This window comes from Nicotiana tabacum, chromosome 21, assembly GCF_000715075.1.
Source record: "Nicotiana tabacum cultivar K326 chromosome 21, ASM71507v2, whole genome shotgun sequence".
Classification (NCBI taxonomy): domain Eukaryota; kingdom Viridiplantae; phylum Streptophyta; class Magnoliopsida; order Solanales; family Solanaceae; genus Nicotiana; species Nicotiana tabacum.
Window position 1 is genome coordinate 82,056,069 of NC_134100.1, and position 72,089 is coordinate 82,128,157.

Sequence of the window (72,089 nt, forward strand, 5' to 3'; positions counted from 1 at the left end):
TATTTTAATTTATCTTTATTTTCAAAATAAAATAAATTGAAAAATTGAAAAAATTAAATATATTTTATAAAATTTTCGGATGGGAATAAAAAATAGGAAAAGTAGAAGTATGGAATTAAAAAGTAAAAGTAAAAGTAGGTGGAAATTATTTAATAAAAAAGTAAAAGAGAGTGAAAAATTAAAAAAATAAAAGTAAAAGAATGTGAAAATTTAAAAATGAAAAGTAAAAAAAATTTGGAATTAAAAAATAAAAGTAAAGGTAGGTGAAATTTTTTTTTAAAAAAAAAAGAAAGTGCAAATTAAAAAAAGTAAAGTAAAATAAGTGAAAAATAAAAAAATAAAAGTAAAAGAAAGTTGGAATTAAAAAATAAAAGTAAAGGATAGTGGAAAATTTATTTTTTTTAAAAAAGAAGAAAAATGGGAAGTGGGAATTATTTAAATTAAAAAATAATAAAATAATTTTTAAAAAAGAGAATTGAGAGAATTTGTTTTTTTTTTCTTCTACGCTATGGGAATTTCTACTCGTGTCATTCTTTCTTCCTCTTTCTTTCAAAAAATCCAGCCAAAAAGGAGCAGCAAAACCAGCTACGAAATAGCTCGAAAACAACTTCAAAATTAGTCCAAAATTTGTTCCGAAACCATCGTTAAAGTGAGGTGATGTTCGAGTTCGCCGGTTCGAGGTTCCAGCGATGTCGCCTTTAGAAGCCTCCGATCTTGGTTCAGATCTCTAGCAGAAGTATTAAGTCGAATCTCTTCATTGTACTTGGATTTGAGAGCTCCCATTTTAAATGAAAATTGCGGCTGATTGAGGTTCGTTCTTGCCTCTTTCAGTTTATATTATTTGGTCGATCTTTTCATTTTTTGTTAAAGAATCTCTGTTTATGTGTTTTCTTATGGTATTTGTTGAAGAATTTTCATTGGTTCATGTCACAACCTAATTTTCCCTCCGTATGACGTCGTGACGGTACCTAGTCTCTATGACTACACAACATTTTCAAAATTCGGAACATCGTGAATTACAAACTACAGGAGAAAAATCTAGTGTTTTTATACATCAGAGTCTATCAAAAGAAAATACAGAAGATAATGAACATGGGGAAGAGTAGAAGGGGACTCTGAGGTCTGCGGACGCGGCAGATATACCTTGAAGTCTCCAAAGCTGTCCCGACTCACTGATAGTGCGGCTGATAAGGAGTACCTGGATCTGCACACGAAAAATATGTGCAGAAGAGTAGCATGAGTACACCACAATCGGTACCCAGTAAGTGCCAAGCCTAAACTTGGTCGAATAGTGATGAGGTCAGGTCAGGGCCCTACTAGTATATATATAAAATAACACAAGATAGAATGAAATACCGCAGTAAAATAAAGACTGAAATTTAACAAGAATGAAATCATAGAAGACAACAGCTCAGTACACAGAGATAACAACAGGGGATTTTTCGAGATACCGTCTCCTAGTCCCAACGTAAATGTGCAGAATAGGGGGATCTCCCGGAATACTGTTCCGTATTCCCAAAGTAAATATGCAGTACAGGGGGATCTCCCGGAATACCGTTTTATAGTCCCAAAGCAAATATGCAGTACAGGGGGATCTCCCGGAATATCGTTCCGTAGTCCCAAAGTAAATATGCAGTACATGGGGATCTCCGAGAATACGGTTCCGTAGTCCCAAAGTAAATATGCAGTACAGGGAGATCTCCTGAAATACCGTTCTGTAGTCCCAAAGTAAATATGCAGCCAAACAATATAATTCAATAGTTACGGCACGAAATTCTATAGTTCAACCTAAGTACCAGTTAAGGAAAGACAGGTAAATTCACTAAACATGTTGCACGTAGTTCAAGTAAACAGTTAAGGCAAGAAGGATTGCTATTCTAGTCTAGCCGAATACCACACATGCTGATGGAACTCAAATAAGAAGGAAATCATGTTATTACTTAGTAGAAAAAATGGGTTTTAACACAATTAGCCCGTGTACATACTCGTCATCTCACGTACACGACGCTCATATATCAAAAACAGTACAAATCCTACGGGGAGTTCCCCCACACAAAGTTAGGCAAGCAACTTACCTCGAACCAAGCTCAATCAATGGTAAGAATGCCTTTTCCACGAATATCCAACTCTATATGGCTCGAATCTATCCAAAATAATTTGATACAATCAATAAAAATTATACGAATCAATTTCATAAGAAAATACTATATTTTTCAATAAAACTTCGAAATTAACTAAAACAATTGCATGTGGGACCCACGTCTCGAAATCCGGTGAAATCACAAAATCCGACAACCCATTCAATTACGAGTCCAACCATACTAGTTTCACCCAAATCCGACTCCGAATCGACACCGAAATCTCAAAAATTCGTTTCTATGAATTTTCTAAACTTTTCCCAAATTTCCATCTCAAAACACTAATTGAATGGTGAAAACAATGATGTATTCGTGTATATTGACCAAATCCGAGTTAGAATCACCTACCTCCAATATTTTTCCTTGAAAATATTTCAAAAATCACCTCTCCTCAAACTCCAATTCCTCAAAAATGGCAAATAGGACAAAGTCCCGTGTTTTATAATTCTGCCCACGCAGCCCTCGGTCCTGCCTCGATCCTGGCCCTCGATCATGGCTTCGATCCTGAGCCTTCGATCATGGCCCTCGACCCTGGTCCTCGATCCTGGACTTCGATCATGGCCCTCGATTCTGGCCTTTGATCATGGCCCTTGATTCTAATCTTCGATCATGGCCCTCGATCCTGAGCCTTCGATCATGGCCCTCGATCCTGAGCCTTCGATCGTGGCCCTTGATCCTGAGCCTCGACCCTGGCTTCAATCCTGGCCATCGACCCTGGCCCTCGACCCTGGCCTTCGACCCCGGGCTCGATTTCTAGGCTTCGATCCTGGGCACGATTTTCTGGGCTTGATTTTCGGGCTTCAATCCTTGGCTCGATTTCTGGGCTTCAATTTATGCATTTCCAGTAGAAGAAAATTGCAGCAGCTTTTGCAGCAGCTGTTTAAGTGCAACTTTTGATCTGTTAACCATCCGAAACTCACCCGAGGCCCTCGGGACCTCAACCAAAAATACTAACAAGTCCTAAAACATCATACGAACTTATTTGCAACCTCAAATCACATCAAACAACGCTAAAATCACAATTCACACCCTAATTCAAGCTTAATGAAACTTAAGAATTTTCAACTTCTACATTCGATGTCGAATCCTATCAAATCAAGTCCGATGGACCTCAAATTTTGCACACAGGTCATAAATGATATAACGGAGCTATGAAAATTTTTGGAACTGGATTCCGACCACGTTATCAAAAAGTCAACTCCCCCCTGTCAAACTTCCAAACTTAAATTCCTATTTTAGCCATTTCAAGCCTATTTTAACTATGGACTTCCAAATAAAATTTCGAACACGCCCCTAAGTCCAAAATCACCATACGCAGCTGTTAGAATCATCAAAATTCTATTCTGAGGTCGTTTGCACATAAGTCGACATCCGGTCACTATTTGAACTTAAGCTTTAAAACTTGAAACTAAGTGTTCCAATTCATTCCAAAACCTCACCGGACCCGAACCGACTACCCCGACAAGTTCCATAACAGTTATAAAGCATAAAATGTGTCACGACCCAACTCCATGTCAGGCCATGATGGCGTCCAACACCGTTACTGGACAAGCCAACAGTGAACAACTTAGTGATTTTCCATTTAGCTTTACTTATTTTAAAAGATTTGGTAAATAAAGGATTTTTAAGGCAAATAAATGGAAACATCTAAAAGTAGTTATAACTATTGAATTACAACCCAAAAATCAAAGTCTACTAATACGTGCCAAGATCTGATATCACAAGTGTGTGGGCAACTAGTAGAATATACAAAAGATGACTATCCTCCTACTATCTGAAAAAGAATAGACAGATAAAAACAAAAGAGAAACTCCGACATGCTGCTGAATGGCTCGGAAGGGGCAGCTCACCGTGAAGTCTCGGTCCAAGATCAAGTATGCGCGTCGGGCGGGTAACTAGATGCACCAGCCTCAGATCCTATACTATTAAGTACATAAATATAGTATGAGTACATAAACAATATGTACCCAGTAAGTATCCCACCTAACCTCGAAAAAGTAGTGACGAGGGGTCGACTTGACACTTACTAGGCCAATAATAATATAATTAAAGTATTATGCTAAGCATGGATATCATGAATGATACTGTCAGTTCAACAAGAGGAAGAGATAAGTCCTTCTTTCATAATTATAACAAAAATTTCAGTAATACTATTTAGCAACTTACATTTCAAGGCATTTAAGCAGAATAAATCATGGAGAATTTCCAAGTAATTAGCATGCGCAATTATGCCCAGGTCGTACGGCCCGATCCAACAAAATATTTAAATTGTGCACTGCCGAGGGTCGAACGGCGCGAACCATAGATGCATCTATTTTCCCCTCTCGCGAATCATACATGCGACACGGTCAAACATAAATTTAAGAAATTACCCCGCTCGCGAATCATACATGCGACACGGTTACACAAAGATCTCATAAATTTCTATAGCACTCTCCCATTCTTTTCAAAATACGACATTCAAATGAAAACTTTTAAGATCCCATTATTTTTCCTCAATTCCAATTCCTTTTGAAACATTTAATAAGCACACTGCATCCGCCCTTCTCAAGACAAACAATATACATAAAGAAATAACAATATCAACAAGGCATGGTGTAAGCCTAAGACTACCCAGACATAACAAGAATAGTAGCTATGTACGGACTCTCACCACTTCGTGTGTGCGTGGCCCCCCACAAACAACGACACATATTAATTTAGTTCACCTATAGGGTAATTTCCCTCTTACAAGGTTAGAAAAGAGACTTACCTCGTCTCAAGGCCTACTTCCCAATTCAAGAACGCGCTTAAACCTCCAAATTTGATGCCAAACGACTCGAAGCTAGTCAAACATTATATAAACTAATCAATCTATGCTCAAAAGTTCATAATTCCACCATTTAAGTGATTACCCAACCTAAATTGCAAGATTCCTAAAATTCACCCCCGGGACCGCGTGCCCGGATTCCGGAAATTTTTAAAGAAAGTTGTTACCCATAACCTTAGGAACATAAATATATGATTTTTACTAAATTTCATAACGAATTTCGTGGTTAAATTTCATTTTTATCAAAAACCTAGGTTTTCATCTAAACCAGTAATTTTCACTAATTTGCATGTTATAACCTACCCATAAACCATGTATATAACTCACATTTGATAGGAATTATATACCTCAACTAGTTGATGGAAATCCCCTCTCTAACCAGCTCCAAAATCACCCCGAAGAAGAGTAAGAAGTGAGCAAAAGTGCTCAAACCCCGATTTAAAACATCACTGCCCTTCAGCGACTTCTGCACCTGCGATTCCGCTTCTGCGGACAACTGGCACAGGTGCGGACCAATGCTAGGCTGCCTCATCTCGCTTCTGTGCCCATGTGATTGCACCTGCGGCCACGCACCGGCGACAAATGACGTGCATCTGTGACACTACCCACTCCTGCGATGCCTTCCTTCGCACCTGCGCTTTCGTAGGTGCGGTCCTTCTTCCGCTTCTGCGATGGCTGGGCAGCCTATGCTGGGATGCATCTGCGATCATGGGGCTCGCACCTACGGCTGACCAAGCACAGGTGCGATTATGACAGCAACTGGAGCTTTAGCTTTGGCTTCCAAATTCCAACTTAGCCCGAGCCTCGTTTGATTGACACTCGGGCCCCCCGGGGCCCCATCCTAACATACTAACAAGTTTGAAATCAGAAAACAGACTCGCTCAAACTCTCGAAATGCCGGAAACAACATTAAAACTAAGAATCACACCCTAAAACCAATTGAATCAAACTTAAGAACTTCAAGTTGTTCAATTTACTTCCAATGCGCCGAAACGTACTTATACTACTCGGAATGACACCAAATTTTGCGTGCAAGTCTTAAATGACACTACGGAACTAGTCCCGATCTCGGAATTCCATTTGGACCTTGATATTAAAAAACCCCACTCCAAACCAAATTTTAAAGAACTTCTAAAACCTTCAAGAACCAACTTTCACTATTGGGCGCCAAAACGCTCCCAGGTCATCCAAAACCCAATCCGAACATACGCCCAAGTCCAAAATCATCATACGAACCTGTTGGAACCGTTAAATCCCTATTCCGAGGTCGTTTACTCAAAATGTTGACCAAAGTCAAACTTTGCGTTTCAAGCCAACCTTAAGGAACCAAGTATTCCGATTCCACCCCAAACTCTTCCAAATCCCGAACCAACCATCCCCGCAAGTCATAAATCAATAAAAGCATGTGCGGGAAGTCTTATTTAGGGGAACGGAGTTCTAGAAAGCAAAACGACTGGTCGGGTCGTTACATCCTCCACCTCTTAAATAAACGTTCGTCCTCGAACTGGTTTAGATTCATACCTGAAGTACTGAATAAGTGTGGATGTCTGCTCCGCATGTCCACCTCGGACTACCAAGTCGCCTCCTTGACTGGTTGGCCCCTCCACTGAACCTTTACCGCGAAAACCCTCCTGGACCTCAACTGGCAATCCTGCCTAGCAACAATAGCAATTGGCTTTTCCTCATAGCCCAATCTCTCATCTAGTTGAATAGTGCTGAAGTCTAACACATGTGACAGGTCGGCATGGTACCTCCGGAGCATAGACACGTGAAAAAATGGATGAACCCCGGATAGGCTAGGAGGTAAAGCAAGCTCATAAGCAACCTCCCCAACTCTTCAATACCTCAAATGGGCCGATAAACGTTGGGCTCAACTTGCCCTTCTTTCTGAATCTCATAATACCCTTCATCGGCGAGACTTTCAAGAGAACCTTCTTGCCGACCATAAATGATACATCACACACCTTCTGATCCGCGTAACTCTTCTGTCTAGACAGTGCTGTGCAGAAGTCGCTCCTGAATCAACTTTACCTTTTCCAAGGCATCCTTCACCAGATCAGTACCATATAACCTAGCCTCGTCGGGCTCAAACCACCCAATGGGAGAGCGACATCGCCGACCATATAAAGCCTCAAATGGGGCCATCTCGATGCTGGACTGATAACTGTTGTTGTAAGAAAACTCAGCCAAAGGCAAAAACTGATCCCATTGTCCCCCAAAGTCAATCACACATGCTCTCAGCATGTCTTCCAATATCTGAACTATCCGATCTGACTGTCCGTCGGTCTATGATGAAATGTTGTGCTGAGCTCTACCCGGGTCCCTAATTCACTCTGTACAGCTCTCCAGAAATGTGAAGTGAACTGAGGGCCTCTATCTGATATGATAGAAACTGGCACACCGTGCAACCGAACTATCTCCCTAATATAAACCTGGGCTAATTTTTCTGAAGTATATGTAGTCACAACCGGAATGAAGTATGCCAACTTGGTCAATCTATCGACAATGACCCAAACTACATCAAACCTCCGCAAGGTCTGCGGCAATCCAACTACGAAGTCCATAGTGATGCGCTCCCATTTCCACTCAGGTATAGTCATCTGCTGAAGATGGCCACTTGGCCTTTGGTGCTCATACTTGACCTTCTGGCAATTTAGACACCTAGCTACATACTCTATTATGTCTTTCTTCATCCGCCACCACCAATAGTGTTGTCTCAGGTCACGATACATCTTCGTAGCACCTGAATGAATAGAATACCGAGAACTGTGTGCCTCCTCTAGAATCCTCACCCCCAAGCCATCGACATTAGGAACACATAGACGGCCCTGGAGTCGCAAAACACCATCATCGCCAATAGATACCTCCTTGGCACCACCCTATAGTACCATCTCTCTAAGAACTGCCAAGTGCGGATCATCAAACTGTCGGGCCTTGATCTGCCCCAATAATGAAGACTAAGCAACAACACATGCAAGATCTCGGCTAGGCTCTAAAATATCTAACCTCACAAGTCTGTTATCCAAGGACTAAATGTCCAAATCTAGTGGCCTCTCCTCCACTGAAATAAATGCCAAGCTACCCATACTCTCTACCTTCCTGCTTAATACATCCGCGACCATATTTGCCTTGCCCGGATGATAAAGAATGCTGATGTCATAATCCTTCAGTAACTCGAGCCATCTATGCTACCTCAAATTGAGATCCCTTTGCTTGAACAAATGCTGTAAGCTGCAATGATCAGTATAAACCTCACATGACACCCCATACAGATAGTGCCTCCATATCTTAAGAGCATGAACAATCGCGGCTAACTCCAAATCATGCACAGGATAATTCTTCTCATGGGACTTCAGCTGACGTGAAGCGTATGCAATAACTCGCCCCTCCTGCATCAATACATAACCCAAGCCAACGCGTGAAGTGTCGCAATACATAGTCTACATCCCCGAACCAGAAGGCAACACTAAAATTGGTGTTGTAGTCAAGGCTGCCTTGAGCTTTTGAAAGCTCGCCTCACAATCATCGGGCCAACGAAACGGGGCACCTTTCTGGGTCAATCTAGTCAAAGGTGCTGCAATGGATGAAAAGCCCTCCACAAACTGGCGATAATAGCCTGCTAACCCCAAGAAACTTCAGATCTCAGTTGCCGAAGTGGGACGAGGCCAACTCTGAACTGCCTCAATCTTCTTGGGATCCACTTTAATACCCTCTCCTGATACAACATACCCCAAGAATTCCACAGACTCTAGGCAAAATTCACATTTGGAGAACTTAGCGTATAGCTCTTGTTCTCGTAATGTCTGAAGTACCACTCTCAAATGCTGCTTGTGCTTCCAGGCTATGTAAGTAAATCAAGATGTCATCAATAAAGAAAATAATAAAGGAATCAATATAAGGCCTAAATACTCTGTTCATCAAATCCATGAACGTCGTTGGGGCATTAGTCAAGCCTAAGGACATCACTAGAAACTCATAATGACCATATCTAGTACGGAAGGCAGTTTTCGGAACATATGAGTCCCGGATCTTCAACTGATGGTACACCGATCTCAAGTCGATCTTAGAAAACACCCTAGCACCCTGCAACTGGTCAAACAAATCATCGATACGCAGCAGCGGGTACTTGTTCTTGATGGTAACCTTGTTCAACTAGCGGTAATCAATGCACATCTGCATAGTCCCATCTTTCTTCTTCACAAATAACACTGGTGTACCCTAAGGTGATATACTTGGTCTCACAAACCCCTTTGATAACAACTCCTCTAGCTGCTCATTCAACTCTTTCAATTCTTTCAGAGCCATACGGTATGATGGGATAGATATAGGCTGGGTGCCTGGAGCCAAATCAATACAGAAATCAATATCACGATCTGGCGGCATGCTTGGAAGGTCAGAAGGAAACACATCGGCGAACTCCCGGACTACTGGAACTGAACCAAACGTCGGAGACTCTGCGGTGGTGTCCCGAACATAAGCTAGATAAGCCAAACAACCCTTCTCGACCATATGCCAAGCCTTCAGAAAAGAGACGACCTGACTAGCTGTACTAACCAAGGAACCCTTCCACTCCAATCTCAGTAATTCCGGCATCGCTAAGGTAATAGTCTTGGCATGACAATCAAGGACGGCGTGGTATGGAGATAACCAGTCCATGCCCAGGATGACCTCAAAGTCGGTCATATCAAGTAACAGAAGGTCCGCCCTAGTCTCGTAACTATAGAATGTGACCACATAGGACTGATAGATCCGATCCACAACCACAGAATCGCCCACAAGAGTAGACACATAAACAGGAGTAGCCAAGAACTCACGAGGAACATTCAGAAAATGAGCAAACAGAGATAATACATATGAATAGATAGATCCTGGATCAAATAACACCGAAGCATCCCTACCGCAGACAGAAATAATACATATGATCATGGCATCTTAGGCCACTGCATCTGATCTGGCCGGAAACGCATAGAATCTAGTTGTGGCATCACCTGACTGGACCTTGCCTGCCTGACCTCCACCTCTAGGAAGGTGCATACCCACCTGCCCTCCGCCTCTGGCCGGCCGGACGGCTGGTGTGACTACTAGAGCTGAAATCATGGGCTGCTGACCCTGCTGTACTGGCTTGCCCCAAAGCCTGGGGCAGGATCTCTTTATGTGACCGGATCTCCACACTCGTAACAACCTCTCGGTACCATAGACTGCTGCCCCGAAGTCTGACTCTGATGGCCTGAATACCCACTAGAAGAACCCTGAATGGCTGGTGGGCGGTATGAACTCTCTGGCATGGCGCTGAAATAAGCACTGGAAGAACCCTGATGAACTGGTGGGCGATAAGAACTCTCTGGCATAGAACTAAAATAGGGTCGCGCCAGAGCACCCCGAGGAGATGGTGGTGCTGAATATGTGGGCCTACTAGGTTGACCCCTCCTGACCTGACCTCTGCCCCTAGCTGGGGCACCTCTAAACTCTCAAAAAAATGGGCCCTCTTGTCCTGGTACATCTGATACCGCAACTCTTCCCTCTTGGAGGGTGGAATATACCTATCCAGGAAAAGCTGTGTGAACTGGCTCCAAGTCATGGGAGGAGAACCTGCTGGTCTGCCAAGAAGATAAGGCTGCCGCCATTGCCCTCCAGCTGAAAAGTAGTGAAGTCAACCCCATGATACTCTACAACTCAGAAAACCCCATGAGACTTTACGGGCCTTGAGTTTTCTCTACAACTTAGAAAACCTCGCCTCATAGTCGGTCACTGACATCTGACCATGCTCAAGCTGCTCAAAATGATACCGCAACTCTTCCCTCTTGGAGGGTGGAATATACCTATCCAGGAAAAGCTGTGTGAACTGGCTCCAAGTCATGGGAGGAGAACCTACTGGTCTGCCAAGAAGATAAGACTGTCACCATCTACGGGCCCTGCCCTCCAGCTGGAAAGTAGTGAAGTCAACCCCATGAGATTCTAGTATCCTCATGTTGTGCAATCTATCCCTTCACCTATCAATGAAATCTCGGGCATCCTCATGACGCTCGCCCCCGAAGAGAGGAGGGTGTAACCTAGTCCATCTGTCCAATAACTTCTGCGGATCGCCATCCGCAGTCAGTCTAGGCTCAGGTGCAGCTGTCGCAACTGGCTAGGCTCCGCCCACGGGTAGTACACCCGGAGTCTGATATATTGCAGTTGCGTGCCCAGGAGCCTGAGCAGTAGGGGTCTGTGCTCCCCCTCCTGCCTGAGATGTGGCTCGGTCCGCTAGAAATAAACCAGCCTGAGTCATGGTGTCCATGAACCGCATCATATGACCCATGACCTCCTGAAAGCCCAGTGGTGTCATGAAATCTACCCTGGTTGGCTCTGCGGCAGGCACCTCGCCCTGCTCCTCAATAATGGGATCCTCCACCGGATCCGCTAGTGGTGCTACTAGGGGAGCTCTGGGTCGCCCTCGTCCTCTACCTCAGGCCGGTGCTCTCCCCCGTCCTCTGCCTCGGCCTCTAGCAATGGGGGAAGCAGCTCCTCCTGGGTCTGGAACATCCGTCGTATGCTTCCTCACCATCTGTGAGAGAATAGAAGGAAGAAACTTAGTATACCATCAATTTCACGATAGGAGATGAATAAAGAGTAGTTTCCTAACACCCTATAGCCTCTCGAAGATAAGTATGGATGTCTCCGCACCGATCCGCAAGACTCTACTAGGCCTGCCCATGACTTGTGAGACCTACATGAACCTAGTGCTCCGATACCATATTGTCACGACCCAACAGTATGTCAGGCCGTGATGAGCCAACAGTGAACAACTTAGTGATTTCCCATTTAGCTTTACTTTTTTTTAAACATTTGGTAAATAAAGGATTTTTAAGGCAAACAAACGGAAACATCTAAAAGCAGTTATAACTATTGAATTACAACCTAAAAATCAAAGTCTACTAATACGTGCCAAGATTTGGTGTCACAAGTGTGTGGGCAACTAGTTAAGGCAAGTAGGCATGCTATTCTAGTCTAGCCGAATACCACACATGCTGATGGAACTCAAATAAGAAGGAAATCACGTTATTACTTAGTAGAAAAAATGGGTTTTTTCACAATTAGCCTGTGTACATACTCGTCATCTCACGTACACGGCGCTCATATATCAAAAACAGTACAAATCCTACGGGGAGTTCCCCCACACAAAGTTAGAAAAGTAACTTACCTCGAACCAAGCTCAATCAATGGTAAGAATGCCTTTTCCACGAATATCCGACTCTAAATGGCTCGAATCTATACAAAATAATTTGATACAGTCAATAAAAATTATACGAATCAATTTCATAAGAAAATACTACATTTTTCAATAAAAATCTGAAATTAACTCAAAAATTGCCTGTGGGGTCCACGTCTCGGAATCCGATGAAATCACAAAATCTGACAACCCATTCAATTACGAGTCCAACCATACTAGTTTCACCCAAATCCGACTCCGAATCGACACCGAAATCTCAAAAATTCGTTTCTATGAATGTTCTAAACTTTTCCCAAATTTTCATCACGCAGTTCAAGTAAACAGTTAAGGCAAGTAGGCATGCTATTCTAGTCTAGCCGAATACCACACATGCTGATGGAACTCAAATAAGAAGGAAATCACGTTATTACTTAGTAGAAAAAATGGGTTTTTACACCATTAGCCCGTGTACATACTCGTCATCTCACGTACACGGCGCTCATATATCAAAAACAGTACAAATCCTACGGGGAGTTCCCCCACACAAAGTTAGGCAAGCAACTTACTTCGAACCAAGCTCAATCAATGGTGAGAATGCCTTTTCCACGAATATCCGACTCTAAATGGCTCGAATCTATCCAAAATAATTCGATACAGTCAATAAAAATTATACGAATCAATTTCATAAGAAAATACTATATTTTTCAATAAAAATCCGAAATTAACTCAAAAATTGCCTGTGGGGCCCACGTCTCGGAATCCGGTGAAATCACAAAATCCGACAACCCATTCAATTACGACTCCAACCATACTAGTTTCACCCAAATCCGACTCCGAATCGACACCGAAATCTCAAAAATTCATTTTTATGAATTTTCTAAACTTTTCCCAAATTTCCATCTCAAAACACTAATTAAATGGTGAAAACAATGATATATTCGTGTATATTGACCAAATCCGAGTTAGAATCACTTACCCCCAATGTTTTTCCTTGAAAATCTATCAAAAATCACCTCTCCTCAAGCTCCAATTCGTCAAAAATGGCAAATGAGACGAAGTCCATTATTTTATAATTCTGCCCAGGCAGCCCTCGGTCCTGCCTCGATCCTGGCCCTCGATCATGGCCCTCGATCATAGCTTCGATCCTGAGCCTTCGATCATGGTCCTCGACCCTGGTCCTCGATCCTGGCCTTCGATCATGGCCCTCGATTCTGGCCTTCGATCATGGCCCTCAATTCTAAGTCTTCGATCATGGCCCTCGATCCTGAGCCTTCGATCATGGCCCTCGATCCTGAGCCTTCGATCATGGCCCTCGATCCTGAGCCTCGACCCTGGCTTCGATCCTGGCCATCGACCCTGGCCCTCGACCCCAGGCTCTATTTCTAGGCTTCGATCCTGGGCACGATTTTTTGGGCTTGATTTCCGGCTTCGACCCTTAGCTCGATTTCTGGGCTTCAATTTCTACATTTTCAGTAGAAGAAAATTGCAGCAGCTTTTGCAGCAGCTGTTTAAGTCCAACTTTTGATCCGTTAACCATCCGAAACTCACCGGAGGCCCTCGGGACCTCAACCAAAAATACCAACAAGTCCTAAAACATCATACGAACTTATTTGCAACCTCAAATCACATCAAACAATTTTAAAATCACAATTCACACCCTAATTCAAGCTTAATGAAACTTAAGAATTTCCAACTTCTACATTCGATGTCGAAACCTATCAAATCAAGTCCGATGGACCTCAAATTTTGCACACAAGTCATAAATAACATAACGGAGCTATAAAAATTTTTGGAACTGGATTCCGACCACGATATCAAAAAGTCAACTCCCCTGGTCAAACTTCCAAACTTATATTCCTATTTTAGCCGTTTCAAGCCTATTTTAACTACGGACTTCCAAATAAAATTACGAATACGCTCCTAAGTCCAAAATCACCATACGGAGCTGTTAGAATCATCAAAATTCTATTCTGAGGTCGTTTGTACATAAGTTGACATCCGGTCACTATTTGAACTTAAGCTTTAAAACTTGAAACTAAGTGTTCCAATTCATTCCAAAACCTCACCGGACCCGAACCAACTACCGCGACAAGTTCCATAATAGTTATAAAGCACAAAATATGTCAAGACCCAACTCCATGTCAGGCCATGATGGCGTCCAACACCGTTATTGGACAAGCCAACAGTGAACAACTTAGTGATTTCCCATTTAGCTATAATTATTTTAAAACATTTGGTAAATAAAGTATTTTTAAGGCAAACAAACGAAAACATCTAAAAGCAGTTATAACTATTGAATTACAACCCAAAAATTAAAGTCTACTAATACGTGCCAAGATCTGGTATCACAAATGTGTGGGCAACTAGTAGAATATACAAAAGATGACTATCCTTCTACTATCTGAAACAGAATAGACAGATAAAAACAAAAGAGAAACTCCAGCATGCTGCTGAACGGCTCGGAAGGGGAAGGTCACCGTAAAGTCTCGGTCCAATATCAAGTATGCGCGTCGGCGGGTAACTAGATGCACCAGCCTCAGATCCTGTACAATTAAGTACAGAAATATAGCATGAGTGCATAAACAATATATACCCAGTAAGTATCTCGCCTAACCTCGAAGAAGTAGTGACGAGGGGTCGACTTGACACTTACTAGGCCAATAATAATATAATTAAAGTATTATACTAAGCATGGATATCATGAATGATACTGTCACTTCAACAAGAGGAAGAGATAAGTCCTTCTTTCATAATTATAACATAAATTTCAGTAATACTATTTAGCAACTTACATTTCAAGGCATTTAAGCAGAATAAATCATGGAGAATTTCCAAATAATTAGCATGCGCAATTATGCCCAGGTCGTAGGGCCCGATCCAATAAAATATTTAAACTGTGCATTGCCGAGGGTCGAACGGCGCGAACCATAGTTGCATCTATTTTTCCCGCTCGCGAATCATACATGTGACACGGTCAAATATAAATTTAAGGAATTACCCTGCTCACGAATCATACATGCGACGCGGTTACACAAAGATCTCATAAATTTCTATAGCACTCTCCCATTCTTTTCAAAATACGACATTCAAATGAAAACTTTTAAGATCCCATTATTTTTCCTCAATTCCAATTCCTTTTGAAACATTTAATAAGCACACTCCATCCGCCCTTCTCACGGAAAACAATATACATAAAGTAATAACAATATCAACAAGGCATGGCGTAAGCCTAAGACTACCCGGACATAACAGAAATAGTAGTTACGCCAGTTACTTCGCCAGAAATGTCTGCCCAGTTATTTTGGCGGACAGTGAAGTGAGGGTCACTTTGCCAGACTGGGCGTGGATCCTGTCTTCTCTTGCATGCAGTGGACAGCGAAGTGAGGGTCACTTTGCCAGACTTGGCGCGGGTCAGCTCCATCTCTTTTTAAGCCAATTCGGGGCTTATTTTCCTCATTTTTATTTGGACGAATTTTGGAGCTCTTCTCCACTCTCTAAAGACTACCAACTCCCCTCTTCTTCAAGGTAAGTAATCCCCATTATCTTGATGTGAAATTTTATCATTTCTACACTAGTATTGATGAAATCTACACATAAAATACTTAGATCTTCAAGAAATTTCTTCAAGAACTCAAAGGAGGGTTTTGCAAGATTTCTTCCAAAAGGTAATTGTAACACCCCCGGAAAATTTCGAAGTACTTGAGCGCTAGTAAGAAAGTTGAAATTTTGGGAAGGAAGTATGAGATCGATGTAGTCATAAGTGCCTATGTATAATGGTTGGAGGTAGAAGGATAACTCTATTCTTAGAAGTGACTTGTGAAACATTCGAGGATGAATGTTCTTAAGTGGGGGAGAATGTAACACCCCGGAAAATTTCGAAGTACTTGAGCTCTAGTAAGAAAGTTGATGTGCGCTTATTATATTATTTTATGTGCATAAAAGTACTATTAATATAATGGATATCAATTAGATATGATAATAAGTGTACGAGGCATATTATAAGTGATGTGGGGTCTAAGGAGAGCCCTAAGTCCAAGTCAAGTTGGAAATTTTATGATAGACTAAAGTTCCAAATGAGTACGCACAAGAACAAACTTTGGACCAGCGTATCTACATATATATAAGGATTTATGTGATAGATGACCTATCAAATTAAAGGTCTTCGAGTCTAGTTTCTAACGCTTCAAACCGTTTATCACCTTTGAGTCTAGTTTCTAATGCTTCAATCCGTTTGTCATTTGGACATTCCTATACGAAGTTATGATCAAATTACCAAAGGCTGGCGGAGGAGACTGCGGATGCGAAGCATCCGAGGCCGCGTCCGAAAGAAAGAATGGCAGTGAAGTGCTGCCATAGCATCAAGGTCCGCATCCGAACGTCAAAGAGGAGTGAAGTGGGGATGCAAAGCATCCAGGGCAGCATTCGAAACCCATAAATCTGGGCCTATAAATACAATACAATTTCGGGGTTCATTTTCTCCATTTCATTTGGACGAATTTTGGAGCTCTTCTCCACTCTCTCAAGACCACCAACTCCCCTCTTCTTCAAGGTAAGCAATCTCCATTATTTTGGTGTGAAATTCCATCATTTCTACACTAGTATCGATGAATCTACACATAAAATACATAGATCTTCAAGAAATTTCTTCAAGAACTCAAAGGAGGATTTTGCAAGATTTCTTCCAAAAGGTAATCCTACACCCTTAGACTTACATGTATGGATATATTATGGGAATATGAGTATGAATTAAGTATAGGAACTCATGGTATGCTGATTGGAAGCCATAAGTTCCCAATTTAAATACATAACCATGGTAGAGATTGAAAGGTGATTATTTGATGGAATTTTGTTGGTTGGGTGAGAATGGTTGGTCACACATGTGATGTTAGGATTATAAGTTGTTAAAGAATGATGGTGGGATGAATTGTTGGTAAATGATGGTAGTTGGTAGAACCTAATTCTATGGTTAAGAAATGTATAAATGTATGTCCACTAGGTGTTTGGTAAATTGTCTAAATGGCCTAAACTATGGAATGGGTTATTAATGTTGGTCCCAATGGATGTTGATATTGTAGATTGAAGTTTCTTAGTATAGTAGATCATTGTAGTATCATTAAGGGGTGAATTTCAGTTTCAGATCGTTGGCAATGAATTGAGGAGACAAGAAGGCATTCAGAGGTGGATACGCGCGGAATGGAATTTCCTGAGTATTGATTAACTTGCTCGACGTTGGGTTCATCTTGTTGAGGTAAGTAACTCTTCTAATCTTGGAGCTGAGGGTATAAGCCCCGGATTATGTGTTATGTGATTGGTTTTGAGGTGACGTGCATGCTAGTTAACGGGCGTGTGGGCGTGCACTGTAGGAATTGTGACTTGGTCAAATTCCATGAAACTATGTAGTTGAATAATCTGTTGATACCAGTACATTCGCTATGTGTTAGAGAAAAATTGAGCTGAGACTCGTATTAAAAATCATGCTTAGACATATGTGGTTATTATTGGTACCCACTGGGGTCATTTCTGTGGTTGAATTATATGTTCAAATTGTAATTTCACACTTAGTCATGTTCATTCATATCATATCATATCTCAGTCTCTATTGCTATTTATTGATTCATAATACCATCATTTTGGGATGATTTTCATGACATTGTGAGCCCGAGAGACTAGAGATATTAATGACTGAATGAGGACAAGGGCCTGATTGTGAGGATGATTATGGGATCGGGTTGCACGCCGCAGCAGGCCATATTGGCTTTATATATATTATTATTTATGGGATCAGGCTGCACGCCGCAGCATGGTTGACTGATTTATGCCATGATTGGCTTGTTATAGAGCTTGGGCTGAAGGAGCCCCTCCGGAGTCTGTACACACTCCCAGTGAGCGCAGGTACCTACTGAGTGCGAGTGCCGAGTGCGTATGCCGAGTGCGAGTGCCGAGCGCGAGTGTCGAGTGATTTGGGAGGATTGATGACTGTGAGGCATGAGTGACTATGAGGATTGAGTGATTGGGAGGACTGAGTAACTAAGAGGATTGAGTGATTGGGAGGACTGAGTGAATTGATACTCTTTGAGTATGCATATGGTTTTATTACTATGTTGTATTGCATTGGCATGCACATTGACATGTAGGCATAGAGATGTACTTTCCTCATACCATTTGAAAATAAAATTTCCTATTGTGGAAGAAAGTTTTTGGAAAAAATCACAGTTTTTAGACTTACTCATATTTTGGTGATTTCAGTGAAAAGAATTGAGTTTTACTGTTATACTTGAAAAGAAAATATATTTTTTCCGGAACTGTGAACGAGCTGAGCATCTTATTATTGAGTTATTCTTTGTGTTGCCTCAATTTTATTGTTATGAGATGTTATTGGATATGGGTGAGGATTCTGACCTTGGTATAAGCTCGTCACTACTTTCAACCTAAAGTTAGGTTTGTTACTTATTGAGTACATGGGGTCGGTTGCACCATACTATACTTCTGCACCTTGCGTGCAGATATTAGATGTTGATGTTGCTGTGATCGACGGGAGCTGGATTTGAAGATGTACCTGTGTTTCGGTCGTAGCTGTCTCTTGTTCATGGTAGCCTTAGATTTATAAAAATCTGCTTATGTATATTTCGAACAGATGATGTATTTATTTCATACCAACTTTGTAAATTCTAATCTTAGAAGCTCGTGATTTGTACTACCAGTCCTTAGGGAGTGTACTATAGTCAGTTAAATATTAATTGAATCGTATTGTTGTTATTTGGCTTACCTAGCAGGTGAGGTTAGGTGCCATCACGGCTAGTCAGATTTTGGGTCGTGATAGTAATCCTACACCCTTAGACTTACATGTATGGATATCTTATGGGAATATGAGTATGAACTAGGTATTTAAACTAATGGTATAGTGATTAGAAGCCATAAGTTCCCAATTTAAATACTTAACCATTGTAGAGATTGAAAGGTGATTATTTGATAGAATTTAGTTGGTTGGGTGTGGATGGATGGTCATGTATATGATATCGGAAATTATGAATTGTTTAAGAATGATGGTGGGATAAATTATTGATAAATGGTAGTAGTTGGAGGAACTAATTCTATGGTTAAGAGATGTAGAGATTCATGCCTACTAGGTGTTTGATAAAATGCCTAAATGACCAAATCTGAAAATTTGTTTACTAATATTGGTCCTATTGAATTATGTTGATATAGATTGAAGTTGTGAGAGTAGTGGAAGTTTTTAACATCACTAAAGAGTTGAATTAAGAAAGCTCGAAAACGTCAGAGGCTCTATAAACGGGGTTTTTGGCCATTTTTGGCATAAAAATAGTTGGGGAGCTCGGTTTGGGCAATTTTCAGAGGCAAACTTTACAAATTGGACTGGGTTAAGTGATCTTAACTTGATTTGGTCCGTTATTCATGAATCTAACATTATTTTTAGCACTTATTTAATGATTTGGGGGATTAGAATAGAAATTTTCCAAAAATTGATTTGAAGGTTTGAAGGCCGAATTGGAGTCGGAATTTAGTAATTTTTGTATGGTTGGACTCGTGGTTAAATGTGCGTTCATATTTTTTAACTTTTGTCGGGTTCCGAGACGTGGTCCCCATTGTTGATTTTTGAGTTAATTTCGAATTTATTTGTGAAATTTAGCATTTTCATATGGAATTGATTCCTATACCTCGTATTGATTGTATCGAATTATTTTGACTAAGATTCGAGGCATTTGGAGGCCGAATCGCGAGGAAAAGGCTTATTGGAATAAAGAATTTCTCGGATTAAGGTAAGTAACAGTTCTAAATTTGGTCCTCAGGGTATGAAACCCTAGATTATGTGTTATGTGATTGGTTTTGAGGTGACGCACATGCTAGGTGACGGGCGTGTGGGCGTGCACCATAGGAATTGTGACTTGGTCAAATTCCATGGAGCTGTATAGTTGAATAATCTGTTGATATCCGTACATTCTCTACGTATTAGAGAAAATTGAGCTGAGACTCGTATTAAAAATCATGCTTAGACATATGTTGTTATTGTTGGTACCCATTGGGGTCATTTTCTATGGTTGAATTATATGTTCAAATTGTAATTTCACACTCAGTCATGTTCATTCATTTTATATCATATCTCAGTCTCTGTTGTTATTTATTGATACATCATATTATCATTTTTAGGCTGATTTTCATGACATCTTGAGCCCGAGAGACTGGAGAGGTTGATGACTGAGTAAGGCCGAGGGCCTAATTGTGAGGATTTTTATGGGATCGGGCTGCATGCCGCAGCATGTTTCATTAATTTATGCCATGATTGGCTTGTTATAGCGCTTAGGCTGAAGGAGCCCCTCCGGAGTCTGTACACACCTCCAGTGAACGCAGGTACCTACTGAGTGCGAGTGCCGAGTGCTGAGTGATTAAGAGGAATGAGTGACTGGGAGGAATGAGTGACTGGGAGAAAAGAGTGATTGTGAGGTTGGAGTGAATGGGAGGACTGAGTGACTGTTACTCTGAGAGGATGCATTGATTTCATTATTGCTACACTTCAGCTGTCATATATCATTATTTTGGAAAACTTTGAAAGATATTCTTTCTGTTTCAATATAAATTTGATATGAAATTGTTGTGGAGTTTTAAATGTTGAACTTGAAAGCATGCTTACCTTTTTATGTTGGAAAGTACTGTATTTGGACTTAGCTGTGAAGCTTGTCACTACTTTCAGTTCTTTATTTATTATTGTTACTTATTGAGTTGGTTGTACTCATACTACACCCTGCACTTCGTGTGCAGATCCAGGTGATTCCGGACATAGTGGGTGTTGATTCTTTCGCACTGTTGATTTTTCGGAGATTCAGAGGTAGCTGCCGTGTTTCGCAGACCTTGTCTCTCATTCCCTATCTCTTGTTTACTGTATTTGGTCTTAGACTATTATAAACCGTGTTTTCCAGGCTTGTAATGTATAGATGTTCATGTACTCAGTGACACCTGGTTTTGGGAATATATTTTACCTAGTATTTGTGGAATTTTCTATTAAACTTAATTATGATATTTTCCGTATTTAAAAGATATTGTGGGTTATTGATGATGTCGGCTTGCCTAGTATTGAGATAGGCGACATCACGACGGGTGATATTTCGGGTGGTGACAATGGGATTTTCGAGGGAAAGTCCGTCGAAAATGTTTCCAGCAAGCCAATTTCCATCGGAAATTCGCGTATTTTAATAGTGATCTAAGTTAAACTCATAAAGTTTTAAAACGCAGTGGGTAATGCATGATTGGGGAGACGAAGATTGTGTTAAGATCTTGACGAACTGTAGAAAGGCGATACCGGAGAAAACTGGAAAAGTGATCATAGTTGATGCAGTGTTGAAGTCGGAGGGTGAGGGTTTATTCGACGACATGGGATTTATACTTGATTTGCTTATGATAGCGCACAGCAGTGGTGGGAAAGAAAGGAGTGAAAATGAATGGAAAATATTGTTAAAAGAAGCTGGATTTCCAGTTTTCCACGTTATAATATTATTGAGATTCCTGCTTGGCCTTCTAGTATTGAAGCCTATGCACAGTGATTTATAGCAATCACATGAGAAGTTTAGATTTGCTGCCAAGATATATGCAGTTTTCTTTAAATAATTGGAATGCACCTTTTCCTTTGTATTAGAAGTATAAAATATAGATACCTCGGCAGCAGATGTCACATGATTGTAAGGATTGCTTGCTTTCTCTACTAGATATAAGTAGTATGTGATCATCTATGACTTCTCTAAAAGACAAGAAAAAGAAATGAATTGACCCCTTTATTCAAATTGGATTTTCTGGTGGAAAAGCATTAGGAGTATTCACCTTCGATATTTTACACAACTAATATATATATATATATATGTTTTTTATATTTTGTATCACTTAACCATGATTAATCACTCACTCTTTGTTTAACTAGATTTATACGTCATAGTTTTAATACATATTATTAAGTGGCACGTGATGAAATGCAACAGAAAGTATAGTAGGTATTCTTACGTCAATATTTTACTACGTCGTCATGATAAATTAATGTAGTTTGGTATAAAAATCAGACGTCATAAGTTTTTTTTTAAGATAAGAAACTTGAACCTTAAACAAATCGTCTATTCAATTTTGCTAAAGATAATTTAGTTCGTTCTTTTCTCTTTGATCTAAAGAAGTTAGGTCTGTACTTCAACCTCATCATCATTTTAAATTGTTTCAAACGAATATCATTATGAAAAGGGAAAAAGCTCATTATTGATACGCTTATTCTCCGTTTTGCTTTACGTTAAAAATCAACCCTATTGTTAACAAAGTAAGTGGAGCTTCCCCCAACCCTAATGGATGGCCAATGTGACATGTGACCCATTCTATTTTTTCCATGTCAGCTGCCAAGTCACTTATTTACTCAATAAAAAAATTAAAACATATCCCCCCCAACCCCACCCCTTTCGGGCACCCTACTTCTTCTTCCATGAGTTCTTCATCTTTGCTTCAAATTTTTCAATCCAAACTAAACCAGGTTTTTCATCAAACTAATTCAAGTTGCAACCATTACTTCTCAACATTAATTTCTCAACAAATTTCAGCTAACACTTCGCTTAAACTTCAACAAATTAGAATACGCATTTTATGTTCTCAAGTATTCTTATAAATCCTTCAATGGTGATTTTTTTTTTCCAAATCTATAAACATCAGTGTTATTCTTCTCGTTTCAAGCTCCAATTTTTTTTTCACTCGATTTCAGTGGGAAACAAGCAAGAATTTCAGATTCTTGAGTCTTTTTTCAACTTCAAATTTCGGCAACCCAAAAAATGGAGCACAAATTTTAAGCTCCAAAAAACAATACCCAGCTGATTTCCTCCATATATAATCAACAAATCGAATTGTCAACTTTAATTTTTCGACACCCAAAGAACACACCATAGTGGGTTTCGAGATTCTCACCACTGAATTTTCAAACTTGAAACAGAGTTGAGTGATAGCACTAGTGAATCCAACAACTTCATAAAGGGTCACACCAAATCATGGGCCAGAGACGGAAAAACAATGAAAGTGTGAACGACACCAATTCATGGTCAATCACAAGCAATCGACGAAGCAAACCAATTTCACAACAGAAAAATTAACGCAGCAGGCTAACGAGCGATGTCCAAAATAACAGGTTCGGCGAAAACTTAGCAGTTACCGGAGTTCGTGTATTCCGGCCAGATTAAGAGAAAAGAAAGGCCACCAAATGACATATCGGTCACATCCGTTCAGATCCTGACCTTCAACGAGATGGAGTTTTCCACTGATAGAGGTTCCACCGTTTCGGTCGCTACTTTCGTCGTAACTCAGGAGAAAGAAAGATAAGGGGAATATTTGAGTGGAGACTAGACTAAGAATTAATGGAAAGCTGACTTGGATCCTAGGTGGCAAACATTTTGCGGGGTCAGGTGACACGTTGGCCATCTGTTAGGGTTAAGATTAGTTTCACTTAGTTTGTTAACGGTAGGATGAGTTTTGGATGTAAAGTGAAACGGAGGACAAACTATACTGTACTATTTACAATAGTACAGGGCAATAATGAACTTTTTCCCTCGTGAAAACTAAACTTATGATGTTGACACATTCTAAAAGCCCCAAAATTTTCTTATTTAAACAATGCTCCCCATCCTCCCCCCTCGCCTCCTTTCCCTCAAATCTTCTCTGTAAATTTTCACGATAAAAACAAAAACAGTTCATAGAAAATCTGAATAGTGGTGTGTGAGGTTCTTTCTAAAATTTAAATATTTTAATGTTTAACTCCAAAATTTTATTGCGTTCGAAATATATAGAGAGGCAGCGATCAGTGATTTCAAAATGACACCTAGTAGGGTATTAAAAAGACATGTTAAATAAGTGTCTAAACTTCTGTGTTTGTTTCGTTGTGCACTTAAGAAAAGTTGTGAAAAAATTAAAAAAAAATTCCACAAACTTTCCATAGAGCTGAATAATAGGTCAATGATTAAACAAATCCTATGAGTTTTCCTAATTTCTTCAAAATGAATTTCTAAAAATCTCTCCAAGGATATTTTTTTTATAAGGAACTGCTTAAACGTTTTTTTAAAAAAAAAAGAAGATATAGATAATGGGCCGAATTAGGGTCCACCATGGAAATGAAAAGGGAAAAGTTGTTGTGGCACCCTATTTGGTCGCCCCCATTTAACCTGTATCCACTTTTTAATTATTTTTTATCTTGTACCCACTGTTTGAACAACTCCAGGCCTTTTTCTCCTTCTTCTTCTTCTTCTTTTTCTTCTCCTTCTTCTTCTTCTTATGCTGATAATAGTGATTTTATATGGTGTTTGTGAACATATTTTAAGGTAGTTTATGATGTTTTATAGTGGTGAGCTGTTGTAGCGCTTTATTTTTTACTATTGTTTAGGGTTTCTTCTTCTTTTTTTTTCCTTAAGCAAAATGGGTTCGTTAGATTTATTATTGTTTTGACAAATTGATGGTTGGGGTTTGTTCCTGATGATATTTGGAGGTTATGTTTCAAATTTGAGCTCATTTAGAGTAGATTTTGTAACGATCCGACCGGTCGTTTTGAGTATTTGCACTCTGCTCGGTAGTTTGAGGGCATGAGTAGCTCCGTATGATGTATTATGACTTGTGTGAATCGTCGGTTTTGATTTTCATGTTATTCGAAATTTATTTGGAAGAATGAATTTCATGATTGAAACTTTAGAGTTGGAAGAATTGACCGAATTTGACTTTTATAAATCTGAACATGGAATAGAGTTTTGATGGTTTCGTTAGGTCCGGTGGTGATTTTGGACTCGGGCGTATTCCTGGATTTGCATTTGGATACTTCTAGAAGGTTTCAGCGCTAATTGGCGAAAGTTGGAAATTTGAAGGATTGAAAAGTTCATAAGTTTGACCAAGAGTTGACTTTAAGGATATCGGATTCAGATTGAGGTTTCGGGAATTGAAATAGCTTCGTTATATCATTTGGGACTTGTGTGCAAAATTTGAGTTCATTACGGGTTGATTTGATATATTTCGGCGCGAGTTTTGAAAGTTCAAAGTTCATTTGAGTTCGAATTGAGGTGCGGTTCATCGTTTCGATATTGTTATGTGTGATTTGAGGCCTCGAGTAGGTCTATATTATATCACGAAACTTATTGGTATATTCGGACGAGGTCCCGAGTAGCTCGGATGGGTTTCGGACGGGGTTCGGGTCATTTGGAGCCTAGTTGAAGTAGCTGGAATTTTTGGTTGCTGGTGTCTTCGCACATGTGCATGAGGGACCGCATGTGCATGCTCGCGGAAGCGTGAAGCTGGTCGTAGAAGTGACCTGGGGAAGAGTAGCTAAGGAGGCATCGCATAAGCAGCCACTGGTGGCCAAGGCTGTCTCGCAGATGCGTGACCTTGTTCCGCAGAAGCGAAGGTCGCAGGTGCGACCTATTGTCCGCAAATGCGGAAACGCTGGGCAGAATGCTTTAAGTTCGAGGGTTGGCCATTTTTATCATATATTGAGCTATAGACTTCAGAATTGGACGATTTTTGAAGTAATTTTTTACCATATGGATTGAGGTAAGTGTTCTCTACTCACTTTTGCTTATATTTCATGAATCTATCTTCGATTTTATCATTTGGATTATGCATTTGTAAAGAGAAATTGGGGGTTTTAGCCTAAAGTTTCATAGAGTGAGTTTTTGAGTTTTGAACATCGATTCGGAGTCGAATTTGGGAAAAACTAGTATGGTTGGACTAGTAATTGAATGGGTTATCAGATTTTATAAGTTTCGTCGGGTTCAAAGGCGGGGGCCCGGGTTTGACGTTTTGGTCGATTTTGGGCTTTTGATTAAGGATTCGACCTTTATCATTTGGAATTATTTCCTTAGGCAGTATTTGATGTATTTGAGTTGCTTTTGGCTAGTTTCGAGCCGTTCGGAGGTCGGTACGTACGGGATGGAATTTTTGGAGCATCGTGTGGCTTGCTCGGTATTGGATTTGGCTTGTTCGAGGTAAGTAACACTTTTAAACTTGGTGCTGAGGATATAAAATCCTGAATTACGTGCTATGCGATTGATGTTGAGGTAACGCGCATGTTAGGTGACGAGCGTGTGGGCGTGCACAGTGTGAATTGTGATTTAGTCAATTCTGTGGAACTGCATAGTTGAATAATCTTGTTGTTATCCGTATATTCCCCATGTGTTAGAGAAATTGAGCTGCAAGTCATGTTAGAAATCATGCTTAGGCTATATGTTGGTACTGTTAGGATCCACAAAGGTCACATTACATGTTGAATTATTTGCTTAATTTGAAATCACGCACTCAGTCACAACTATTAATTTCATATCATATCTCAATTTCTGTTGTCATTTATTTATACATTATATCATCATTGTCTGGGTGATTATCATGATTCTTGTGAGCCCGAAAGACTGGAGAGATTGATGACTGAGTGAGGCCGAGGGCCTGATTGAGAGGATATTTATGGGATCGGGTTGCATACCGTAGTATGTTTATCTGAATTCATGTCATGATTGGTTTATTATAGCGCTTGGGCTCGAACTGCCCTTCCGGAGTCTTCACATCCATAGTGGGCGCATGTACCTATTGAGTGCGAGCGCGAGTGCCGAGTGTGAATACCTAATTTTTTGCACTATTTTAACACCTCCTAAAGTCATTAGTATTTTGTTACTTTAATTATCTTTCTCAATTTTTGTGTCTTTGATTGCATATTTCATATCATAAAAATACCAAAAATAGTTCTTTCTTCATTTGTGTATTTTAGGAATTAACTAACTATTCAATTGGTGAATTAATTTAGTTAATTGATCATTTAAATAAGTTAGTTAATTAATTAATTTATTTGTGTAAATTTAGTTTAATAAGTATGATTAAGGGAAATAGGCCCAAATTGAAATGATTTAAGTGGCCGAAAGTGCAATGGCCAATCCATAAAGGGACTGCCAGGCGTAGATAACGAAACGGCGTAGTTTCGGACCTAAACTACGTCGTTTTGATAAGTAAAGGTGGGATCAAATCTCATCCCTACATTTTGATTGATCCAATGGTCCTGATTCAATTTCCCATTTTGTATATAACACCAAAAATCAGATTTTTTGGCCTCACCCAACCCAAACCCTAATCTCCTCTCCTCTCTCTCTCTCTCCACTCCTCTCTGCTGCCGCGGAAGTCGCCACCGACGGCGTCCAACCTCCAAACAGCCCCAAAATTTCACCATGTAACCTCCAAAACCTCCTCTTTTCATATCTTCAAACTAAATCCTTCGAAAACCCCTCAAACTCTACGAATTTCAGATCTAGGAAACCCTAGCAGCCACCCTTTTGCTCAAATTCGTGAAGCTCCGGTCACCTTCGCCCCATTACACATACATGAACGGATTTAGCTCCACGATACCTACCATTTCCCCTTGCTCTTCACCAAAACGCCATCCGAATCCCGGTGACCACCGCCCGCCGCCACCACTGCCGCTGCTCACTTTTCTTTTCCTTCTTATTTTCTTCTTCCCTTCTGCCCCTCTTGCCTAGACACAACTCAAGCGAGCTTTTCACGCTCGCACGATACCGAGATAGAAACTCGTTCTCCGGACCTTTAGTTTTGGTATCTGCCAATATGAAAAGTTTGCTTCGTGGTCGATTTGTCGTTGCCCGTTATCCCCGACACATCCTCGCTGCTCGAGTTAGCATCGAATCCCCTATTTTGGTAAATTCCATTTTTCCCTTTTCCATTTCTGTTTTTTGCTTCCGTAATTAGGTTTGGTTTGGTTTAGTTTTTTATTTCTTATTAGTAGCTAATCTATTGCTCATTTCGATTGTTATTATAGTTCTTAGTTTAAGTCATAGTTGTTTAATAAAATAGTTAGTTTGTATGTGATATGCTAAGCACATGGTTTCAATTAGTTAGTTTGGATAATATACTTGTTTTTATTTGATTCTGAGTTTCTCTTAGTTGATTTATAGTTCAATTTCTAAGTCTAGTTATGTGTTTTTCTATCTTAGTTTGGTTTGAATCACATAGGTTGGTACTAATATTGTAAAAGCTGAAGTTTAGATTATTTTATTATAAAATAGGGTACTAGTAGCCTACGTTTTACTAGTTGGGTGGCTGAAATTATATTTTTTCTCCTTGCTTCTGCGATAGCAGATTTTTAGGTTGTCCTTTCACCTTTTGGACAGCCTTTGAACAATGTTTAGCACACAAAGTCAGCCCTTTTGGACAGGCTTTTGGTGAACAAAAATCTGTCCAAAAAGTGACTTTATTTGCCTATTTAAGGGGATGCTCTTTCCTCACTTCAGAAACTGGAATGACTCCAACTGAAAACACAAAAAACTTGAGAGAAAAAGATGGCTGAACATATAACAACAAAGCTAAAGAACAGAGAGTTTCTTTGGAGGGATAAACTTTGAGAGCAAAAATCCTCTAAAAAATTGAGAGTCTTTCAAGGTTCTTTGGTTTTCTTTTGAGATTCTTGTCTATTCAACTGTGGCTGGTTTATTCCTGGGTCATTATCGAGGTTTCAGGTTGTTGAGTTGTTGTTCGTTCTTGCTGGGAGTGCTGTCCATTTTTCCTTTTCAAGCAAGTTTTTTCACTGCTTCCAGTTTCTGCATTTAGGTACTCTTCTTATTTTTCTTTCTTAATGTAATTTGATTTGGCTTGGAATGAAGGCATGAAGGTGTTGATGTGCTATAACTGTGTCATTACGTTGTGTGATTTCTGCCCACAAGAGGAGTGAATAAATGTTTAACTTCACGGGCTAGAGTTCCACTCGTTATTTTAGATTATCGAACTGTCGTGATCCATTCTTAGTGGTTATAATACATGAATGATTTGAGTTATTGTAGTATGTGACGAAAGAAGTAGAAAAATATAGTTTTAAGTTCATACCTGTCAATTTTTAGTGTAGTTGCAACAGTCCCTATTAAGAAAAAGAATTAGTTTTACTTCACTAAAAGTTCTTGTAATAATCTGTCACATTGAAGTTTACTTAAATATTTCCTTCACGTATTGTCATTGTCCTTTGCTGAGATTCATAGCTACATGATTTCATGGAAGTTGGTGATACATTCTAATACAATCCTTGTTTAGCTTTTTTCTACTTTAAATTTCTTTAATATGATTAATATAAAACTGTTGCATTTTTATGCAATTTTCATTCATGAGATTCTCCAGTTCGTATAATGTTCAGAAGCATAGGAAATATTATTTGGCTAATTGTTTGCTCACTAAGAAAATCATAAATTAATCTTGAAAGGAAGGATGAAGTAACAATTGGGTAACGGTTGGGTTCTGACGATTTGGATAGCTTTGAGATAAGTAAATGTACTAATTGAAATTAAATGGGGTTGGACTTTTCAACGTTTTCATTGGTACTTCATAAGAAAATATCATATTTTGAATTAAGAATTTAATAGCGTAATTAATTTAAACGCTAGGCAATTAGTAGGCGCGCTTTAACTTTTTCATTCACGAACTCGCTTGAATTAATTTGATTGATGTTTTTTCCATAAAATTAATTCAATAATCTCATCACCTATTCAAAATTAATTTGATGAATCTCAAAATTAATTTTTTCACATGTAGTAATTAGTGTTTTAAAAGGTGTGGGCGTAAGGCGGAGCGTTTTACACATGCCTCAGCGGGGCGTAAGCCTTATAGATATTTAATTTTTAATATTTTATAAAATAATATTAATGGCAATTACTATTTATAAACAGGTAAAATTGCATAAAAATTGAAGAAAACTATATAAATGTGTGCTCCATCCCCACAAAAAACTAATCAAAACAATCTATTATACGTTACTTACAAGCACAAGTAATTTGAGTCTAAAAGAATAAAGTTTTCTATATGGAGGAACAAAAATGATGATTAACCTGCAATTTAAACTTTGAATTTGCTGCTATGAAGAAAAATGTAGTTCTCTTTGTATTTGTAAAAAAAATTAAATATTCGTTGCTTTTGGGAGATATTAGCAGACTAGCGGACAAGATAAAAATTTAAAAAAACCATGAATTAGGGCTTAAATCAATAAAAAGGGTCTTTACTTTTAAATTTAATACTTTTGAGTTTCTTTTTAAACCTTTTGAGTAATTACCAAACTCAATTTTGAGAATTTGGGTATTATATGAAGGACTAATTCAAAAAAAATTATTTTAATTTGAAAAAGTCTCTGGGGCTTACTCCTTACTAAAAAACGTGCCACGAACGCCCGGGTGTACGCCCCAAACGTCTGGGCGTACGCCCCAAATTGCGGGGCGTATGCCTCTTGAGACTTTCGCCCCACACCATCGCCCCGGGGCTCGCCCCAAAAATGCCTTTTAAAACAGAGTTAATTTTCCCCAAAAGTAATAACTTGTCATGACTGCGGACTCACTTGCGTAGCGCTGTTATGACAAAAAATTAATAAATCTCGTCTCGATCACGTATTTGCTTGCGTAGTGTGGTTACGACATCTTATTATTCAAACATCCGTTAATAATTTTAATAATCAAGTAATAAAAGCGGACATAGAAAAAAATATGAAAATCATATAAAACACATTTTGTCCAAAATTAATTTAAGCCAAATGTAGTCAATAAAGCAACTGTGCTAGAACCACGGGACTCGGGGAATTCCTTATACCTTCTCCCCGGTCAACAGAATTCCTTACCCGGACTTTATTTTTGCAGACCAATAATAATAGAGTCAAACCTTCCTTTGACTAGGGATTCAAATAAAAGGTGACTTGGAACACCCAAAAATTCAATTCCAAATGGCGACTCTGTAAATAAAATAATCCCAGCTCAAATTTGTCACTTTAATTGAAAAAATTCTTTAACCCACAACAATCCATAACTCATTATATCTTTTTGGGGTTGAAATAGGGTGTGACACCGAGCGATTGGGAGGATTGAATGACTGTGAGTACTGAGTGATTGGGAGGACTGAGTGACTAGGAGAACTGAGTGGATTGATACTCTGATAGTATGTATATGGTTGTTAACTATGTTGTATTGCATTCGACATGCACACTTGGCATAAAGGCATAGAGATGTATTTTTTCTCATGCTGTACGGTATCACGTCATTCATGACTTCTCATACACATTGACATGTAGGCATAGAGATGTACTTTACTCATGCCATTTGATAATGAAATTTTACCTGTTGAAAGGTTTTTGAAAGAAAATCACAGTTTTACAAACTTATTCATATTTTGGTGCTTTCGGTAAACGATTTGGGTTTTACTGTTTTATTTGAAAAACATGCATATTTTTCCATAACTGTGAAGAGTTGAGCATCATACCTCTAGGTTATTTTCTGGCACTATTGTTATTATGATTGCTATGAATTGTTGCTGGTTATTGGAGTCGGACTCTGAACCTTGCCCCAACTCGTCACTACTTTCAATCTAAGGTTAGGTTTGTTACTTATTGAGTACATGGGGTCAGTTGTACTCATACTACACTTCTGTACCTTGCGTGCAGATGTTGGATGCTGATGTTGCTGCGTACGGCGGGAGCTGGATTTGAAGATGTACCCGCGTTCCAGTTATGACTATCACTTGTCCTTGGTAGCATTAGATTCGAATTCTGTTCTTTTACATTTCAAACAGATGTTGTAATTATTTTAATTCAGTTTTGTAAAGAAATCTAAATCTTAGACGCTCATGATTTGTACTACCAGTCCTTGAAAAATTCTTTGTATAATAGTTCAGTTGTATTATCATTCTTCTCTTAATAAATATCATTTGAACTGGTTTATTATTAGTTGGCTTACTTAACGGGTTGGGTTAGGTGCCATCACGACTATTTAGATTCTGGGTCGTGATAGATTTAGGTATTAAATCGTATATTAGATTGTTAAAATTAGAAGAATAAATTTTTGTTTCTGGGCAATTTGAACTTCAGGCCTATTTGACCTTAAGTGCATGAAAACGTTGGTTGCACTTTAGACCTTTTAGCCTTAAGTGCATTTGAAGTGTAATTTTTCACTTCAGACTTATTAGCCTTAAGTGTAGGAAAACGTTTGTTGCACTTCAGACCTTTTGGCTTTAAGTATATCTGAAGTGTTATTTTTCACTTCTGACTTATTGGCCTTAAGTGCATGAAACCATTGGTTGCACTTCAGACCTATTTGGCCTTAAGTGCATCTGAAGTGCAATTTTTCACTTCAGATTTATTGGCCTTAAGTGTAGACAAATATTTAATGCACTTCAGACCTTTTAGCCTTAAGTGCATCTGAAGTGCAATTTTCCAGTTCAGACTTATTAGCCTTAAGTGCATGAAACCATTGGTTGCACTTCAGACCTATTTGGCCTTAAGTGCATCTAAAGTGTAATTTTTGCACTTTAGATTAATTTTTTTTTAACTTCAGACTTGATAAGTCTGAAGTTGATTGTACAGTGGGTAGGCTTGCAATTTATTTTTACAAAGTAGGTATAAGTTCAATTGTGATCCCAAAACTGGGTATAGATGCAAAACCACGATGAAAAGGTACAAGAATTTTGGGCTTGTGCCCACAACTTCGAATCCTCTCAAAGAGATGGGCTTATATGTTGAGTTGATAAGTCCTATTATTGGGTCTTCTCAAAGGGGAGTAAAAAGTTGAGCAACTTAAGGACCCATTTGGATAAAGATTCACAAATATTTTTTGGAAAAATTGATTTGGATAAAGTTTGATTTGAAAATAAAAATGTGTTTGGACATGAATTTTGGGGCAAGTTTTGGCATGTTAAAAAGTCTTTTTTTCAGCTAAAAAGTCTCAAATGGTCATGATTTTTCCCAAAAAGAGGTCTTAAGCTATATTTGGGATTTGAAATTTTGGTTTTCAAAATCTCCTAAAAACTAGATTAATTCTATAAACAAACACATAAAAATCGAAAAACAAAACTTCCACATTTGGTCGGTCGGCCAAAAAAACAAATGCCTACTTACACATTTGACCGGTCGGCCAAAAATAATTACTTACACTAGTCAAATATATCAAAAATATATATTATTTATGTATAAAATATATATTATATATACTAATAAATAAAAATTATATATTTTATCGGCTATTATTTTTGGGAGCAACTATTGTTATTAGATATTCTCACGTAATGTGTTAGTGCATCAGTTAAGCAACAACAACAACTATTGTTATTATGCCTCACTTTCAAACAAGTTGGAGTCAGGTATATGAATCAGTACGCACAATGTTACTCCATTTAAGCATTCAAATTCAAATTCAAATTCATATTCGTGTCATATAGTATAATCCATAGGATTCTGATCACCAGGAGTTTCTCCATTTAGAATTAAGCGCCGTCCATTGTTCTCTAATTGATGGCACCCTTTGCCTGCTTGTTCAAAATTTATTGAAAACTAGTGAAGTTGCCCGCGTTTCGCGCCGGCATAAAAGATATCATCCGTGAATTTATAACATAATGTTTTTGAAAATTTATTTATACGATTCCGTAAGGAAAGCTCTTCTCGTTCATTAATTATTTCACTTTCTTGGGTTGAATGAGAGTTTTGTATTAATTATGAGGGAAGCCCCAGCAAAAGAGATACGATTACGCTGTAAAGGAGCAAAAAAGGCCCTCCAAAAGCTTCATGAGATGTTTCTTTATCTGACCTAACATTTCACTGAATATTTCGATAACCAATTTAAACATTGTGATTTTTTTTTCTTGAAACAGTAGAAGTAATACGGGTAGACCATGTTGTAGCATAAGTCTATGTATATAGTAGATACTTTACCCCTTCAAATTTCATATTCTGAAGGGTTAATGAAAAATCACAAATAATCATGATACATCAACAATGCTTCTCACTGCACGGAAAAAAAGATAAGAAAAGAACAATCTAAATTTTCGGATACAATTTGACAAAGCTAAAATATTATTTCCGTAGTTACATTTTGTTCATGCACAAAGAAAAATCAGCATAACTTGTGTTACGCAGATTCAACATTCCTTATATTTACTTTTGAAGGAATTAGTTAGGCATTTGACAAATTTGAATTAGGAATAGAATTCGTAACATTCAAATCCAAAACTAATGATCGTGTAACCTATAGCCACGTGTATTTGCTGAGAAGATAATTGAAACTTACCTTGATGAGAGCAAACCCTTTTGTTGCTAGTTCAAAAATAAAAAAAACTTGTTTAGTACATAAAAAGAATTATAGCAAAATATGAAAAGAAAATTTAAGAGATAAATAAGGACACAAAAGATTGGAATATTTCTTCACTTAATAATTCTAAACTGGAAATATGAAATGAAACAACAATATAATGACATGTAATAGTCATAGAAACCTATCAGATATAGGAATGGCTAGTCGAAACTTGAAAAGCGGCTCCACCTTGATAATAATCCTCCACAGAAATGGTTGTCCCAATTAATGTTGTTACATGAAAGCCAGGAATTTAGCGATGCAAGATTAATAAGGATTGCATTTGAGTCGAAGGGTTAGTGTAATATCGGTTACAAAAAGACATTTAATGTGATCTGCCGTTTCAATTTTCATATAATTTTATAAGTGGTGAGTTTTTTCAATTATCAGATTAATTGTACAAATTTATTACTTTCAAATAGATGGAAAAAATAGAGTATTTGATAGGAAAAGTAAGAGAAATGATAAAAATGGGAGAAAATAGATAAATAGGATCTTTGGCCAAAGAGATGCGTCACCTCATCTCTTATTATCTCTACTTTATATATACATATATAGATGTTTTTCTTTTTCTTTTTTTCTTGACAATGCAATACACTGGTAAAAGCTCTACGATTTCCTGTCAAAAAGTTCCTAAGTTTTTTTTTAAACCCAAAATCTAATAGCATATTTTATCACTTGAACTTCTTTTGCTTATAGATTTTTCAACTTTTGCCACTTTAAATTTATCGCGGCATAATACATAAACATGTCTTCAAACTTGGCCTCAACTGGTAAATATGCCATCAAACTTTGGGTGCGCACAAGCAGGCACCTCATTTTGTCTCCACTTTGTTAGTTGAACACTCCAACTTACAAAATGATCATCTAGACACCTCCAAAATTTATGTGACGCGTCAGCATTTGTGTTTACGTGTTCAACTTTATATAAGTTGAGGTGCCGACTTGTGCACATCCAAAGTTGGAAGACATACTTACCAGCAGAGGTCAAGTTTGAGGGTCTGTTTATGTATTATCCTATTTACTTCTTCTAATTTTTTTATTTTTTTTCATATGTTCTTCCCTTGAAATAGTATCAAGCTAGACTTTGTAAACTAACAAATTTTACCCAAAAGTTCAATGCCTACCACATATTTAGGCAATTAATGATACCAAACTTCATTAGCGGCAGGTGAAGTCACAAACTCGAAATTACCACACATATATTGTATTAACACCACAAGCCTAAGTGACATTTAAGTTAAGAAAAGAATGATTACTCTACTGGGACTACCTGTCCAGTGTTAGAACAATTTTGTTTTTTTTTTTTCCTTTTTTTTTGTTTGTCTTGAGCTGTAAATTTTCTACTTGGTAATAAAAATTTAATTACCAAAAAAAGAAAAGAATGATTACTCTATTTGCTTAAACTTGTTCAATCATCAACCACTAGAAAGCATAGTAACCCCTCCCCCTCCACACATTCCTCGATAAATATATTACGACGACAACAACAATAACAAAAAAAAACCAAGTGTAATCCCTCCCCTCCACACATTCCTCAATAAATATGATCATCAGAATAAAAAATAAATAAATATGACCATAATAATGGTCTTCATAATAGAAAAGGTAAATTATATCCTTAACGTTCATTCTTTAATCCAAAAAGTAGATCGCATAATTTATTGCATCCTATACGCGTTATTGAATTGGAGCAAGTGGAATACAACAAATGCGGACATGCCTCATTTACTTATTGACTTTCAAAAAGAACCAAAATGCCCCATGTGTATTTTGGAGTTGTTTGTTGGTGGTTGCTCACTGAGGTTAACTATAGTCAGTGGTTGCACTTTAAAGATCAATGTGATGTTCTTTGTCACAATAAATTAGTGAAGTCATCCTCTCTTTTGTTGGGTAAAATAGACTAAAATTACTCTTTAATATGGTGTAATATTGTCCGTTTTGGATCAAGTTTATACGATTTTTTTCAAAATGTCTCGTACAAGAGTATCTAACTTCTTATAAGTAGAATCTTTTTCCTTTTTACTTCCCATATGGGGCTTTGTTGACACACACCCAAAAAAAATTCCAGGTTAATTAGGAGATTAATCGTGTACCACCACATGATCTTGAGTATTTACGGTTACCAAAGTCCAAAGGTTGTGTATGCGTCTTCAAAGCTACGAGTAAAGGTCGTAAACTCCGTAGACGGGCAAAGGCACTGAGCCGGACCCCCAAGCCGCACCCCGCCACATTCATAGTCCCACTAAATCATTGGCTCTTATTGGACTAAAATAGCTTAAAGATACTCTTAATATTGTGTGATATTATCAGCTTTTAGCCAACTCCGCACGGTTTTTCCAAAAAGGCTCACACCATTAAGAGTATTCAACTTCTTATAAGTAAAATCTTTTTTCTTTCTACTTTTCATGTGCATGGGACTTTGTTCACGTACACCCAACATCTTTTTCTTTTTTCTCTCTTTGGACCATTTTTAAGGGGATATTTTCATGTATTGCCTATAAAAATAATTATATTGAGTAAGAAGAAAAGTCAAATTCAGCTAGCTGAGTATCTTGTCCATGAGGGTGTTTGTGGAGTTGAAAGTAAAGCACTTGCTTAAACCAGGAACACTCCTAATTATAACTTCTAACAAGTGAGATACAACAAATGTGGGCATGTCCATTGACTAATAGACTAGCAAAGAACCAAAATGCCCCATGCGTATGAGTTGTTTGTTGGTGGTTGCACGGAACCGAAGTCAGAATTTAAAATTTAATAATTTATGTATACTTTAATAATTTTTTAAGATAAATATAGAATTTGGACAAAAGTTACTGGGTTCAGTTGAACCCATATCCGAAGGTCTAGCTCCGCGCCGGTTGCTCACGGAGGTTCACTATAGTCAGTGGTTACGTTGCACTTTGGAGATCAACGTGCTGCATGTTCTTTATCTTAATAATTTAGTGAAACCATATCCTCTTTCTCTCAACTAACTGAGTTTGTAAAGTTTGATTGATATCCTAAAACCCAATTTCAAACCATAACTTTAAAATTCAAACTTTTCGATCAAAATAAAAAGAGACAGTTCAAGAATGCAAAGAAGTAACAACAAAACAAAGAACAGAGAAAAGGAGTAAAATAGATAGCTAATTCACCAGAAAGAGGGAGAAAGAGAAAGCTATCATGAAGGAGATGGAGAGAGAACAGAGAATATGAAAATCTGCTCAAATGGGAGAGAAGCAGCAAAAAAATGTAAACCTAAGTGTATTTACAATTTGACACGTACCCTGATGGAATGTTTTCAATTTAAATTACGAAAATACCCTCTGAACTTTCACTTATTATATAGGTAAACAATGGTGTTTGTGGAGTTGAATAGTGTTAGGAGATATAATAATGTAGAGAATTGAATTAGCTACGACGTGAATACATTATCTTAATGATATTTCGGCGAACATATTCCTCAGGATTCAACAATTCAGTTTTTTTATGATCTTAATGTTCGAATCAGTTTACGCATAGTTCAACTATTCCATAAGGTATCAGAAAACACTGCAACCAAGCTTAGAAGAGATGGTCCAAAATACCATGAATATATAGGCTCATGTTGTACTGGCTAGTTTGACAAATTTAATATTATACCGGTATGTTTCAAGGCAGAGGCGGATCTAGAAATTGAAGTGTATGGGTTCCTACCGTAATTTTAAGTTAATATATTACAATAACCGAATTAAGAAACGAGTATCAATATCCAACATATATCTAGAAAATAACAAAACACTTAAAGACAACATATGAATATAAACATTATCATTACAATTGTACTCGACGACTTGTCATGTTTTGAAAACGATCAATAATCGCATCATTAGGTACACTTTCAAATACTTCTTCCTCTATATAACAAACTAAACAATCATTAAAAAATTCATCACCAATTCTGTTTAGCAAGTCATTTTTAACGTACTTCATCGAAGAAAAAGCTCTTTCTACCGTTGCAGTAGCGATAGGCAATATCAGACTTAACTTCACAAGCAAATAAACAAGTCTCCAAGTCATGTGCAAATTTGTTTTAACCAATGTCTTTGAAAAATCTCCAAGTCTTTTTAAGTTAGAGAATTCATTGCCCGCCTCTCATACATAGTCAATATAGATGTCAAGCTCAAAACTAAGATCCTCAAGCATAGAATCAGTGAACTCATTCGGGTAGTGTGTAGCAAGTTTCATAATCTTGTCTTTATCATAATTTGCAAAAGAATTATCTGGACTCAAACTAGCCATACCAAGAAGTAGATCAGTATTCACTTCATTGAAACGATTGTTAAGCTCCGAAAGTTGCAAATCAATAATAGCATAGAAAACCTCTACACGCAAATGATAAGAATATGTAACACTTGATTTCTTACGCTTTGACTTTCCACGAACATAATTCATATCCATTTCGGGGATCATAATACCATGCTTGACAAAAAATAAAAAGACGTCTCTTATCAAAGAATTCCATCTAGAATCTCTCATATCTTGCAATTGTCTCTTTGCGAAACCAACAAGCTTCATTGCACTTACAATATCTTGATCTTTTTTTTGCAAAGCCATATTTAAATCATATGTAAGTGCCAATACTTTCAACATTAAATGTAACATATACACAAAGTCATAGGATCTTATGCTAAAGGAGTATCATTCATAATCAAAGTTTTAAGACCATTAATTTCTCCCTGCATATTACTAGCTCCATCATAACCTTGTCCCCGTATTTGAGATTTACTCAATGAATGTTCCAAAAGCAAAGAATAAATTGCTTCTTTTAATGACTTTGCAGATATATCTTTAACATGAACAATGCTAAGGAATCGCTCAATAACTTTACCCTCTTTGTTGACATAACGTAAAATAAGTGTCATTTGTTCCTTATGAGAGACATCCTTAGACTCATCAACCAATATCCCAAAGTAATCCCCGTTCAAGTCTTCAACAATTGTTTTCAATATTTCTTTCGCACAAGAACTCACAATATCTTTTTGTATATTTGGACAAATCATAATGTCATTTTTTGGAGCATTTTCTAACACAACTTTCTTTACATCATCCTTCTTATTTGCATACCCCTTTAAGAGATCCAAGAAGTTGCCTCTTCTTATAGAAGTTTCACGTTCATCGTGACCCCGAAAAGACATTCCTTCTTTCAAAAGATACCTTGCAACATCAATTGAGGCATTCAGGCGAACCCGATACTCACTTTTCGTTTTCTCGGATTGCTTATCAAAAGATGTTAAAATAGATTGTGCTTGATTCGATAAATCTAGCATCATCTTGAAACACCGATTATGAACACTATTCACTTTACCCACATGTGCGTTAAACCTCTCTATACCTTTATTCCAAGCCTTAAAACCAACTTTTGTAAAAGAATCACTTACTTTTTTTTCATATCCTCCTATCTCATTTTTAAACAAATAATAATATAAGCAAAATGATGCATCTTCTAGAATGTAATGTCTTCTCACCCGGTCACGCAGATTAGGAGGAAATTCTGAAATTTATTTTCTTTCACCAGGATCAGGTTTAAGAAGATTCTGATCCAATATAATATCTTTGTGTGATGGTTGGGAAGAACTGACATTATAATTAATCACTAGACAAGAAGGAGAGCTTAGTGAAGGAGAACTAGAAGTAGAACCTGAAGAGGTTTGTGCCTTGAAAAATCTCTTGATCATATCGAGTCTCACTAAAATGCCCTACAAATCATAAGACACAAATTAAATATTACAGATGAATATAAGAGGAAAATAGTTAAGAAATATTATTTTATATAATATAATATAAGAGGAAAATAGTTATAAAAAAAAGATGAAGGAATGAGAGGACCTACAATGGATCACTGCTTGTCTTTGATAGGCAATAGAAGAAAAGTCAAGATTGAAGAAGAACGAAGGTCGAAGAACCAGTGGCTTGCAAGATTGAAGAAGAACGAAACCCTAACTCTTTTTTTGTTTTGGGGACTTTTTGAGGTGGTTGTTTCTTTTTAGGTTCACTTTAGTCATCTATTATTATTAAAAAAAATAGACTCGAACTTGCATCAGCAAGAAGGGAAGCGGGCCACATCTGGGTTCCAAGATTTACCATTGGACCAGAAATGCATTTTGGAACTGGGTTCCCATATAATTATTGTTATATATTCAATAGATTTCTTAATACAAATATATGATCTACACAAAAGCTACTGGATTCCCGGGAACCCATACATAATACTGTATGTCTGCCCCTGTTTCAAGGTAAGGCAAATAAACTATTTCTCCGACAATTAGTTATTGGTACCTAACTTATCAAAACGAATGATGCCTAACCCAATTAATTAATAAGATTTATAAGACCCCAATCTATAACTTCTAACAAGTGAGATATGATGTGATAATGTGAACTTCCAACTGCATTAGAATCATTGGCTTCTTTTCTCCCACAAATGGACCCACATCTCTTCAAAAAAAATTGACTTCTTTGTGAAATGCAGAAGAGATCGTCAAACAAGTCAACCTCATCCACTATCATTAGTCCATTACTCAAGGAAGTCATTATCAACTCGAGTATTGTCTTCCAACTACTTTATCGCCTACTTTGATTTTACGTTTTTGTGAATTATATATACTAATTATCTCGGAACTAAAACTACCTCTTTTTTGGATCCACCTTATATGAATAATACAGACTCCTCCCGTGGGAGGAGAATGAGTATGTTTGGGTGCAAGTTGGTTCGAACATTCAATGGCAGTTTACGTTTTTAAGTACTATCTATGAATACATAACACAATTTGGCCAAAGCCAATGGGTGCTTTAGCACTTGTACCTCAAAACGTAAATCTGCCACTGAATGTTCGGACCAACTTGCACGCGCATCAAATAGTTCACTGAAAACTGCTAATTTTCATCAGCACAAATACTAAATAATTACAATTATCCATCAAGATTTAGACAGACAAGAAACACCAACATATGTAGTCTTCTTTCCATTAACAGCATATTAGTTGTTTCTCCACTTCAAATGGAATGTTTGAAGTGTAAAGATATTTACATGAAAATGTACAAAAGGAAGCTTAAAGCACTTAATGAATCATACAAGAAAAGGAAAGAACATTTTGCAGAAGCGTGCAAGCATTGCTCATAAGAGAAAGGGCTTAATCATAGTCATTTCATGATCATGTTACACCATTAGTCCACAGCTATGAGCGCCGTCCACGCCTATCTTTAGCTTCACCTCAAGTTTTATCCCTTCAAAACTAAGCTAATCCCTATACAGAAACTGTCACATAAGTCTATTGCCTTTACAAAGAGGCATTCACCATAATCCTAGTTCAAGAATCAGTCCTTTTGTGGGGTTCAAAGAGTATGTCATCATCTGTATTTTTAGCCACGACCAATGCCCAAGAAGTAGTTAAAGTCATGGTGTTGGACCCCCAATTGCTTTAGCCATGAATCGGCCACGCTTAATAGTGACACCAGCCTCTCTTGGTCCCTTCCACTCCTGTCCGAAATCCACACATTACCCTGCATCTTGTAAGTTGCCAAACCGAAAGGTGAAAGAGGGATCGTTTCCCCTTCGTCTAGTTTCCTAATACCTTTTTCCATGTTATCTTCAAGGTCCATATCTGCACAAATCCAACAGTATAGTATAAGAATCTTCTGCATATCATCGATCAAGTAACATAGGCAACCAAATTTCAGTTGTTCGTCGGACAAAATGATACCACAAAATGAACAATACCTTGAAAAGAAGAAGAAAGGGTGTGGAATGTGAGAAAGCAAGTAGACAAGTCCTTAATGGTTTTCCCCATGGGAATGTGATAGATAGGGTACCTATATTTTTCATATCAATAAAGTTAGTGACACAATCTTTCCCTGATTCCATCTTTCATTATTTCTGGTTGCAAAGAGAGAAGCTCGTCAGCAATAATTAATTGTAAGAAAATTAAGCATCATAACATAAATGAGGTGTATTAAGTAGGATTTGTTACAGGATAAACAAGATCCCGTTGAACATCAATGAAGGTGCAAATATAATTATGTCACCAAATATAACGATTTCGATTGGAAAAAGTTTTTATACATTGAAATCATCTAAATTTGGTAAAATATACTCAAAAAGAATCATCAGTTTCATGATTATAAGTGCGCGGAGAGACAGAGATAGAAAGAGTTGATATACCAAGCAACTGACATCCAACTAGCCGGTGAAAGATCTACACTTCGCAATGACATTAATCCAGGGTGTCTTTCAGCTAAGCTACTAATCTGAAAGCAAAATGAATAGTTAGATACACATAGAATACAAAATAAAGCATCATAATCTTAAGATATTCAAACTACAGTTTCCCTTACATAGAACAAATGCCTAATTATAACAGAGTTACACAAGTAAAGAGGCAAGTAATTGCCATAATTAAGGAGCTCTGAGAGAATCGAATCAAGATGATACAATATTTGTAGCATCAAATGGTTATAGATAAGAAATCGCACAAAAAAGGAGTGTATATTTGTATAATTCTGTCATAGCCATTACCATTTTTTATTCAATCATAATGCTCAAAGAAGAAAACAAGAAACAGTTGAACCTGAAATAGAGCACAAATCAATGTACAACTTATATGCTTCTACCACACATGAATCACTGGCCAATAGCATAAATTATACAACGACAACAACAACGAACAACCCACTGGAATCCCACAAATGAGGTCTGGGAGGGTAATCTGTACGCAACCCTTACTTCTACCTTACGAAGCTGGAGAGGTTATTTCCGATAGACCCTCGGCTCAAAAACAGTAAAAAGTACACAATAACCAATTAATAACAACAAAAAATGTGAAGCAGAGGAATAGGAATGGAAACCATGGGCATAGTCTATAACTATAGCTTTTCTTTGTGCAAAAGAATGGCAAGAATTGGGAGACAAATTACCTTATCCATCAGAGGTACTCTTCCATATGGAGAAGATCTCTCAAAGTATTGATAATAAAGGTAACCCAATCTGTCATTCATTTGCAAGTTGCTATCTTGATCAAATAAGCCTTCCTCTGAGGAACAACCATCCCATCTTGATAGCTTCTCACTCTCACTCTCATCACTCAATGAATCACTAAAAGAATCCCTTGTCTCCCAAACAGACTCATTCTCCTCCCTATAAAAAAACATAAAACAAGTTTTAACTTCAAGAAAAGGCTTTATACCACAAGAAATGTGCTTTTCAACTAGGCTGTCTTTCAACTATGTTGCTCGGACTCTTCAAAATTGCTACTGCACCCATAAAAATCTGAATTTCTTTTGTAAAGAAAGGGACCAATAAGTCAAACCAGACTCATTCTCCTCCCTAAAAGAAATTATAAACATCTCACCATTTTAACTTCAAGAAAAGGCTTTATACCACAAGAAATGTGTTTTTCGACTATGTTGCTCGAACTCTCCAAAATTGCTACTGCACCCATTCGGATCCTCCAAAAATGCACTACTTTTGAGAACTCAACAAGCATCCAACGGTATTTTTGAGGAGTCCGAGCAACATAGTTTTTCAGTTATAAGAATCTGAATTTCTTTTGTAAAGAATAGGACCAATAAGTTAGAAAGTCAAGCCAAACCATGAACTATGATCAATTTGAGATAACCTAAGAATATAATGTAACATACAAAATGGTACCTTAAAATGCTTACAGATGAACTGCTGGTGAAAATTTGAATAGCTGAAAGATAAGGCACATAATATTGGACTAAAGTTTCACCACTATCTAATTTAATAGGAACTCCAGCACCATAAGCACTCCATTCATCATAACAATTCCATAAATCAGCCAATGTAAAGTATTCAATCTCTTCCTTTTCTTTAGGATGCCAAAGCCTATTAAGGTTTCTAGTTTCACTCTGCACAAAAACCACACAAACAAAATCATATCATACAAAATTCCAAATGCTCGTCCATTTAAAAAAAGGAACCAAATAAATGTACAAAAACAAACCTTGGCAAGAAACTGAGATGGTACTAATGGTGTAGTGCAATTCAAGAAAGAATCAAGATTTGATTGCATTGATCCTTTATCAATAGTCATGATTATTTAATAAAAATGAAAATGAAAAAAGCACAGAGAGAGAAAGAGAAATGAAACTGTTTTCTCTCTTCTAACTCTGTGAAATTGTGAATACAAGGATACCCCACAAAGGAAAACAAAGACAAAACAGAGGAAGAAAGCAAATTATTATATAGAGAGAGGAAGAGACTATAACAGGATTTTATTACCCTTTATATGTCAATGAGAAAAAAAAAATATGAAGACTTTAGGACTTTCGAAAAATTAGTGATAAAATAAATAAAAGGAAACAGAAATCTTTTTTATTTCCTGATATTCTCCCTTTTTATTGCTAGTTGAGGGAAAACACCGCAATATTATAAGAACACAAACAAACCAAGAATTTCAATCCCAAGATTGAAAGCAAAAAAAAAATATAAAAAAAAGGAAATGGAACAAATTCTGTTTATTTCTGGAAAATGACGTAACCCCATGACCAAAAAAAATCCAAGAAAACTACCCCCTTGTTTCCCGCAGGAAGAAAGAATGAAGAAAACGATGAGGAAAAGATTGGACTTTTTAGGAAGACGTTAGTGTCACGTCAAGAAACCAAGTGTTTAGCTTATTTGTGCTGTAATAACGGAATTTCATGGTGTTGGATAAAAAGGAATCAATTTTGTTCACACTATAGAATAAGTGAAATAACCCATGCATTATTTTTTACTTTTAGGGAACGATTTTTTGTATTATTGAATTTAATTTGAGTGTATAATCGATCACTAGATTTTTTGTGACCTATGAACAGGCTTAGATGATGGAAAAGGAGAGAGAGACGAGGGCGTGGGCGGGAGCTACAATTAAGGCATGAAAGTAGAATATATTAATACTCCTATTTCTCAGTAGGTCTTTCTTTATTGAAAGGGTTGTTTTTGTCTGTTTATCTCAATTTAATTTCCTTTAATTTTGGGAATATCTCACTTACCCAAAATAATACATCTTTCATCTTTTGAATGGGATAGGAACGGATGAATTATTTATTCTCTCAATACAAACTTCTCTCAACTTTGAACAATAAACAGTCTTCCATTTATTTCTTAAACTATTTCCATTTATTTCTTAAACTATATAAATAATAGAGAAAAAGTGCAGGGACGCAAAACTACATGGAGGTTAGACCGTTAGAGGGTTCAATTGAAGCCTCTCTCGCCAGAAATTGGACTGTGCAAATAAACTAACAACCAACTTTTTAGATATATATAAATTATTAAATATCCTTGACATAAGAAAAGATATTATAATACAGTGGTAAAGTGGGTTTAAGAATTATAATATGGAGATAAAATAAGTGATAAAATTATTTAATGGATATTTATATTGGGAGATATTTGGTGAATTGGACTAAAAATGGGATACATAAGATACAATATATAATATGTGTTTGTTGTACACTAGACTAGCGTTTGGACATAAATTTGGTTGAAACTCGAAAAAAGAGTTTTTTGAAGTTGTGTTGAAAAATAATATTTGAAAGTTGACGTTGTGTTTGGATATGTATTTTACTTGAAAAAAGTTGAAGTTTTGTGAGTGAAAATAAAATTTTCATCCAAAAGCCCAAATTAATTTTTTGAAATTTGAAAAATTTTCTTCGAAATTTTTTTAAAAACTAATCAAATTTCATGAAAAAAATAATATTTTAATTGTTTTTTAGAAAAGGGTAAAAGGAATCTTTGTCGAAGCGGGAGCTAGATAAGTTAGGATAAATTTTTATTTAAAATTTTAATCTTATTTTTAAAGGACTTTAGAAGAAGAGCTTGAGAAAAAGATATTTCATCATTGTAATATTTTATCCCAGAATTATTACCCCACCATCGATGAAATAAAGTAATCACACAATTATGATATAAATTAATCTCCATATTGCTAGTTCTCCATTTGAAATTAACCAAACGCGAAATGAAATAATTCGACCTTTTTTCGCAACTTTTGAGATAGAAGATGTAAGAGTATAGATTGAACTACCGAGCCTCCACGTTGCAGAATGTGATGATCCCATGTGATAGGTTTGCAGCCAAGAAGCATGAAGATTTGACCAAGTCCTTCACCAATTCTTTAATTTAATGAGAAATGAAGTTGGTGGTTAGGTGGGGTTTATTTTAGAAATTTTTACTGAAAATATTTTTTTTTATATTTTTTTACTTAGTGCAGTTCGTGCTACGTAACACCTATTAAATAAGAAAGTATTTTCTATCAAAAAATTTTAACTCTCAAGTTTCAAATCCAAGATCTTTAATTAAAGGTGGAGATCGTATGCATTCCGACACAACCTTGTGATGAAAAATACTTTGATTGAAATGCAACATGCACCGATTAATAGGTATTAAAAGATAATTTAACATTCTATAGCCTATTCGTTTTCGAAACTTACTTTCGGAAAGAGTAAATAAATTTTGATGTATTAATCAACTTGTACTCAATAATTTAAATTAAAAAGAAATCTGTTTAACACTTCACGTACTCTCGAGTCTTGTGTAAGATTAGTGTGACAAGGGGCAAAAGATCCTTTTAAGAACATGTGTGGAGTTTTACCTTTTATAGTACTTTCGGCTCTATCTTATTGAAGAACGTCGAACAAATGGATTTTTCAAAGACAGAAATATATAAAATATTTAATAATTCTAAGTGATGCAAAGTACTCCAACACTTTTTAGCTAACACTGTTGAGAAAACATCAATATATAAATTCAACATAAATCTGCAATTCGATTTAAACTTTTGAAACTGTTTGGTTTCAATACCAAACAACTTTACTCGATTTATTGTGTTGAATATAGTTTTGAGAATCCAAGACGTCGTGTAGGTTCATTAAAAAGGAAATCTTTTTTTTTTAATTTTTTTTTTTTAAAACTTGAACCCGAAACCTCTAGTTAAGACCATGTATAGGAACAATTTCTTCTCTGGATTTGACAATTTTGGAAATATTGTGAAGAAATAGTTTAGAAATAATTTCTAATGCTTAAAACTAGCTTACAATTAGAGGACTCCTTTCCACTGTACTTGGATAATTTTGTAACTACACAATTGCGACTCGTTATATTACTTCATAACCTTTCATAGTAAATTATCATTATTAAATCCTCGTCCATTATGGAACCATTTTAACAATATAAGTAAAGTAACATGTACTAAACTCACACGGCGAGTTTATAATATAGAAAATATACGAAAAAGGGAAAAAAAAAAGAGCATAAATAATTCATTAAGAAAGAAATGTATGGAATATATTATATTAAAAAGTCATGAAATAATAAGAGGAAGGGAATATCTCTGATTTTTTTAAAGAAAGGTCAAAATGATAATATTTGCAAGTTTATTTTTGTTTACTTGAAATGTTTTGGTATGATTTCTGTTAAATCGTTTTTATTCTTTTTATTCCAAAAAAACCGAGTTTCCATGTTTTAGAGAACATTATTACAAACTTATTAGAACCAAACATGGCATATTTGTTATGTTTGGACCTTTTTGAGAGGACATCTCACAAAATTAAATTCATGTTTAATGTTTCACGAACGCATTATACTTTAACCTTTTCAAGTCAATCATGACATGTGAGCGAAAAATATTATTTATAAATGTTTCATTTTGACGCTAAAGTGATTTTGTCTAATCATACTTCTGAATCTTGTTAAAAAATAATAAAAGTTCATAAAACATCCACTTAAAAGAACTAAAATAAAATAAAACAGAATGATTTCACCTACTCGAAAAGTAAAAGGAGATGTTACCCACTTCAGTTTTTACAGCAGTTGCATTTTTCTATATATTAAAAAAAGGAGAGAATTTGGCAAAATAAAATTAAATTAAAGAATGAGAACAAAGCTCGTGGGACTAAACCTCTAGGATTTTGCAACCCACAATTATCCGATAAAATTTCACCATAGCATATAATAGTAAATTCGTATTTATTTTTTGGATAGTCATATTTGTTCTACTTGTTAATATTGTAAACATGATCTCCTTTATCATGACCAAAAAGATAGTTGAGAAAATATTTCGCTTGGGAACAAGTAATTTTGAGATTATATAATAATAAGAGTATAATACAGAGATTAAATAGTGATAAGATTATTTAACGGATATATTTTTATTGAAAGATGCTTGATTTACTGGATCAAAAAATAGATGTAGGGTTATAATATAAAATACTATCTTTTATGTAAACTAGATAAGTGGGGCTAAACTTTTACTTCCAATTTTAATCTTGAATTTCTTAAAAGACTTTGGAGGAAGAGTTTTGAAAAAGGGCATCTTATCGTTGTAGTATTTTATTCTAGACTTAAGTAATCACTGGATTATTATTTCACATTCAACGTGGAATGAAATAATACCACAATTGTAATATAAATTAGTCCCGAGATTACTAATTTCGGATTCAAAATTCAACTAATAAGATATAAAATAATCTTATATTTGATCATGAGATTATTATCCCTTATCCCACTGACCAAACACGACCACTTAATGTCTTCCTCAGTATCTCGAGGAATCTAGGCACACGGACCTTTTTTTAAGTCTTTTCATGTACACCTTTATTCCAAAGATACTGATGATATTCACAGCAGTTTTTAAGTTACTAGTGTTTATCCGTAAAATGGTACAGTTGAATTTGTTATGTGATTTATAAACAAGTGAACTGATTTGATCCCAAAATGATAAATAAATTAAATGAAAAGTAAGACTTAGCGTTGAAATGAATGAAATAGCAAGACTGGTTTCGAGAGCAAGGCTTCCGAAGACAGCGATAAGACAGTATTAGACAAAAAATAAGATTATATTATTCAACTTAATAGTAAAATGTAGCATAAGTTTTGCCAGAGATTTCATATGTTACAATGGTTCTTCAAGTCCCCTTTTATAGCTATACCTAAGGAACAAGATCCTAAGATCAAGTATCTCTTAAATGACAATAATGGACGTCATTGATAAATATGTATCGGCAGGCCATGAATGTCAAAATTCTCTACTACGTATTTAATACTAAGTAATATACTTCATTAAATGTCATATGATGACAAACATTCATTTGCCTCCGTTGACTGCGTTCTCTTCGGGATCTACCCGATACCAATAGAAGTTGTTGTCCTCGGCCTTGGTTCCTACTCGCTTCATCTTCCATCTGCCTCCAGTTCCACGTGTCATGCCATCGTTCGAGCATTTAATATAAACCAATTTTACCCTATATTGATAGTCCCCCTGATTTCCAGTGGCATATCTTTGTATCATCGGGAAGTTGGTAAAGATTCCTTTCTTGTCGAAAAATTTTCTGAACCCTTCTGAAAAGTTTCTGACGCTTGATTAGACGCATGTCTCCTCGCATTTAATACCCCGAACACATATTATCCCACGATTTAGCAATATTTTTGTCGGTTCTCGAGATAATTATGACCACGATTTTAGCCGCCTATACCTTTACTTATATGCATCACTCTTCTTCTTTCACTTCTAACAACTTCATAAGCTTCCTTAAGTTTTTGCATATAATCTCCTTCTACTTTCATATCTTTTTTATCTTCTTCAAAAAAACTCTTATCATTGTCTTATCATTATGGCTTCTTATACTAATTCTTCCAAACTCTGGTCTTCTATTCGATGGAGGTCCGAAGAGGAGCAAAGATAAAGAGGTTGATGTTGATGTTGATCCTCTCACGGTGAGCACCATCATCCATAAACATCTAAACACTGCTAAAGATTTTGAAGAGAAATTCCCTACTTCAAACCCTCGAACTTGGGCTGTTGGTAGATACCCTTCCTCTATCCCCCTTCCAGTATTACTGTTGTGAAGGAAGATTGTGATTGTCATGCCCTAAATATCATTGCCCCTGACCTGATGGAGCGAGTGACCTTCACTAAGAAGAGTTTTACGTATGTTTACACGTATCTCTTCACTTTGGGTCCATTTTTCTTTGATCGGGGGACTTGACCCCGTAATTTTGGAATTGTGCTACCGGTACCAAGTCTGTTTGTCTTAGGTGGGCCTTTCAGTATGGCGAACGGTGGCCTGTCTGTGGCGGTTGTGCCTGGAAACGAAGGAGCCCCTTACCTTGTCATATATGATGAACCTTTACTCCCCCAAAATCTTCCGCTGGGGAGTAATAAATTTCAGCAAGTGTGGCCACCATGCTTTGCTTACCAGCATGGATGATGACAATGACCGTGGATGGATGGAGCGGTTTGTCATCATTGCTACCAGGGATATCATCCCGGCCACGACTCCATATTTCCCCGAATCCTGGAATCGTTCATGTAAGTTCAGAATTTACCTCTTTTTTTCGAAAAAAGGTTGTTCCATGTCATTGCTAACCCTTTTTCTTTCGTTATTTCAGCTACTCGGTGGACAACACCAAGGGTTGAAGGCCTGGACCGATGGGTTCAGAAGACTCTGGACATCACCACGCCAAAGACCCGTTGGTGAAAGGAGTTAGCCCCCAAATACGGGTGGAGGGCCAAGAACCACGGTAAACTGATTCCTCATTCATTCCACCTTTGTACGTGAGAAAACATGTTAACTATACCTTTTTATTTGATTCAGCTCTCCCGCACAATTCTGTTTCCTCCCCTGAGGAGGATGTTTTGGTCAATCCCACAGAGGCTACGAGGTTGTTGCAAGAGGCTCTTACCTAGACCGGTGACCTCGGGTTTGCTTCCGGTGCATGTGGTTCTTCTCGGACTCCTCGACTAGAGAACAAGCAAACAAAAATGCGATTTTCTTCCTCAGTCGGGGGTAATAATAAGAAAGTAAAGAAAGCCACGCCCAAGCCAGACGCAGCCACTGTGGTTATTGACGATGATGGAAAAGCCAGTGATGAAGAGGCTTCCCTCCAAAGTAGACAACGATCTTTATCAGCTCAATAGAATGCTCAATCTGGAGAGCTTAGAACCCCAACCGAGGGCGATGTCCGAGCGCTCTAGGGAGAATTTGACTTAGTAGACAATGTTGATTCTCTCTTTTCAGTCCCAATTGCTACTTCCGGTACTATGAGGTCGAGTATCGGGCCTCTACTGCCTTCGGTTGGTGAGCAACTAACAAACAACACTGCCTCTGCCGCAACTGCTTCTCAACCTACAACACCATCATCCTCGTCTTCATCTACACCAACTGTGCCTTCATCACTAACAACTGCTATATCTCCCCCACCGGCCAAGACGCCGAGAGGAGGATGTCCCTCCTCCCTAGTCCCCTGACCACGTGAATTTGGGGAACAACTATTCACCCCATTCTGCAGATCCCCAAGGGAGGAGTGTCTCTCTCTCTCGATGTCAAAGCAGTGACACCTGCCGTCCAGGACAGTGGAGCTCGCCAATTATCTAAAGTCGCTGGCTTCAGAGAAAGATAAGAAGAAAATACACTCTCTTCCAGGGGAGTGTATGTTAAATAACTCCATGCACGATGCAACAATGTTATTGTACATGTTTTTATACTGCTTGTTTCTATTCGCACTACAAGAAAATGGAGTTATTACGGTGGTTATTTTAACATATAATGGCAGTTTCGAACCGCCGTAATACACATTAACGGCGGCTTTTAAAAGCGTCACAATCCCGCCCGCCAAAATTATATTATGGCGGTTCTAGTCAAACCGCCGTAATTACATTTGAAAACCGTCGTATTTTAATCGTTTTAATGCGGCTTTTTTTTTGTTGCATATTGTGGCGGTTTCAAACCGCCGTAATTTTAATTTTTACTGCTACTATAACCGCAGTCTGTTCACAATCCTATTTTTTCACATTTACAATCCTATCTATTGAATGCTATGCTTTTAAACTTCTATAGCACTTCATAATCATTTAAACCCAATATAAAAGATTAAATAAGAAAAATATTCATTATATAAAACACAAGTATACCAAAATTACATCATCCAAATATTAATGCTTCAAAGTGTATTTCAACAGTAATATCCAAAAGATTCATAGTTGATCCTACAAAATAATCACTAATTCACACTTGGACGAACATCATTGTTACTTTCATTTAAAGATCTTTTTTGTTCAATTGTTGATGGTGCACCACTTCCTAAATCTGGTGCCTGAAAAAAAAAATACAGTCAATAAGCAAATAACTAAAATTTTAACCGGTGAGCTGAAGTAGTGAGAACTTCCTAAGTGTTGAAAGAGTTCTGCAGCTATACACGTGGAAATTACATGTACCGGTAATTTTCATGCTCTTGAGTCTTCAAGACTTGATCAAGCTGATCAAGTCCTAAAATTCCAGCATTGTGCACTCATGACTCACTCCACAACATTAATTTCAATTCCTCGAACATTCATCATCCATCATTTATTACTTACACATGAAACAAATTACCAGGAAGATAAGCCAAAACTTCACGCAGTTTGTATACATAAAAAAGCACAAAGCATCAGAAATTCTTCAAAGACAACAAAATCACATACCAGAGCATACTTATTCTGCCAATTGCATTCACATAATGGAGAGTTTTAACCTATGCCAACAAGCAAATTCTACTAAAAACAGGCATCATCAATTAAACTACCATGATTTCACATATTTCAACGCATTCTATCATGTAACTAGGACTGGATATACAGAAATCACATTGAAATCAATGAGTTTAATCACCCAAAAATATAACTACACAGCCTAGGAAACCACTTTATGTTATAAAAAAAACCATAAGAAAAGCAAATAACTAAAATTTTAATGTAGCAAGAGAACTTATACATGTGGAGGAGTGGAAAATAAGTGAGCAAACTCCTCGGGGATATTCCCTATGTTCCTTTCATATAAGCTAATTAGTGCATTTAATTTAGATTCCACATCTGTCATCTCTTGCTGCCACTCCGGAGTTAGAGCGGTAGTGCTAGATGAACCCACATAACCACGACGGTATCTCGCAGATGTCTGTTTGAATGCTACAGTTGAAATTACACCCAAGCCTAAACCTCGAACACGATCAGGGTGCTCGGGACCGAATACTATGCCAAGTGCATCATTTGGTGAAGGTTCATCAAAACTTTCTGCTCTTTCACTTCGAATTTCTTCAATTCTTTCCTACAAAATTTGAAGAAGCATAAATTAAGCAATAGATCAAATGACTGGTACATCGAAAAAACATCTTTATCATCCCAAGGCCGGGCTCCAAACTCCTTGTAAAAGTACAGAAGAAAAGCTAACAGCAGGAAGTTGGTCAAAGATTGATCCGCTGAACTTTAAGCTCCATAACGATAGTTTATTTCGGGTACACTTGAGTGAAATCTTCTCCTTTCCAATTAATAAGTGTGATATAATATGTATTGGATTATTCACTATTCATACATTTCTTTGATTTTGTCACATGAACTGCAGAGACAAGAAAATATCACCAGCTCCAAATGTATCTTCTTATACTCCTATTGGTGTTGATTTATTTGTGTCCTAAAAAGATCAACCACATTGAATTCAACCTTCTTTTGAACTTGTTTATGTTCAAATTCCTCTACTTTTCCTTATTTTAATGTATATAAGCTCTATTAACAGAGATTAGTTGAGGATGATATGGAAAAAAGTTAAAGGATTTGCAAGAGAACATTAATTTAAGCAGTTTCCTCAGCTTCTTTCGCTATTACAAAATGCAAGAATCCAAATGAAGCAACTACCTAATGTCTAAATGACACAAGATTTTTGCGTTCAGTAATATCAACTCATAAACTTCTAGACGGTAATAAAGATTTACAGACAAAATATATATAAGAGCGGTTGCTCTAAAAATAGCTGTGGAAACTTCATTCTATATTGAAATAGATGTGGAAACCCACTAGACAAGCAGTATCAATCTGAAAATAAAATATAATTTCACAGCAGAAGGCACCAAAAATGTTACTTACCCCAATCACCCTAGCCTCATCCGTTACATAACTCCCATCTTTCCTTTTATGAGTCTCAGTCCACATTTTGGGGTTAATTTCATTGATGAACTATCTTTCAATTTCACTAAAGTCATATAATTATTTTTTGTCATTTAAAAGTAACTAAACTTTATCATTGTCGCTTAAAAGTCATTTTGCCTCAAACCCCTACCATAAATATGACATGGCATTAAATTTTATGATAAAAATCCAAAAATAAATGTCACATAAGCTAATATGGGTCATACCCATTTTAGATCCATTTATCCTTTAATGTGATTTGATCCATAATCCAAATGGGTTTCAATAAAATAAAATATTAATTCAACATTAGTTTAAAATGATTATCCTATACTACAAAGTTTTACCTTTTCTGTCACAGCACATTCATAATTATTCTATACTAAAATAATCTATACTAAAAAAAATTTATCTTGTTTGTATGCCCCATCTGAGTCATTTTATAACTCTACTGAAGTTAAAATACTATTGTATACAATAGTATTTTAAAATAACTCGGATGGGGCATACAAATAAAATAAGAATTTGCTAGCATAGATTATTTTAGTATAGAATAATTATGAATGTGCTGTGACAGAAAAGGCAAAACTTTGTAATATAGGATAATCATTTTAAACTAATGTGGAATTAATATTTTTTTTATCGAAACTCATTTGGATTATGGATCAAATCACATTAAAGGATAAATGGATCTAAAATGGGTATGACCCATATTAGCTTATGTGGCATTTATTTTTATATTTTTATCATAAAATTTAATGTCATGTCATATTTATGGTAGGGGTTTGAGGCAAAATGACTTTTAAGTGACAATGATAAAGTTTAGTTACTTTTAAGTGACAAAAAATAGTTATATGACTTTAGTGAAATTGAAAGATAGTTCAATGACCATCAATGAAATAAACCCTCACATTTTGCCTCGATCAAAAGCTTTTCCCATCACCTTCTAAAATTTTTAAAATGAATAATGTTAGTAATTAATTAAGAATATATATCTTATCTAAGTTAATCGCTTAAACTACCATTGCAACCCTTTTTCTAGCCAAACTCATAGCACCACAAGTATGAGGAAGTTGGTTTTTTCGAATATGTGCATTCTTCTTGCAACGCTCCTACAAATTAAATAGGTAAAATTCTATTACATAAGACCAAAATAAGCAGAACAGAAGCTACTATGATATAAATATAAATTTAAGTTCAGTGATTGAATTTATCCATCGTCAAGACAATACATATAGAACTTCTTCTGAGAACTTTAAACTCATGAATTACATCATGTTATATGTTATTGTGAAGATAATCAAACACAGGTTTGTCTTTTTTCCTGATCCATCAACAAAAGTTTTAGCAACAAGAAAAATAACTTCTCTAATCTCTAGTCTAATTTTTGCTAGATTTACCTCACTAGCCAATTGAGCGTAACTTTAGACCAATAAAAGAAAGATGAGTAACATGTTCACATTGCCAATGTCTCTGTTTCTAGGCAAGTTTAGTTTTGGGTATTCAATCTAAGGTTAGAATCTTTCAGAGTAGAGAAACAGTAGCAGAAGCAGCAGCATAAGCAATAGCAGAAGAAAGTACCTTTGTCTCCTCTTTCAAGCGATAAGTAACATACAGTGCCCGTTGGTCCATCGGTATGCCATTCGGAGCGTTCTTGATGATATCTTCTTTACTTATTAATAGATCTTCAGCCTCCTTCCATAGTTTAAGCATGTACTCCTTCCAATTTTTGTTAAGGGAACTGTTAAGCCATGCCTTTGCCTTTTGTTGATCAATCCTAAAAAAAAAACGAGGCTTCACAAATATAAAGTAAGTTAATTTACTACAGTTTTACATATACAACTAAAAGATACAAACTAAACAAAAGAATTTAGATGGCATTACCACTATTATATCATTAAAAACACGGTCCACAAAATATTTGGGCATAGATGACCATTTCTCAAAGCCAATAGGAAAGTACATAGGATTTGTTGCAAGTTGCCCTAAAACTCCAGCAATTAGGCCAACCGATTTCCCAATTGCTGCATGATATTCATCAAATTCTACAATTATACGCAACCCTTTATCCAAGTTATGGACATCCTTAACCTTCAATCTAATTGTTTTTATTACTTGACATTCATCTACAATAAAATAAAGTCAAGTTAAAACATTAAACGAGGAAAACAAATAGAATACTCAATCACTTGAAATTTATATGTACCTATAACATCGATAAACCAATGAGGTTTTTCATTGCTAGTACTACGTCTAGTTTGTCGTGAAGAGACTGCACCAGATGATGAAGATGGAACGGCGGGCTGAGAAAATACCCCATCAGATGATGAAAGTGATACAACATGCTGCGAAGAGACTCCATCAGATGATGAAGATGGAACAACGTGCTGCGAAGAGACTCTATCAACTGAAATAACAGGTTGTGTAGGTTGTGTAGGCAGTGTAGAATGTAAAGAGACTCGATAAGATGTTGAAGATGAAGCTTGAGCCTGTGATGACTGCCTTGGAACAAGTGAAGATCTCTCTTTGACTGATTTGAATTGATCTTTAACCCTATTTTGCTTCGGCATCTCTACATACGTAAAGGTATATAAAGCAAAACAAGAAAACCTTGATACCAAACCAGTTTAAACTTCAAGACAAAATAACTTAAAGCTTAATTAATGAAAGAAAGTAACTAGATGCAAGGACATAAAATATATTAAGATGCTTCCTTCTAAAATGTGAAAAGGGCTAGCAATGACTCTTCAAATATGTTCATCTTTGCCAATCTCATTTTCAATATCGCGATCAAATAATATTTCATTAGTTTCATCCTCCCTACACAAAAGCAGATCATTAACATCCCCAAAGTGTTAATCTAAGTCTTGCACTGGGAATGGCTCATTCTCAGGAAATTTATTATCTCCTTCTCCTCCCATATCATATAAGTCTCTTGAATGACATATCTTTCTACCTATACAATTGGTAGTCGTTTGATAAATAAGTTGAACCTATTATAGCAGAAAGATCTGCTAATCTGTTAGTGACAAAAGAAATAATCAATCTACCTTGTAATAAAAATAAATCTGCTTAAAAGAAAGGACAAAATTAAACTGAAATGAGCTATACCTATCAAATGTTTTACTGTCGACCTCGATCCCAATCGCTTCACTAGCAGTTTTTGATCTCTCGGCTACCTATCAAGCCCATATATAATATTTAGGTTAATATTAGCAAGAACAACAACTTAAAATATCAAAATTAAGTGCATGCAATCGAAATACCAAACAAAGCAGCAAAAATTTTAAGAAATACCAAACTAATTGAATAGAAAAATAAAAAAAATGGACTCAAAAATAAAAGAAAGAAGTACTGAAACCATTAGAACATTAATATTTTCTAATAATAGCAATTGTCATTCTATTTTCCTTTTTCTAGTAATAGATTACTATTTTGGATGTTATATATTTAATTGACTGAATGAATCATAGATTATCGGACTGAGGAACAAAAAAATAGAACAGAATTGGGGACATGAACCCTAATAAAGAGAAAAGAACTTTTGGTACTAAATATGAGTCATTACCTAAAGATTATTGAAGCTGCTAAATGAATTTCTGATTTGAATCTCGATTCGTCTAGCCAGAGAAACATATTGGAAGAAATAGAAGAATCTGAAGTTAGAAAATTGGGAGTTTGTTACCTATTGAGGGAAATAGAATGAATCGGGGGAAGGAATTGGGGGAAATAGAAATTGGGGGAAAGAGATACGAGACTTATGGAGGGAAGGAATTGGGGGAATTCTGGAGGGAGTATCAAATTGTGAGGGGGAAATACTAAAACTTATTGAGAGAATAGTTAAAATATTGTGATTAAAATATTACGGCGTTTCTAACCACCGCAATACGAATTAACTGCCGCTATAAAAATAATTTATTCCAGCAGTTGGTAAAACGCCATTTTTAATTAGATTTTTTGGCAGTTATTTGGAACTGCCGTAATATAACCGCCACAATAATTTCGATTTTTTGTACTGTGATTGCCTGTTACAACAGGGTTTGTGACTTTAATATTTGTTTTACATGCCAACTTTCTTGCTTTCGACGGCCTTCAGAGATTGATCCTTGACAAAAAAGGACTTATGTGAGAGCGGGATCAACTGTTGGCCGAGAGAAACCAATTCACTGCGCGCCTCCCGGTATTAGAAGCGAATGCTGCTGAAGCGGCCGAGCTGAAGCCACTCGGCTACATGCATAACTTTAGGATGCAAAGGCTAAGTGTGTTGAATCTTAAGATGTTGCTCTTGTTGTACCGAGCGCGAGTCTGCCTCCATTGAATGAGCAAATAATTTATAGGCAGATTTGAACTCCAGAGCTGAAGAAGTTATTGCCGAGGAGAAGCGGGCCTGGATAGAAGATAAGTATAAGAAGATTATGGATCAAAATAAGGTTCATATAACCACAAGTCGTGATCTCGATTGATTGAGACAAAACGATTCCCTCAATACAGCTCTTAGCCTTAGTACCATGAGATCCTGGCTCAGCCTGATACAACTGACGCTTCTAGTCCCAGTTCCGAGTTTTCGGGAACTGAGGAGGAGCGTGAAGAGAATAGTGATGAAGGCCAAGAGCCTGCGCCGGCAGCAGATCTGCCTACTTCTTTCGGGGGCGTACATGCCTCTCTTGCCCCGAGTTCTAGTGGACGTAGTTTAGCCTTTTTGCTTTCTTTTCTTTTGTTGTTTTCTTTTGTATCTTTATATTCATGCCGCTTGGCATGTTTGATAAATAAAAAGGACCTTTTGTTTAAGTATTGTGCAAAGTTCATTCCTTTTTGTGTCGAATTAAGTAAGGCTTCGTGTGTGTTTTCTTTCGATAGCTTTTGGGTTCAGGGAATAAACTCTTCTGGAACCAATCCTTTACTATGAGGGTTTCATAAGAGAGGGTCCTCTTATGTTTACAGTGCTTTTGAAGAGGATGTCTCATGTTCATTCTGGCATTAGCATTTGATGTTTTTAGTTAACTTTCAAATGATAAAATCAATTCATCGTTTGGACAAAAAATAAGATAAAAATAAAAGGAATTCATTTTGTTCCTTCTATCTTCAAAAGTACATAAGCATTCATTTGCTGAAAGAAAATAAATTGCCAATAAATGTGGTTAATTTGTACAACTTGTATCTACGGGGCTAGATGTGAAGCCCCTATTTCCGATGAGACATTATTGTTCCCGGGTCTTGAAATCCCGATTTTCGTGGCAGTCAGGTTGCCATACTCTCATACTATTTCTCCCCTAGTGTTTGAATATGAAGAATGCGAATTGGAACACTGGAAGTCTTGCTCATTTGAGGAAAAATACTAGTGAATGGCTGGATAATCTTCGATTCGATGGCAAGCTTCGTTTCCCGTTAGGAACTTTGCCATCGAGCCAAAGATTATCTAACCATCCCCTAGTGGCTTGTTGTTTCAGTGCCTTGTCATTTAAAGGTCTTAACTTTGTTGATGATACTCCTTTCGTAGTATGCTTTCCGTTGCTGCCTACTTAAAAACCTTGCCAGAAAAATCCAATTTGGACAAAAACTGGTCAAAGAAAAAAAGAGTGAAGCACATACGTTCAGTATAAGCAGGATCCATCAGCAGTAATACTTTTTGAGGTGAGTCACGTTCCAATTTCTTGGTAATTTGACTCCATATTGATTCTCTAGTTCGTATGATCCCCTTCTGGTCATAGCTGAAATTCGGTAGGGGCCTTCCCATTTCGGACCCAGCTTTCCCACGTTGAACTCTCGGGTGTTCTGAGTCACTTTCCTCAAAACCAAGTCTCCCGCTTTATAATAGCGGAGATTGGCCCTCCGGTTATAGTATCTTTCCATCCTTTATTTCTGAGCCACCATTCTTATATGCGCCAAGTCCCTGCGTTCGTCGAAAAACTCTAGTTTAACCAGCAATTCCTCATTATTTGCCTCTTCGTCCGTCCGAAAGTATCGCAAGGTCGGTTCTCCTACTTCCACCGGGATCAACGCTTCTGCGCCATATACGAGAGAGAAAGATGTCTCCCTCGTGCTCGACTTGGCAGTCGTCCGGTATGCCCATAGCACTTCTGGTAACTCTTCGGGCCATTTGCCCTTGGCTACTTAAAACCTCTTTATGTGGTTTTGAATAATCACTTTATTAGTTGATTTCACTAGCCCATTTGTGCTTGGATGGTATGGTGAAGATGTGATTCTTTTAATTTTCAGGCCTTCAAGAAATTTGTGACTTTGGAGCCTATGAACTGTGGTGTGTTGTCATAGGCAATCTCCTTCGGTATTCCGAACCGGCAAATTATGCTTTCCCATATGAAATCTACCACTTCACATTCATTGATCTTTTGGTAAGGGCGTGCTTCAACCCATTTAGTGAAGTAATCAGTTAAAATTAAAAAATAATCTTACCTTCCCGGGACCTGGTGGCAGCAGCCCGACTATGTCCATCCCCCATTTCATGAATGGCCATAGGGACAGTACCGAATGCAGGAGTTCTGCTGGTTGGTGCACTAATTGTGCATGGTGTTGACACTTGTCACACTTCTGAATGAATGGCTTTGCGTCTTGTTCCATCCGGGGCCAGTAGTATCCTGCCTTAACTAATTTTAGCATCAACGAATCTGTACCAGAATGATTCTCGCAAATTCCTTCATGAACCTCTCTCATGACGTAATCTGCCTCTGAGGCTCCTAAACATCAGGCCAACGGCTTTGCGTCTTGTTCCATCCGGGGCCAGTAGTATCCTACCTTAACTAATTTTAGCATCAACGAATCTGCACCAGAATGATTCTCGCAAATTCCTTCATGAACCTCTCTCATGACGTAATCTGCCTCTGAGGCTCCTAAACATCGGGCCAACGGGCCTTGGAACTATCTTCTATATAACTGCCCCCCCCCCAAGAGGCTGTAACGAGCCGCTTCGGTGCCAAGTTCCTGGGATGTCTTCAGGTCTCCAGGCAGCTTGTCGTGCTTAAGGTAATCGATGAACTCATTCCCCCAGTCCCAGATCAAACTGGTTGTATTTACTTCACAATAACCGTCCACATCCAGTACCGAATGTATAAGTTGAACGACGGTACCGGAATCTGATCCCTTCATTTTTGTGGATGATCCCAAATTGGCCAATGCATCTGCTTTTATGTTTTCTTCTCTCGGGATATGGGTGATCAACCACTCCTTGAATCATGCGAGTAGAGTTTGAACTTTAATCACATACTATTGCATGTGCTCCACCTTTGTGTCGTAGATTCCATATACTTGATTTACTACTAGTTAGGAATCGCATTTGATTTCAATGACCTCGGAGCTTAGCCCCCCAGGCCAGTTCAAGATCAGCAATCAAAGCCTCATACTTTATTTCATTGTTAGTCAAGGGAACAGTTTTTATGGCCTGCCTCAGGGCCTCTCCCGAGGGCGCGACTAAGACCACCCCAAGCTCGGACCCTTTCATGTGGTAAGCTCTGTCCGTGAACAAGGTACAAACTCCTGATGTCCTTTCCGACACCATCACCGCCTCTTTCACAGCCAAAGACAGTAACCCAGGACTGAAATCGGCCACAAAGTCGGCCAAAACCTGTGACTTGATCGCAGCCCTAAGCTTATACTGAATATCAAATTCACTTATTTCACCTTCTTATTTGGCTAGTTGACCTGACAACTCAGGTTTGTTAAGTACATTCCACATGGGAAAAGTTGTCACCACGGCTATCCGTTATCGGGTGGCGCTGAAAATATGGCCTAATCTTTCGAGAGGAGACGACGAGATCTAAGGCTAGTTTTTCGAGGTGCTGATAACGCGTTTGCGCTCCCGATAAAAATTTGGTAACATAATAGACAGGAGATAGCGTACCTGCGTCCTCCCAGACTAGAACTACACTTATCGCTACTTAGAGACCAACAAGTATATCAACAATTGTTTGCCTTCCTCCAATTTTGATAGTAGCGAAGGGCTTGATAGATACCGTTTTAGGTCTTTTAAGGCATGTTGGCATTCTGGAGTCCATTCGAAGTTGTTCTCCCTTTTCAGAAGCTAGAAAAAGAGATGACATTTTTTCGAAGATCGAGAAATGAACCTGCTTAGAGCGGACAATCTTCTTGTTAGACATTGGACTTCCTTCATGCTTGTCAGATAGTCCGGGATGTCCTCGATGGCTTTGATCTTATCGGGATTTACTTTGATCCCTCTTTGTGACACCAGGAAACCCAAAAAGTTACTGGAGCTAACTCCAAACGCGTATTTTTGGGGGTTGAGCTTCATGTTGTGCTTCCTTAGGATATCGAAGGTTTCCTGGAGGTGTTTTAAGTGTTCACCTACATTCAAAGACTTTACCAGTATATCATCTATACTTTCATTATTTTACCTATTTGTTTTTCGAACATCTTGTTCACAAGTCTCTGATAAGTGGCTCCGGCATTTTTAAGCCTGAAGGGCAGCACATTATAACAATATATGCCAAAGTTTGTTATGAACGGAGTTTTTTCCTGATCCTCCGGATTCATCGTAATTTGATTATACTCGAAATCGGCATCAAGGAAACTCATTAACTCGTGCCCGGTCTTGGCGTCAATCATTTGATCGATGTTCGATAGTGGGAATGAGTCTTTCGGGCACGTCTTATTCAAGTCCTTATAATCTATGCACATTCGAAATTTATTATTCTTTTTCGGAACTACAGCTACATTAGCTAGCCAGTCGGGATACTTTACCTCCCGGATTGAACCGATGTCAATTAACTGAGTTACCTCTTCTTTAACAAAATAGTTTCTGACCTCGGCTATTAAGAGATTCTTTTGCCTTACATGTGGGATGCTTGGGTCCAGGCTTAGCATGTGCACGGCCACCTCTAGCGGGATACCTGTCATATCTGCATGTGACCATGCGAAACAATCAACGCTAGTTTTAAGAAAATCAATAAATTCTGACCTGAGCTCGGGGTTGAGTCTAGTCCCCAAGTGAAATTTTCTCTTAAGGAATTTTTCAAACAAAGCCACTTGTTCGAGTTCTTCTGTCGTGGACTTGGTCGCGTCTGTTTTTTTCGGTACCTAAAAATATCTTGGTACCTGGTGGGATTCCGACAACTCCCCCCCTTTGTCATCTTCGGTTGGTTCCGAAGCATGCGTCAGTTCCTATAATTGCTATGAGTTGAGTTCCTTCCCTTTAGTGCTGGAAACCGAAATCGCGTTCATTTCCCTTGCTGCCGGTTGATCTCCTCTTATTTGTTTAATTCCCTCCAGAGTCGGAAATTTCAACAGTTGGTGATATGTTGATGGTACGGCTTTCATCTCATGTAACCATGGTCTGCCAAGAATTATGTTGTATCCCATGTTACCGTCCAGTACTTCAAAATAAGGTAGTCTTCATAACCCCTTCGGCGTTCATGGGCAACAAGGTATCCCATCGGGTTATAATACTTGCTAAGTTGAACTGGGCGAAGAGTTTTATTGCCGGAATGATGCTTCCGGTTAGCTTGGATTGTTTCATCACTCTCCATTCAATAATGTTGGTTGAAATGCCTGGGTCAACTAAACGCGTTTAATCTTGAAATCTAGAACGTTAAGGGAAATTACTAGGGCATCGTTGTGCGGAAGAAGAAGTCCATCGGCGTCTTATTCCGTGAAGGTGATGTCGTCTTCGGCGACCTCCCGGAGTCTCTAGCTATAAGTTACCGATACTCTTGCTATAAGTCTCTTGGCTGCCAAGAACGTTATCCCCGTTGATCCCCCCCCCTCCCGAAAATTATGTTGATAGTTAGTCGAGGAGAGTCTTCCCCTATCTTTGAAAGTTTTGTAGTCTCAACTGCGACCGTAATTGTTCTTGCACAGGTCATTAAGGGATTCCCTGAGATGGCCATTCTTCAATAGTGTTGCCACCTCCTCGCGCAGATGTCGGCAGCCCCCAGTTCGGTGGCCATTAGTCCCATGATATTTGCACCATAAATTAGGATCCTTCTAGTTGGGATCAGATCTCATTAGCCTCGGGAACCGTGCTTCCTTAATGTTTCTCATTGACGATACTAGCTCTACTACGCAAACATTAAAATTATACTCTGACGGCCTGGGATAAGTGGAGTCCCGGGAACCCGATACCTCTTTGTCCTACAATGATATGTTGTTCCGGCCGCTGTCAGTTCTTTTATTATGGGCGAATCTATCCGCTGACCGGAACCCTTTGTTGTCGCGTCCTTCGGCCCTCTCGTAGGTCAAGAATTGGCTCTTCTAAGATCGCTGATCCATATCAAAATCATCTTTTGATTTATCCCTGTTCCTTTCTCGATCCCGACCCTTAGTTGATGCCGGGAACCTGAGCTGATCATCCTCATCTTTGATTCATAACGGTTATAGACACCGCCCATGTGGTTGCTTGGAACTCGAGCGGGCTTTCTTTCAGCTTTTGGGAAGCGTCAGAGCTCCTCGAGTTCAACACCTCAATAAATGCCTCACCTGCACATTCATCTCGCACATCCGGTAACAACATCCTTTCTTTTTGAAACCTGATCAGGAACTTATGCAACAATTTCGACTCTCCTTACAAAATTCTGAATATGTTCGCCTTTCGGGCCTGGACCTTCCTGGCCCCGGCATGGGCCTTGATGAAAGAATCTGCAAGCATTTTAAATGAATCTATTAAGTGTTTGGGTAAGAGTGAATACCATGTTAAGGCTAGGATTTTTCCGAATTTCTTCAGCATGACCGATTCAATCTCACGTTGGGACAAGTCATTTCCTTTCACCGATATTATATAAGTTGTGATGTGCTCCTGAGGGTCTGAACTCCCGTCATACTTCGGTGTGTCTGGCATTTTGAACCGTTTCAGAATCAATTCTGGTGCTGTGCTCGGTTTGAACGGCAATTGGGTGTACTTATTCGAGTCTGGGCCCTTCAACACTAGTGGTGCGCCCGAAATTTGATCCTTTGAGCATAGAACTCTTTCGCATTCTGATCCATCCGCTCGTTCATTTCCCTCATGAATCACATGAGTTAGGTTTTAAAAGGATCATTGCTGGTGTCGTTACCGGATCCGCTGCCTCCCCTACCGGTCCCCTCGGCTCCGTCGAAGCCGACCTCACCCCTCGGGGTGTTATTATCAACTCTTTGAGTTTTTTGATTTACAGGAGCGCCGGGGGGAACATGACCTCTTCCATTCGTGTTGTTGGAAGCGCCTGATAATGCCTGCTTTAGTTCTGTCATGACCTGGTCTTGCCTTGAGAGATGGCCCATGATGGACTGTTGCTGCTCTCTCAAGACCCTTACCGTTTCTGAAATGTGCTCGTCTTCAGCGTCATCAGGAGTTGTCTCCCACACATGTCGGGGATACTGCCCGCCATGGATCGGGGTAACTACGTCCCTCTCGTTGCAGCTGTCGCTGATCGAATCCTCGTGGTGAGGCAGATTTTTGTGTGCCTCAATATTGTGCGTGATGTTGACATCATTAGCTGCCATTTTTTTTGCTATGAAATAAAGAATCAAACAAGTTAGTAATAGACACATGGATCAACTCAATCACGCAGCTGTCTAAGCCCCATGTTGGAGGCCAAATTATTTACCCGTAAAACGGTACAGTTGAATTTGTTACGTGGTTTATAGACAAGCGAACTGATTTGATCCCAAAGTAATAAATAAATTAAATAAAAAGTAAGAGTTAGCATTAAAATCGAAAGAAATAGCAAGCCTGGTTCCGGGAGCAAGGCTTCCGAATACAGCGATAAGAACAATATTAGACAAGAAATAAGATTAGATTATTCAGCTTTATAGCAAGATGTAGCATAAGTTTTTCTACAAATTTCGTATATTACAATGGTTGTTCAAGTCCCCTTTTATAGCTATACTTAGGGAACAAGATCCTAGGATTAAGCCTCTCTTAAATGACAATAATGGAGGCCATTGATAAATATGTAATGGCAGGCCATGAATGCCAAAATTCTCTGCAACGGTTGCGTATTTAATACTAAGGAATATTCTTCATTAAATATCATCTGATGAAAAATATTTGTTTGCCTCCGTTGACTGCGTTCCCTTCGGGATCTACTCGATACCAACCGAAGTTGTTGTCCTCGGTCTTGGTTCCTACTCACTTCATCTTTCGTCTGCCTCCGATTTTATGTGTCATGCAATCATTCGAGCATTTAATATAAATAAATTTTGCCCTATAAATCTAGCAGATCTATTGTTCAAATCCTATTAAAGATAATTTATTTAGTTATTTTGCTATTCCGGAGTCAAAGGTATATGAAACAGATCAAAGGAAATTAATACAAGATTAGAAGAATTTTATTACCAAGTTGTGATAGATAGTAGGGAGTTTTAGTAGTTTAGACGATATGAATATTTACTTGTAGGAGAGAGTTCGATTCTCCATCATGTAATTCCCCTTATTAGTTTTTCCAAAATGAAAAAAGTTGTGGTAGATAGCGTATGCAAGACACTTAGAAGCTTTTGTTTCAAGAAGGAAAAAAAGACTTTTGTAATCAAAGTCATTAAAGAAATGTGTTTTAACTTTTATAAAGATTTGTCAAAATAAGTTTTTTTAAAATAATTTTAGGGAGCAGCAATTTGTATTTGGTTAATTTATCTGAAAATTATTTTTTTTAGTATTTGATAATCTAATCTCTAAAAATATACTATTCGGAGAGAAAAGTATTTTTCGCCTTCCAAAAGTTTGGCCTAACAAATTAGAAATATCACTCATGTTTTTCATCTTTTTTTAAAAATTAAAATTTTTCCTTCAATAATGTTTGTTTAAAAGGAATTTGAAAGACCAGATCAATCTACAAACCTAGGTCCAATATTTGTGTGTACGAGCTAGCCACCAACAGATGGACATCCTTTTACCGCAGTCTTTCTCTGTTGGGCATAGAAGATTTTCTTGTACTTGTATTTACATAGTATATAATAGGGGTATTCATGGTTCGATTTGGAATAATTTTTTCCTAAAAAGAAACTAAACAAAGTAAATCGATTTTTTAAATATTGGAACCAAACCAAATCAATTAAGTTAATTTTTTATCGATTCAATTTTTGTCAATTTTTATTTTATTTTTTCAGGTTTTTATCGATTTTTTCTTAAAGATGAGGCATACACTATCAAATACATGTCTCAGCGACTACATTTTCAACGTAACATTATCAAACCACTTGGTCTTTGAGAAATCTATCATTTACCAAGATATATTGATGATAATTGAATCAATAGTGATGAATAATTTAAAAATTCAATTACAAATAGATTATTTTTAACATGAAATAGATTCTCGTACTTAGCAAAAGAATACTACAACTAGAACGTAAAGGCAAAGAACTAGATATTATAATAGCAAAGAACTGGATTAAAAGTACAAACGATTAATATGTACGTACCATAAAATTTTAAAAACTTTGTATATATAGGTGCAATAATAAATCATAAACAACTACTTCTATAGTCGATTTGGTTTGGTTTTTTCGGTTATTTATTTTTATTAAAATCAAAACCAAGCCAAATTTGTTCGATTTTTAAAATTCAAAACCAAAACCAAACCAAAGTAAAAAGGTGTCGGTTCTTTTGGTCATTTTTATTAGATTTTCGATTTGGTTCGATTTTTTGGATTTTTATGAACACTCCCTAGTATATATATATATTGGGACTATTAGGTGGTAGGTTTTAAAATTTCGTTTGCAAACATTTCCAACAATAGAAACTAACTTTAATATTTAGGAATTTTTATATTCCTATACATTATTTTAATCTTTATTACCTTCCCTACTCAAGTTTTAATATAATTATATATTATATACCCAATTACCAATTATGTACATTCTTAGGCATTTAATAATAATAATTAGTGTCCTAAAATCGCTCTAACGTATCTTCCACTCCCCCACCTTTCTCTCTCCACAACTCCTCTTGTATCTTTAATATTTAGGAATTTTTATATTCCTATACACTATTTCAATCTTTGTTACCCTCCCTACTCAAGTTTTAATGTAATTACATATAATATACCCAATTACCAATTATGTACATTCTTAGGCATCTAATAATAATAATTAGTGTCCTAAAATCACTCTAACGTATCTTTCACTCCCCCACGTTTCTCTCTCCACCCCTCCACCCCCACTCATATCTTGCACTCACCCATGTTCCTCTCTCCACAAACTTCATTATCCCTCCATTAACGCTTGTTCCCATTCTTCTTCAAAAATCAGTCTATATTTTTTCACTCTTCTTCAAAAGTCTCTCTCCATTTTTATAGATTCAAGCTCTAAATACTCTACCACACACCTCCATTACATCTATTGCTTGCTTAACTTTCAATGAAGAAGAAAACACTTTCGAAGACCAACCCTAATTCCAGTAAGAGAGCAGCAATTCCACCATTGACAACCATTAAAAAGTTTTGAAGCTTTGAATTCGAATTTGGGTTTTCAAAAATCAGTATTTATTTGGATTGAGTGTTGTTGCAAACAATTAAAAATATTATTTGGAGTTTATATCTCATTTTTTAGGGTGTTTTGGTGAAGATTAGACCTGATTTTGGCTGAATTTCAGATTGAAACTCGAAGAAGAAGAAGAAGAAGAAGCAGAAGAAGACAGGGCATACATTATACTTACGAAATTATAGTAAAGTTGTAGTAAAATTGTAGAAAAATTATATTCTGTTGTTTATATATATATATATATTATTTTATTTTATTTTTTTATTTAAATATTGTATGAAACTTGAACAATATTGTATAAAAATTATATTTAAGTTGTATGATATTGTAGTTGTATATAACTGGGTAAAAATAACGTATGAAAGTTGTAGATAAGTTGTATAATATATAATTAGTTATATGAAATTTGTTTTTACTATGTATAAATTAGATACAAAATATACAAAAGACATATTGCATAAAATTTGTATAAAAAATTATATTTTAGTTGTATGATATTGTAGTTATATTTAACTATATAGAAATAATGTATGAAAGCTGTAGATTAGTTGTGATTTTACATTGTGCTTTTAAGCTCTTTGCCTAAACGTGTTAAAATTATTTAAAACATTACTTAATTTCATGAAATACCTTGCAACTTAATTCAGATCGGCTTCTCATAAAAGGTAAACTTACCTATCTTCGGCATTACATGCCAAAAGGATTCCATCTTATTTTGCAGGAAAAAGTATAGCCATTATTGAGTATGATTTGTAGAATAATGCCCTCCAGATATATTCTAATCCAACTAGGGTTGTCCTATTAATTATTACTCCTACCTAAAGAAAGTGAAAAGCATAGGATATAATTCTTTGGAAATGGGTGCCCTTCTAATTTTGTATTTTGAATAGCAACTTCAACAAGTTCTTAATTGGATAATAATTAAATAGACTTGATGGACAGGGAATAGAGTCTGATTCCCTTTTAAGGATTTAAATTAGAATTTTGATTTTATCTTGAATCCTGATAAAAAAAAACTTGTAAAAATTATCCCCACATATTTAACCTAATCTTCCTGTTAATTATAGAGGAGTTCTTACTAAATTCCAACCTAAAACTGAAGGTTTAAAAAGAAGAAGAAGAAAAAGGATTAGAAGAAATAACACAAAATTGTAAGTATTATTAAGACATGGTTACGTGATCAACCAGATGAAAAAGTTGTCCACTGACTTGATCACTAAATTGCTACAAGAGTGGAAGATCTGGAGAGAAAAGGGGAAAGAGGAGAGAAAATAAGAAAAATGTATAACTAAATCCCTTGATTGAAGGCACTAATAATGGATTATGAGCCTTTTAAGTTGGAATGTATTTTGTAAACAAAACTTGTTTAGGTCGGGTAATTAACTAAACGTGAATATTTTTGGTAATAAAATTTCAAATAGTGTATAGGAAGGTAAAAATCCCTAATATTTATCTAAACTAATTTTGTGCAACCAAATTATTTTGGTTTTTAAAAACTGCTGCCAAATCAAACTCGTTTTTTCTTTTTTATTAAAAAAATTACTTAGTTTCAAAAAATAATATGTTCTAAGCATTTTCTTATGAAAAATAGCATAATCAAACTATAAGCCATATGCAGATTTGATTTTCAAGGATACTTCAAAATACATTTTAGAATCTAATTATTCTAAAAACTAAACCAAAACCAAATCTAGGTACAACTTAAATTTGTATGTGCGCTAAAACTTTGCCCTTGTCTCGCCACGATACTAACTGAAAAGGCCCAAGATCTGCCAATTAAGTAGAAATGACACCATATAGCCACTTTAAAGGATTGCTATTTAAAAATTAGCCAATCCATTCTAAATTTCAATTTTCCAGATTAATGTTTTGGGACAAAGCTTTTTAATTTAAAATTTTAGAACAAAATAAGTACTGACAAATCTCTAAATAGCATCCCTGAGAATGGCTATCTGTGCACTTGCCCCGCCAATTAATGGCCACAATCAGTAGTAAGACCAAACCTAAGGCCATGAGGCCCAAAATATAATTGCAGGCTGAAGTGCAGAGAAAAGAAACTGAAAGCCAGCACTTATATGGAACGACTATAGTTACAAGCAAAAGATCAATGCAAATATATGAAACTGCTAGACTAGTTGCATACGAATAGTGGCAAGAATGAAGAAGTGAAGAGTGATTGACCATAGCTATGCAATAAGACACTACTCTTCCATTTGTTAGTTTATACTAACACCATGTACGAGTAAAAGAGTGAATGACAATACTTATGCGGTAATAAGCATTTTATACGTTTATTATTTTGGTACAAACACCAACTTTGTACGAGTAATATTATTCGGTGGCACCCAGGAGCGGATGCAACTTAAAAGTATCAGTTTCATATGAACTCAGTACTTTCGACATGACGTATGAATTTAAGTGTAAAAATTCATTAACCTTGCAAGAACTTATAACTTTAAAAATATAATAGATTTGAATCTATAGAGTTTAAATTCTAGATCCGCCTCTGGTAACACCCAACACAGCCGCACCAAATTCATTATATATGTGAATGAAGCCAGTGTAATTCCTCCCATAAACGGCGGAAAACACGGAGTCGAACAATGAGTACATTTCGTGTAATATTGGTAATTAGCCACTTCTTATCTCTGCTATTAGCATTTAGTCACGATTTAAAAAGCTACTAAACTTTAGCTACTCCATTTAAATGCAAGTATATTTTGGAAAAAGGTACCCCAACGCAACTCCATCAATCGCTATTGGATTTCAACCATTCTACAAGTGAAACTCCAGCATAATATATTGGAATCCGAAAAATTGTCTCCAAGTAAATTCAAAATACACGATAATGAACTTCAGAGCTTTTAAAGGTAAAATTCTAGCACACTGTATAGGATAAAATATGTTCATATTAAATGCACGCATGGTATAGCGACACGTGGAACCGAAGGCAAAAGGTAACCAGGTCCGAAGGCGACAATCTCGTTTATCCCCGAAGGGAATGATGTTCGTAAAGGCAAGATAAATGCCTGCCACCCCGTGACATTTAATGAAGAATATTCTATAGCATTAAGTACGTAGTATATTACAGAGAATATGACATTTACTGCTACCGTTATACATTCTTCAGTGGTCCCCATAATTATCATTTAATAGGGGCTTGATCCTAGAACTGTGTTCCCTAGGCACCATTATAAATAGAAAGCTCAACAACCATTGTAAAAGACACGAATTTTCTAACAAGCACATACTATACTATGTTCAAAGCTCAATAATATTTTACATTCTTGCTTATTAATATTGTTGCTATTGCCTCCGGAAGACCTGCTCCCGGAACCAAGATTTTTGTTGTTTTATCTCGATGTCAACGCTAAATCTAATATTCTTATTTAATTTATTTATCATTTTAGGATCAAACCGATTCACTTATCTATAAATCATGTATAAATT

General features: G+C 37.0%; 3 protein-coding genes and 1 long non-coding RNA gene across 8 annotated transcripts; 1 reads left to right on the plus strand and 3 right to left on the minus strand.

Annotated features, from left to right (window-relative positions):
• Positions 1 to 27,233: 27,233 nt before the first annotated feature.
• Positions 27,234 to 29,129, plus strand: LOC107783949 (uncharacterized). The gene is made up of 2 exons (XR_001647579.2): positions 27,234 to 27,829; positions 28,271 to 29,129. It is a non-coding gene; the product is annotated as an uncharacterized LOC107783949 (long non-coding RNA).
• A 9,256-nt stretch (positions 29,130 to 38,385) lies between these two features.
• LOC142175324 (uncharacterized) lies at positions 38,386 to 38,847 on the minus strand. The gene has a single exon (XM_075241908.1). It carries the CDS (start codon positions 38,845 to 38,847, stop codon positions 38,386 to 38,388), a length of 462 nt encoding a protein of 153 aa, XP_075098009.1.
• Positions 38,848 to 41,405: 2,558 nt separating this feature from the next.
• On the minus strand, positions 41,406 to 45,149 carry LOC107783951 (uncharacterized). Its single transcript, XM_016604974.2, has 6 exons — positions 44,253 to 45,149; positions 43,937 to 44,157; positions 43,204 to 43,423; positions 42,452 to 42,537; positions 42,011 to 42,102; positions 41,406 to 41,894 (listed from the first exon to the last, which is right to left on the minus strand). The coding sequence occupies exons 1-6, from the start codon at positions 44,340 to 44,342 to the stop codon at positions 41,653 to 41,655; spliced, it is 951 nt and encodes a 316-aa protein (XP_016460460.2). The 5' UTR covers positions 44,343 to 45,149; the 3' UTR covers positions 41,406 to 41,652.
• A 7,753-nt stretch (positions 45,150 to 52,902) lies between these two features.
• On the minus strand, positions 52,903 to 58,035 carry LOC107783952 (uncharacterized). Of its 5 annotated transcripts, none has more exons than XM_075242269.1 (8): positions 57,793 to 58,035; positions 57,336 to 57,403; positions 56,431 to 56,796; positions 56,109 to 56,350; positions 55,806 to 56,018; positions 55,247 to 55,336; positions 54,183 to 55,167; positions 52,903 to 53,370 (listed from the first exon to the last, which is right to left on the minus strand). In XM_075242269.1, the coding sequence occupies exons 3-7, from the start codon at positions 56,792 to 56,794 to the stop codon at positions 55,132 to 55,134; spliced, it is 945 nt and encodes a 314-aa protein (XP_075098370.1). In that variant the 5' UTR covers positions 56,795 to 56,796; positions 57,336 to 57,403; positions 57,793 to 58,035; the 3' UTR covers positions 52,903 to 53,370; positions 54,183 to 55,131. The 5 variants fall into 5 exon arrangements, with proteins under 5 accessions (XP_075098370.1, XP_075098368.1, XP_075098369.1 ...); XM_075242267.1 differs by having other exon boundaries at positions 54,183 to 55,170; XM_075242268.1 differs by having other exon boundaries at positions 54,183 to 55,170; positions 56,431 to 57,243.
• Between the last annotated feature and the right edge of the window lie 14,054 nt (positions 58,036 to 72,089).

Excerpts from the sequence above, each read along its gene's own strand:
- LOC142175324 (XM_075241908.1), bottom strand. The coding sequence starts at position 38,847 with ATGGCTTTGCAAAAAAAAGATCAAGATATTGTAAGTGCAATGAAGCTT.
- LOC107783951 (XM_016604974.2), bottom strand. The coding sequence starts at position 44,342 with ATGACTATTGATAAAGGATCAATGCAATCAAATCTTGATTCTTTCTTG. Across the intron at positions 44,158-44,252 it reads CATCTCAGTTTCTTGCCAAG|AGTGAAACTAGAAACCTTAA; the intron begins GTTTGTTTTTGT and ends GTTTTTGTGCAG. Across the intron at positions 42,103-42,451 it reads AGTTGGATGTCAGTTGCTTG|GTACCCTATCTATCACATTC; the intron begins GTATATCAACTC and ends TGAAAAATATAG.
- LOC107783952 (XM_075242267.1), bottom strand. The coding sequence starts at position 56,794 with ATGCCGAAGCAAAATAGGGTTAAAGATCAATTCAAATCAGTCAAAGAG. Across the intron at positions 56,351-56,430 it reads TTGGTTTATCGATGTTATAG|ATGAATGTCAAGTAATAAAA; the intron begins GTACATATAAAT and ends ATTTTATTGTAG. Across the intron at positions 55,171-55,246 it reads CTAGAAAAAGGGTTGCAATG|AAGGTGATGGGAAAAGCTTT; the intron begins GTAGTTTAAGCG and ends TAAAAATTTTAG.